Below are 55,936 nucleotides of genomic sequence, written 5' to 3'. Positions count from 1 at the left end.
TCTTCTTCTCGTTTTCCTTTGCAAAAGCTTTCAGCCTCCGTTCCTCCCTTTCAAACCGTTCAGCATCCTCTGCAGCTCGAGCGACCACTTTTTCGGCAAACCCTGGAAATATGGCCTCTCCTCTTTTAATTCGCGCGACTTCCACTTCCGCTTCGGTCAGTTGAGTTGGGGGTGGTGCCTCTTTATTTTTGCTAACTTCGGCGTCCAGCACATCCTGGACCCTCTTAGCCACTTGAGCATCAGCCTCTATAGCTGCTGCGTCCGCGTTCTCCTTAGCCTTTAGAATTTCGGCCATCTGTTCGGTAAGTGCCTTTACTTCGGCCACGAGACTCTCGTTTGTCTTTTCGAGTTCTGAGACCCGGTTAATTGTCGTGTCGACCCGTTCGAAATCCTTCTTTAAGTCGGAGGTCACACCCTCCAGAGTTGCGGTTCGCTGAGCCCATTTGTCGCGCTCACCGGCCTCTTCCCACAGTCCGGTGCCGAGTTCTGAGAGTCGTGCTTGATGTTGATCCAGAAGCTGCTTTGTCACGTCGGTGAACTTCAGGGCCGAATCAATTATGTTGTTGCATCTATCCTTGAATGGTTGAAGCTTGGACACGTCGTGTTCTTGTACGCGGTCATCGATCCGCTCCGATATGGATGCTTCAAACTTTTGAAGTCGGTCCTCAACCCATTCTTTAGCAGCCCATTCTTTAGGAGGGTCCGAAGCGGTGACTTCCGGTGGTGGGGGAGGCGAGTGCTCGGTGGGATCTGGATCGGCTCTCTCACTGGAATTTATCGGTGCAGCATTCTCATTTGGAAGTTCTAATTGTGCCGCATCTTTCAAGATCGGTACCTCAACCTCCAATATCGGTACCTCAACTTCCAATATCGGTACCTCAACTTCCAATATCGGTACCTCAACTTCCCTTGGAGGTGTTGGACAGTTAACTAGAGATTTTTCGATTACCGGAGCAGTATAGACCGGTACTTGCTTTTGGTTGCATATCGCTTCCAGCCGCTCGATTTCTTGAAGTATTTCCATTTTGCCTTTTGCAAGCCTTGTTAACACCCGCGGCGCTACGGTGTCCACCGATCCCGTCTCGATGTACTCTTCCTTAATTTTCCGGATGCGCTTTCTTAGTTTCCGAAGTTGGATCCTCGGTATCAGGAGACAGGTTCGGCTTTGTACCTCTTGAATTGTGTTGGATTTTGTGAGGCGCAACATCAGGTCCTCTACTTCCTCCAATCTGTCGATGCATTCCTTTTGCGTGAAGCCCGGTAGGATCTCTTTATATGTTGTACTGAACCGGTGCTCATGCCACTCCAAGTATAGCTCTACAACGTCTTCGCCTCGCTTGTCAATGCCCTGAAAGATTTTCTGGGCTAATCTATCGGCCTCTACTTCTTCGGCCTCCTCCCTCTCCGTGTGATAGCCTTCATTGGCTTCTTTATCAACCTCTTCTTCACCACTCTCTTCTCTATCCTCGGTGGTTTCAGGATTGGTGTTTGGTTCGGCATTATTCGGACTCCGAGCTGACTGATCGTCGTCATTGACCGTTCTATCATCGGTCCTTTCCGTGTCGGTTTCCCCAGAGGCCCACTCCTCATCTTCTGTTTGTTGTGGTGGGTCTACGAAGGTTATCTTTTCTTTCCCCTTTCCTCCGGTCTTTGCTTTTGCCGGGGCATCTTTCTTTGCGGCTTTCTTCTTTCGGCCACCTGTGGAAATAGAGGCCGACTGCGTTCTTTTAAGGAATTGCCTCAATCTAATGAGGCAACGTTTTGCTACCGCAACACCGGGACCGATGTTGAGATTCAAGTGGAGGAAGATCTTACCGAGGGGCACGGCGTATCCCCACGACCGGGTGGAGTCCGGTTTCACCATATTCATGAGGTTGCTGAACACCGATCTTGCCCAGTTGACCTCTTTTCCTTCCATCAGACCGATCAACATCTTGATTTTGTCTTTGGTAAGGTTGCTGAAGTTTCCTCCCCTCGCCCGAATCGCCCTGGCGAAAATGTCACATACCGGGATATACTCTGGCCTCAGCATTTGTTTACTCCCGGATGTTGTGATCGGCTCAGTGGTTGCCGATAAAATGTGGCAAGCCGCCTCAAAGGTGTCCTGTTCTATTTCTGCCGTTGCATCCTGGCCGGTTGTTGGGAGATGCAAGCTTTCGGCCACCAATGCTTCGGTGATCTCGATTTGGGAACCGCAAACCGTCGCGATGATCTTGTCGTAGGCGATGGTTGCGGTGTTGAAGAACTCTTCGACCGCATCTTTATAAAGGACGTGAGGACCGCCTGGGAAATATCCCAGACCGGTTTTAATCAGCCGGTCAATAACTTCCTTTGCCTCGGTCGTACCATTTAGCCGAATTTCCTCGAAATCCACCTGAGAGTAGAGTCTGAACAATGCCGAGTCACGACCCATGTTAAAGAGTTTGAGAATGAGAGAAAACCGCTTCAAAGAGTTTAGAAAGCTTAGAGAGAGAAAGTGAATTTGTGTGAGAATGAAAGAAAATGACCGAAGGTCCCTTTTATAGACGCGGTTTGGAAGCCCAACCGTCCCATCATTAATGGGCGGGAATTTTCCCTCCAAGATGAAAAGGCGCCAATCTGTGGGCGGTAAAGCGAAAACTGGGTGCGGCAATTTTGGGCGGGAGATTTCCCTCCAAAATCCTTTGCCTATGTCATGGATGACGCATTCTTTTCTTTGAAGCCGAATGATTGAGCGGTTTCGAAGTTTAACCAGACATTTTGATTGATCAGAGTGTTAATAGTTTTAAGCAGATTTTATAAGACCGGATAAGAACGCGGTCATAGTTTGAAGATCGGTTACTTAGATAAATATTCAAAGAATTGAGAAGACACTGTCATTTAAACTGAAATGATATTAAAAGCCAAGAGATATCAGATAAAGGAAACCGATTATAAGATTCGGTACAGAGATAGGCATACAGAAGAAATGTAAAGTGTAGCCTATTCAAAAGACATTCTCCAGAGTCGTTCTCTTGCCGAATCACTGTTGAGGATGTTTGAAGAGGAAGCCGGTGTGCCCGGTCCGAACTCTGGTCGGTACCCAAGGATCAGCTTGCTGATATGCGGTGCATACCCGAGACCTTTCTTGGTCAGCACCATATTCTTTAAGTTTTCCCATATGACCGATGACCAGTTGATGGCCGATTTGCAGAGAATGTTGGTCATGATGTTGTAGGTATTCTTGGAATACCGTTGATTAGGTGACTGACACAGAATTGACCGGGTCACGATTTCGAGCAGTAGCTGACCGTGACTATCAAGTTGGGTTTTTGGCCCAAAGTGTTCCACCGGAGAGGAGGTGGCCGACAGGTATTGTGCGGTTTCATATCCCACACGGTCCTGAATAGTCGGAAAGTCAGAGAAACCTTCAGTGGGTAGACCGAATAGTGAGGCAAATTCAACCTCGTCGATCCAGAACGTGTGGTCTCTGACAGTAGAGACGATATACTTTTCCCTGATGCAGGCGCTTCGAAAGAAGACCTTGACATCATCTATAAGAATGGGACCGGCCTCTTCAAGAAACGGTTGAAGACCGGTCTCAGCAAGGGAGTCATACATGAATTTCTGCTTAGTGGTGCAATCCCTTATGTCCGTGCAAGATTCGAAATCGATGCATAGAAAGTTTCCCAGAGTTCTGCTCGGCATGGTTTCGGTATAGAGAGAGAGAAACGGGATTCAAGAAGAAGAGAAGTGATTTTTTTTTTTTGTACTTTCGGATGTGATAAAATGAGGAGAGGATGGCTCCTTATATAGGATCGGTTTTGGAGGGAAAATCTAAGCATTGATGGTCAGTTTTGTTTTATTAAGGAAAAGAATCTTTCCCTTTTCAAGGTGCATGGGGAAGCGGCAGATTGCAAGGCTCGAGGTAAGTGTTAGTTGGGAAGTAACCAGATTAGTTGGAAATTAAATGTGCGGGTGGTTGGGGGTTGTCTCATTAATTGGGATTATCTCATTAAATGCACTCAACACATAACCGATAGTAATTAGATAGAAACCGAAAATGGCGTACAGGAACGATGAAGAAAACATGAAATCAAGAAAGACACAAATAAAGCCGAAAGAGACATGGATGAAGCCGATATGATCAAACTTGAGTTGGGCAAGAATACACCCGGTGCATGAAGCAAAACGACCGGATGCAGGAAGGAGTGACTTAGGGTGCAAAGGGGTTGACATCACCGTTGCGGTTTCTTTTCCTCCAGGCCCTCTCGAACCGCCTATAAAACGGGTCGGTTACTTCTTTGGTGAGCACCTGAGCTTGGTTTAAACCTTCGCCGGGACAGGTTGGTACTCCAAGCTCCACAAAGAGGCTGCTTATTTGAGGAATGAAACCAACTGATCGGATGCCGATCATCCAGATAAGGGTGTCGAAGAGCACCCTAGACCAATTTACTGGTGTGCCGGTGATTATGGCCGCCATCATGTTGAAGTTCGAGACACTGTAGGTGTTTGTGACGTCCCTACCAAAAATGCTCTTGCCGATTACATCGTTGAGAAGCTGATATTCAGCTCTCAGACATGATTTTGCTCCATGGTCCTCAACCGGGTCGTTAGACCGAGAGAGGGCGATGCAGACTTCGGCTTTTACATCCCCAGGGATGTCCAGATCTGTGATCACGTGCCTTGGCAGGCTATGACACCTTGCAAAGTCTCGTTCAATGAAATCGAAGACAATGCCTCCCACCTTGGATTGGATGTGGGTATCAAAGTGGGGGGTGCCCCGAAACACTCTTGCATTGTGGAAGAACTCCAGAACGGAGTCCGGATAAATGGAGTGCTTGTCACAAGGAAACTTTGGAGGCCGGTTTCCTCCAAAGATTTTATCATCTTGTATATTTCATACTGGTCTGTGGAGGAACAGGATTGAAAATCAACCTGAAGGATGTTTGGAAACTGAGACATTTTGTGCCTTAGTGAGAGGATGTTCTTGTGACTTGTGAGTGTTGTGGTGAACGTTTGCTTCACTTAAATACTAGTTTAGGGACTATCCTATTGTCCAGGCATTAAATGGGATGATGTCTATTAACTGCAGGATAAAAGATATTGCATAAAAATAGGCATGTTTGCAGTCTAGGTATCGGTCATAGGCCTGGACTGTGAAAGATATCAAAAGATCTTCACGTCTTTTTAGGCACGACCATATTACTTTGAAAGGGCAATGTTTCAGAACAGATATCTACAAGCATTGATAGTTATTCCACATCTGTGTGAAATTCAAATAATCTAGAATAACCTGCTTCCAAACCGGTCAGGTATCAGTTGTTCATCCCGATGCGGGTATTTGGTGCATGCACCAAGTAGCCGGTCGGTTTACTCTATCTGATAGACTGGGCGGTTCTTCCACAGACACCCTGAAGATTCGAAGTTCAACAGTTTAGGAGGAATTATCGGTTTTGTCTGTCTGAACCGGCTTCCCTTTAAGCATCCTTTGGAAGGATTTGGTTAATATCGGTTAAGCCGAGAGTAAGCCTGAATTGAGAAAACTTAGCTTCCTGTACCGGCTTTGTGAAGATATCGGCTACTTGTTGATCGGTCGGTACGTATTCCAGCCGGATATGCTTCAGCGTGACATGCTCCCGAATGAAGTGATGCCTTATGTCGATGTGCTTGGTTCTGGAGTGGAGAACCGGATTGTAGGTGATCGCTATGGCACTCGTGTTGTCGCAGAAGATTGGAGATTCTTCGGCGATGACACCGAAGTCCTTCAGCTGCTGTTGGATCCAGAGGAGTTGAGAACAGCAACTTCCGGTCGCCAGGTATTCAGCTTCTGCAGTGGATGTGACCACAGATGTCTGCTTCTTGCTATGCCATGAAACGAGCCGGTCACCAAGAAACTGACATGTTCCGCTGGTGCTTTTTCTATCAATCTTACACCCTACATAGTCTGCGTCTGAATAACTCGTTAGATTGAAGGACGAGTCCTTTGGGTACCACAAACCGACATCAGGTGTGCCCTTTAGATACTTCAGTATCCTCTTTGCGGCCGTGTAATGGGATTGCTTTGGATTTGCTTGAAATCTTCCACACACACCAACTGCAAACAGGATGTCCGGTCTACTTGCTGTCAGATACAATAGGGAACCGATCATGCCCCGGTATGCAATCTGGTCTACCGATTGGCCTTCATCATCTCTGTCTAGTTTAATGGATGAGCTCATTGGAGTGGCCGCCGAGGAGCATTTGTCCATACCGAATTTCTTTAGCAGCTCCTTGGTATATTTAGGTTGACTGATGAATGTTCCTTCCTTGAGTTGTTTAACCTGAAGACCTAGGAAGAAACTTAATTCTCCCATCATACTCATTTCAAACTTGTCAGTCATCATTTTTGAAAACTTATCACATAATTTAGGATCGGTTGAGCCAAAGATGATATCATCTACATAGATTTGAACAAGTAGGATATGTTCCTTCTTTTCAAATTTGAACAATGTCTTATCCACCGAACCGATGGTGAAATCATGCTCTAATAGAAATGCGGTTAGTGTATCATACCAGGCTCTAGGTGCTTGCTTTAGACCGTATAAAGCTTTGTTTAGCCGGTATACATGGTTTGGAAATGCTGCATTTTTAAAACCGGGTGGCTGTTCAACATACACTTCTTTACGTAGGTCACCGTTCAGAAATGCACTTTTAACATCCATTTGAAAAACTTTGAAGTTTTTGAAAGCAGCAAATGTAAGAAAAATCCTAATGGCTTCAATCCTGGCTACAGGAGCAAATGACTCTTCAAAATCAATACCTTCTTCCTGTTTGTAACCTTGAGCCACTAATCTGGCTTTGTTCCTCGTGACCAGACCGTCCTCATTGAGTTTGTTTCTGAATACCCATCTTGTTCCTATGACCGATTGATCTTTCGGTCTGGGAACTAAGTACCAGACTTTACTACTCTCGAACTGGTTTAGCTCTTCTTGCATTCCCAAGATCCAATCCGGATCTGACAATGCTTCATCTATTCTTTTCGGTTCAATCTGGGATATGAAAGCTGAGTTAAAGTATCCTTCCAGAAGTTGACTCCTAGTTCGAACAGGTTCTGAAGGGTCACCTATAATTTGCTCAGGAGGATGTTTACTATTTCTTCTGAGATTCAGTTCAGGGATGTCTACCAAATTACCGGTAACTTGACCAAGGCTAGACATATCGGTAGGCTGAACGAGATTGTCAGACCGACCGACTCCCTCGGATTGGACCGAAGTGTCAGCTTCCTGTTGTGGAACAGCTTGATCCGGCTGGGTATCAATGATACCCATTTGGTCATGGACAAACCGCCTGAAGACCGGAGTCTCATCTTCACTATCAGAATGAATATCGTTATTTTCCAGTCTGTTGTGTAGATCAAAGCATGAAGCAGTATTGCTTTCAACCGATTCATCGAAAACAACGTGAATTGTTTCCTCCATGGTTGCAGTTCTATTATTATATACTCTATATGCTTTACTTACTGCCGAGTATCCTAGCATAATGCCGGTATCGGTTTTTGCATCAAAAGCGGTGAGTTGGGTTTTACCATTTATATGAATATAACATTTACAACCGAAAATCCTGAGGTACTTGAGTTTAGGAACTCTGTTAAAATAAACCTCATACGGTGTTTTGTTGTGAAATCTGTTTATCAAAGACCGGTTTTGTGTATGGCATGCAGTGTTGATAGCCTCAGCCAAAAATTTCTGAGCAATGCCGGAGTCGGCTATCATGGACCGTGCGGCTTCCTTGAGAGTCCGGTTTCTTCTCTCGGCCAGGCCATTTTGTTGAGGAGTCCTAGCACTATACAACTCGTGTCTAATGCCGGATTCATCAAGATATGCAATTAATGTACTATTAGTAAATTCGGTACCTCGATCACTTCGAATGCTATTGATACGAGTTGATTTTTCATTTTGCAACCGCTTAAGAAGTGTGATCAGGTTTGATACAGTTTCACGTTTAGATGGTAGAAATATTACCCATGTATATCTAGAATAATCATCAATAACTACCATGGTGTAAAGCATACCTCCTAGGCTAATGACCTGAATCGGTCCAAATAAATCCATGTGAAGAAGATCTAGGCATCGGCTAGATTGAATATTTCCTTTACTCTTAAAAGATGACTTAGTTTGTTTACCCATTTGGCATGCTGAACAGACCTTATCCTGGTTAAATACTATATCAGGAATACCTTCAACTAGCTTTCTACCGCGAATGTAGTTTAAGGTTTTCATGTTTAGATGGTTTAGTCTCTTGTGCCATAGCCATGTTTGATCAGTCTTAGCTATCATGCATATAGGATATTCTATTCTGGTTTTCCAGTCTACCTTATAGATGTTACCTATCCTATTTCCGGTTAGTAGTACAATACCTTGAGAGTCCTTAACTAAGCATGCATGTTTAAGGAATTCTACCGTGTATCCAGCATCACACATCTGACTAATACTAAGTAGATTGAAACGTAGGTTTTCAACTAGAAGTACATTATCAATAGTTAGATTACCATGGACAATCTTACCCTTGCCCACAGTTTTACCTTTTGAGTTGTCACCGAAGGTAATTAGAGCACCGGTTACTGATCTGATGTCGATTAGCAAATTGCTATTTCCGGTCATGTGCCTGGAGCAACCGCTGTCCAAGAACCATTCGGAGTTTCCTAGCCGTTTCTTTGGATCCTGCAAAATGTACATATTTACAACTGTTTGGTACCCACATTTACTTGGGTCCGCATGCGGTTAGTCCCTTAGGTACCCAAACTTTGATAAACCGGACGGTCTTCTTTGCTAGGGTTTTAACCGTCCTTTTGACACTTGGTCTGGTGTATTTCGGTTTTCCTTCAAATGTCCTAAATGGTGATGGTCTTTGATTCGGTGATCTATAGTTTGACCTACGCGGTTCAGGGAAATCTTTCTTATATTTGAGGATTTCGGCTTTTCTTTTCTCAAGGTCAAGCCATGAATCGGTTGGGCCAACATAATCGTATTTTAGCTTCTCTTCCCTATAATATGCGGTTTCCTCTTCTTCAGCTGTACATGTGCTCTTAAGAAATTTTATAAAGGGAAGGTTTCCTTTTGTGAGCCGTGCTTTCTCTGTGGGTTTTCGGTCTTTATAGTTATTCCCTGTGTATCCAAGATCACGCTTACAACGAGGATGCCTATAGTGTTTATTCATATTCTTTACTATATCGCTAGATCTCTTATAGGCGGCCATCTGATATTGATATCGGGCATTCTCTTCCTCGGTTAGTTCTCTAGTCGGTTCACTAGGTTGTTCGATCTTAGGATCTAACTCGGTTTCTAGGGTGTGGGTATCATCAGGTTGTATGACTTCCGGTTCGGTTATGATGGGTACCTCTGGTTCTATTGGAATAGGTACTATGGGATCGGTTCTGATGTTGAGGTGCTTAGGTAACATGGTCAATAGGTTCTTATATTCTTCTACCATGTCATTCAATGCATTGTATAACTCATCTTTGGTAAATTCTTCACAAGGAGAGTCAAATACCTGTTCCTCATTGGCCATGAGGCACGTGAGTTCATCGTCGTTGTCACTGCGAGCCCATAGACTTCCTCCATCGTCGGCTATCAGTGCTTTCGGTACCTCACTTCCTTCACCGGCTTGTTGGTAATTGTTTCTGTCATTTTGATATTCCGGTTTCTGGGTGTCCCTTCTTGGTTTCCTGCACTCCCACTTAAAGTGTCCCAAACAGTTACAGTTATAGCATCTTACATTGGATTTGTCACCATAGTAGTTGTTTGTCGGTTGGCTCCTTTTCATGAACCTCCCAAACTTCTGTGCAAGCATTGCCATGGCATCCTCAGTGAACTGTTCAGCGGTTCTGATCGGTGCGGGTGCAGGAACCGGTATCGGTGCAAGAGTAGGAGCAGGTGCAGCCGGTTCTGTAGATGTGATTAGTGCCCTGGTTGACGTTGAGGCCGAGACTTCCTCTTCGGTTCTGGATCTCATCTCGAATTCGTATGCCTTTAGATCTTCGAATACGTCGTATAGTTTCATCTTACGTAGGCTCTTTGATTCCCTCATCACCATTGTCTTTATATCCCAGGCACTTGGAAGAGATCTCAAAGCCTTCATAACTACCTCTTTGTTCTCATACTTCTTGCCCAGAGTTGCTAGTTCATCTAACACACTAGTGAACCGGTCACTGTATTCCTTCATAGTTTCTCCTGGTTTCATTTTGATGCTTTCGAACTTCTGTGTGGCCATCATTATTTTGTTCTCCCTTGTTCTTTCATTTCCTTCAAAGATCTGGATGACCGTGTTCCATGTCTCCTTCGCGGTTTTGCAATCTCTGATCTTGCAGTATGTGTTTCTGTCTACGCTGTTGGAGATCCGGTTTCTTGCATGGTTGTCCAGATTGTTCCTTCTCCTATCTTCAGCCGTCCATTCTTTTCTATCTTTATCAATGAATATCGGTCCTTCGGTCAGAATGGATTCCATTTCATCATCCAAGGTGACTAGATGCAGATGCATGCGTGCCTTCCAGTTGGCAAAGTCATCACCTTCTAGCATTGGAGGCCTATCCTGATACATGTTCGCTTGAGTATTGAAACTAACTGCTCTGATACCAATTGTTAGGATCTAGGTCGCCGCTGGTGGACCGGGGGTTGGACCGGTTAGCGGTTCTTACTCGTAGGGTGGTAGTTAATCCGGTTAGAGATTAACACCGGGGTTTCAATACTACACAACCTGTTACAAACCCTTGAACTAGGTTCAAGCGCGGAAGAGGTTTGCTTTCAGGTTGAAGCTGCACGCTTGTATGATATGCACGGTCGGTTTCGGATGATGAAGATTTGGAGATGGTGGGTCGGTTTCGGTAATCTGGATATTCGGTATGGTTAGTATAAAGTCGGTTTGGAGCGATATGGTTAAGTTAGTCGGTTATATAATGAAGCCGGCAGAAAGTAAATAACACAACAGATTTTATGGATGTTCGGAGATAAAACTCCTACGTCACCCCTTCCTCTCGAAACCGCGAGAAGGATATTCATTAAGGAATACAAGTACAGGCCGATCGAGACTTATTTCCTGCTCGATAACACTCTTACAATTTACACCGAAATTGTAAAACACACTTTAATTTTCAACACTTAGGCTTTCTAGAATAGCACACTCTTATCACTTGTAGTAAATGCTCTTAGCGCTCGTTATCCCAATGTATATCCCGCATTTACTCTTCTACAACTGCCTCCTTTTATAGGTGAAATATGCCAACGGTCATATTTCACTGCCTTGAATCTGATTGGCTGATCAGAGGTGCAGTGATTCAGTGTCTCAGAGGTTCAGACCTGCGGTCGTCTCCTCAGACCTGATGGTCAATCTCAGACCTGGCATTATGTCTCAGACCTGGCGGTCTGTTCATTCGGTGTGTAGGACAAGCCTGTCGGATTTGTCTTTTACTTGATATAGGCACTGTCTGTTTGGACAATTGTCTGTACTTTGAAGATTTCCTTTCTGGCTTATCCCGAAGTAGAAGGATCCGGTAGTACTGTTTTCTGCAGCCTACGGTCTTTCCTCAGACTTGCATAGATATGGAAGTATTCAGTCTGTTCCTTTGGTATCATTCTCAACAGATACCCGAAATGTCTTCTTGTACTAGTCGGTCATTTGACTTGGCCGAATGTCTTTTGGTATTGATGTAACCGGACTTGTTCCGGTTATTCTTGTCTTGTGGATGATCGGCTGTTTGATGGTTTCGGTTTTGAGCTTTGGCCGATCCTTCCTTTGTGCGGTCACGTTCCGAATACTCTTGATCGGTTTGGTAGCTTGACCGGTTAGGTTTCTTTAGTTGGTTCTCTTGTTCATCCGGTCCGGTTCCTTGTTCCTGCATGGGATGTTTGATTAAGTTAGGTTTATTTGAACCGGTCTGAATTTATCTAACAATTTCTCCCTTTTTGATTATTTTATTTAAAATTGTCAAAATCATGTAAGTTTGCAACCGTAGGCCGGTTGTTTTGTTTGGCCGGTTTTTTGAAAAAGACTTAGAGAATTTTTCGAAAAATTTTGAGAGAAAAGTTTTGGAAGAGTCTTTATCTTTTATCTAACATCTACATACACTTCTTCTTTTAGTTCGTCATTGAGGAATACTAACTTGACATCGAGCTGATAAAGATTCAATCCTTTACTGACGACGAATGCAATTTTAGCTCGGATTGTGTCTAGTCGAGCTACTGGGAAAATGTCTCCCCTTTGGCAATTCGTGGCTCTTAAGAATAACCTTTTCCAATGAGTCTTGCTTTATTCCTTTGAATGAATCCATTTGTGTTATGTTTGACTTTAAAGATCCATTTGACACCTTTGACTTCTTTGTCGGTTGACTTGTGAACAAGCTTCCATTTTTTATTCTTCATGATCACAATAATTTCCTCCTCCATTGCTTTTCTCTACGATTCTTCTTTGATTTATTCTTTAATATTTTTGGGCTCAACTGAACAATAGTTGTATGTAGCACATATATTGTCTATTGATCTATACCTATTTAGGGTTGAACACGGGGATGAGGAATTCAATAAAGTTAGATCAATTGAGTTTCGGCTTTCTTCATTGAGTTGATCTAAGCTCGGATATGGTGTACTAGACACTTATGAAATATGTTCATCATTGTTAGTGTTGATTATAACGTCATTTTTCCCAACTTTGTTTTTTTCCAATTCCACGAAGAGTTTTCATCAACTTGAACATCTTGGCTAATAATAACTAAACCTTCTTTTAGGCTAAAAAATCTATATAATTTGATCATGGTGTTGTAGCTAACAAAATACATCTCTTGCTCGATTCATCAAATTTATTTCATTTCAATTTTGAAATTTGAGAATAGCACATACTTTCAAATACCTTGAGATGGTTTACCGTTGGTTTTCTATCACTTCATCTTCAAATGAAGTCTTGTTTGGTATGATTGTGGTTGGACATCGATTGGATATGTAAATGGTGGTGTAAACTGCTTTAGCCCAGAAGGTTTTGGGTAAATCTTTCTCGTGAATCATTGATTTTTCCATCTGAACGATCGTCTGATTTTTTCTCTCAGTAACACCATTTTGTTGAGGAGTGTACCTTATTATTAGTTGTTTTTCTAATCTTTTGTCTTCACAAAACGTGTGAAACTCCTTAGAAGTTTATTCCTTCTATCACTTCGTAGGATTTTGATGAAGCGTCCACTTTGTTTTTCAATGAGACTCTTGAACATTTTGAATATCATAAATACTTCGAACTTTTGTCTCATGAAAGACCCAAGTCATATGAGTGTGGTCAACGATTAATATAACAAAATACCTATTTTGAGCATGATAAATGGAGTCCATTAGTCGCAAACATCGATGTGAACAAATTCCAGTTTTTCTTTACCTCTCCATGATACTACTTTTGGAAAAGGAAATCGATGTTGCTTTTTGAACGCATATCCTTCGCATACATGTTGTTTTTATTCTATGAGAGGAAGTTCTTGCACCATACTCTTTTTAGACAACTCCTTAAGGCTTTGGAAGTTGAGTTGGCCAATTCGTTGATGCCATAATGTTGAGATTTAGTAATTCGGGGTAGAAACTCGGTGAACTTTTAAATCTGCATAGTTGATGTTGAGAGAGAAACTTTGATTGACCATTTTGATCTTGGTGAACACTTTTGACATATCTTGTTTATAATTGATATACACTCATTTTTATTAAAGTAGAGCTTATACCCATTTTCCATCAATTATCCAAGGCTGAGGAAGTTTTGGTTCAAGCTCGGCACACATAGTACATTATTAATATAGCTCAGTCCTTCCCTCATCTTGATGACAATCCTTCCAAGTCTTTTTGATTTTGCTTGCTCTCCATTCTCGAATTGAATCGGGGCATTGGAAATTTTATCGAGCTCAAAGAAGATTTCTAAGGTTGGCGTCATGTGTTTGCTACATTTGTTGTCTAGTAATCATTCTCCTCTCTCTTTATCACTAGCTATGTGACACACATAGAATGTTTCGTGTGTCTCTAGGTTGTTTGGTTTGCCTCGGCTTGACTTGCTTGGTGATTTTTTCCACTTCTACAATCTTTGGTGAGGTAACCAAATCAATGACATTTGTTGCATCTAGATTGTCCTTTGTGTCAACAGTCCTTCTTTGTGTGGTTTGGCTTGTTGTAGTTATTGTAACTTGATGTGTTGTCTTTTTCATTGCCATTTGAGCTATGTCCACCTCATCCTCTTGAATATCTTCCCCCTTTTTATAGGTTAGAACTTGAGTTATACTCTTGTGCGTTATTCCTAGTATTGAGCTTTGACTAAAATGCACTCTCTATTGACTTTTTGTAGTGTCTAGAAAATCGTTGCTCACATAATTTTAAGGATGACGTCACTTATTGGACTGTGAGTATTGATAAATCCATTGTTTATTCAATTACGACTACGATGGGATCGTATTTCTTAGGAAGACATGTGAGAATCTTTCACACCATTCTCTAGTCCATCTTCACAATGAGATTTCATCTCGTTGACGAAATAAAAGATTTTGGTTGAGAACTATATTAGGGTCTTTGTCTCTTTCATTTTGCTATTTTTGAATTCCATGAGTAGTGAAGGGAGATTAATTGCTCTAACTTTCACATCTCTGTGATATTCTCTATAAGATCTCCCATGTCTCTTTGGTTGTATCGGTACGTATAATTCTGGGAAATATTGTTTTAGCGGACTACTCTTTGGAGGATTGAAAGAGCGTTTTCATCGTCTTGTGAGGACTCCTTTAGTTCATTTAGGTCGACTTTATTGATTTCGGTATCTTCCTTTGGCTCATTCACTACATTTTCCAAATGCTTCAAATGGTTAAGAGATCGAAAGATAGTCTTCATCTTCACGTACCAAAAATCATAGTCTTCATCATTAAACTCTGGAATGAGATGATTGATATTTGTTGAGACCATAAATTTGGATAAATTAGTAGAAGACTTTGTCGATTGGTAGAACCTTGAGGCTCTGATACCAAATGTTAAAATACTTTGAAGAGAGACTTTGAGAGAAAATGAGATTTTATAATTGTTTTGATGATTAAACTTGAATTACAAAACCTTAATGTATAGGATAAAAAATATCTTAAAAATCTTGATAATAAATATGAAGATTCTAACGTTTAGCTTATAATTGATTTAAAATAAAAATTAAGAAAATAATGTAATTAATTGTTAAGATTTTCTAATAATATCTGTACGCGATAAAAACCGCTTAGTTTCAAATCTAGAGCTTACACCAATTTTTCATTTTGCTTAACATAAATAAATTAATTCATGAACCCTCAAATTTTAATAGTTGTGAGGGGAATAAGTGTTTACAATGATCAGAAAAATTAAAGTGAAAGTGAGGTTTTATAGACGACTCCATATCTTATCATTCTATAGAATTTGGGAGAGATATGAAGTTTTTTAATGAGAAATCGTCATAGGCCTATTTAGATTTTTCCAATTACAATAACCCCACGATTACAGAGACGTCACCTAATTAAAAAAGAATAGGAATTTCGGAGAGTGCGTCCAACGTTTGGTTACATGTGAGAAAGGGTTTTAAAACAGACATGTCCCACAACGCTCCGAAGATCTCTACTATTTAATTTTGGTTATTTTTCATAACACCTACGCTTTATGTTTTAGATTTTATTTTAATGTTAACCTAGGATCCAACAAGCTAAAAACTACATTAAAAAAAATCGCAACAAAATCGATATAAAAGCAAGAAAAATAGAAGAAGGAAGAAAAAAATGAAAATCAAGCCATCTCTTAGTGGCGGGCCTAACATGATGCATTTCCTCAGTCACGGTCAAAGCCTGCAGACCCTCAATTGAAATATATGTCATTGATCGGTCAACAGCAAGCAACATCTTCAATTCCTCGACCGTGGCTTCAGTTCCTTGGTTGCAATGGATGCCATCGGTCGGATGCGAGCATCAGGTGCCAATCCTTGGTCAGATGGGTTGTATTTCCTCGGTCGTAAGCATTGACAAAGTTAGCCGTTTCCTTGGGCGTGGCACAGTCGGACGCTAAGTAGACTGTTGGAGCGGAACAAGTGCTTCTACAGGCGCCAGGCTGAAGAATAAGCATCGACATGTGAAGAACAAGTGTCACTTGTTGAAGATCAGGCCCAACTTCGTTTCTCCAATTCTAGTTGACTGTAACCCTAAATCTAACACTATGGTAGCCCTAAATGGCTTCTTTTTAAATATTGTTGGACTAAAATTTTATTAACTCATAATATTAACATATTATAAAAAAAACAATATGATATAGCAATTAAAATCAAACAATTTAGAAATCAAAATATATTTTTTTTTTCAAATTTTTAGCCGGTCTTTGTTTTTTTAATGCAATTTTCTGTCGAGGTTCATTTATTTTGTGATTTTAAATGTTTTTGTTCGAGCTTAAATGGTTTATTTACAAGATAATGGATATAAGTGCAAGAAAAATTTTAGTTTTAATTCGTTTACAAAGACCAAGTTTTTCCTTTTTCAATCTTCACCCATCATTAACCTGAGATATTTTTGGGTTCAATGGTTCAAAGTCCTTTTTAAACACATTGCACCCTAAAATTACCCGGATCAAAACAAGGTTAGGAACTTTAATAGAAAATGACCGAAATCGGATTATTCTTGACCAATCTTGGCATCCAATTGCATTGATAGGTTTTTTTGTGTGTGTTTTGTTTTATAATTATATACAAGGAATTCCTATACTAGATATTTACATGATGAAATGCAAACAACTTAAATCAAAATGAAAGAGAAAACTATGCAAGCATATGATAGAAAAGAAAAACACAAATGTATTTGTATATAAGTAGCAAGACAAAGACAAACAATGTAAAGGAAGATCAAGAAAGCTGACAAAGGGCTGCTTTCTTGATCTTAATGTGGAGGCTACAACCGGAAGATCCTAAGAGAAGCTTGTGACACAACTTGATAAGAGTTAGGGTTTGCTAGTTTTTTTTTTTTTTTTTTTTTTTGAAAAATGGATTGCTAGGTTTATGCCTATTTGATTTAGGCCTTTTTAACTTTTTTTTTTTTTCAAGAAAAAATAAATTTGTAAAATTAAATAAATATATTAATCATAAATCAATTATTTCATAATTAATTAATTATAACTAATCATACATATAGGTTGATTCCAAAAATAACTTAGTCTTCTTTCCAACAAAATTATATAATATTTTTCAAAAGATCCTAAAATTATTTAATGTATAAGTAAAAGAAAAAGTCAATATTAGTTATAAAATTAGTTTGTTAAAATTAATTTATAAATTAAGATTTATTTTAAAATTTTAAATCAATTTTGAAGTTTAATTTTAAAATCATTTTTCTCAAAATATAATTAAGTATTTGGTTTAAAAGAACTTAAATATAATAATAGTCCGAATTATTTTAATATGAACTATTATCACCTAATTTTTTTTTATTATTTTAAAATTACAATTGGGAATTTTTATTATTTTAAAATTACAATTGGGAGTGAAATTGTATGTCTAAAATATCTAATCAATACGGTGGAGATTGCACCATATTAATTTTAACACCAATAAAAATATCTTAATAAATTTCTGGAGATAATATTACAATATTTTTTTATTAAATTTTCTTATTTTTTTATTGATGTTATTTTTTAATTTTTTATTTATATGTAACTTTTAATTTAATAATAATTTTATTTTTAATAATAATACAATTTATACAGTAGAATTGGAAATATGAAATGCCATGTATCTGTCACTTATAATAAATAGCATAGTACTAAGAAAACGTGTTATATATAATGCTACAATTTATTAGTCACGTCAATTCTTTGATTTTATTGCTAGGAGGGATTAACTCAAGTAAATTCAACATTCTTAATTGTACGTGAAGACTTTCGATTAGGTGGACAAGTCTTCTCCCAATACTTACAAATATGAAAATTTGACGAAATAACATTTAAGATTCTCTTATTTGATTTTTTTACCAGCGCATAAATTTAAATGTGCTGGTGACATCTTTATATTTTTTTTGACGAAATAGTTCTGTCGCGAGACGCAACCGCCGGTTGCGAGACGTATCCGGATTTAGAATTTCCGCCTAGTGAAAAGTCGACAATGTCTTTTGAAAAGTCTACAATCGCGATTGGATTTCGCGAGACGCATTTTTTTAAAACATTTACAAAAAACAAATAAATAAATAATTGCGTCTCGCGAATGCCGGTCGCGAGACGCAACCGGAGTTGCGTATTGTGATTGTAGACTTTTCGAAATGGAGGCATTTTCGAAAAAAAAAATATTTGTCGCTAACTCATTTAATTTGAGTGGGAAATAAGGACATCATTAGAGTGGTAAAGTCAAAATTTCCTTGCAAATACTATTGAGTGGGAAATAACGATGAATAAATGTTCACGTTCCATTATTAATATTTACTGATCATCACTTCAAAGAAGAAGAAGAAGTGATCTGAGCATTGCTAGCTTGAATTCAATCCCAGATAGCAGCAGCCATGGCTATTCCTGGTTATCTAATTACAATCCTTCTCCTTTCTTCTTTTAGTTCCTCTTTAGCTCAGCTGAATCCCCAAAACATAACTCTGGGATCCTCCCTAACTCCCATCGGTACTCGTAACTCCACTTGGCTATCCCCTTCCGGCCTCTACGCATTTGGATTTTACAAGCAACAGAACGCCGGCATCGGCTACTACGTCGGAATATTCCTTGCCGGAATCCCCGAGAAAACAGTCGTATGGACTGCAAATCGAGACGACCCTCCCTTATCCAGCGATGTCACTTTGCTCTTTGATACCAACGGACAGCTGATATTACACCAACCTGACAACCAAAATACCTCACTCATGGATACTTCTTCTTCGGCCTACGCCTCCATGCTCGATTCCGGCAACTTTATTCTGTACAATTCAAATGGAGAACCCATCTGGCAGAGCTTTGACAATCCAACAGATACTATTTTGCCAACCCAAAGCCTTTCCAACGGCAAAAGTCTATTCTCAGCAGAGACGAAAATAAATCCAGCAACTGGGTATTTTAAATTGTCGATGCAGACGGATGGAAATCTTGTGCAGCATCCTGTCCAATGGCCGGAAACTGTCTCAAGCTCTTACTTTGCAGCTTTCATTAATGGTCTTGGAGCAATTGGTCCTGGAGCAATTGGTCCTGGAGCAATCATAACCCTCAACCTTGATAAGAACGGAAATCTCTATTTGTTCAACTCCACCATTGTGTTAAATCTCACACAACATTTTGCTGCTGATGATGATGGGAAACTTTACTTGATGAGAATTGACCCAGATGGTATATTTAGGGTATATTCTCATGGTTCAAATTGGTCTGTTGTTTGGGCATCAACCACGGATCTTTGCGCACCAAAGGGGCTTTGTGGAAATAACGGGTTCTGCGTTTTGCAAGATAACGTGGCTGATTGTCGTTGCCTTCCCGGGTTTGATTTCGTTAGTCCTGGAAATTGGAGCTCTGGCTGCAAACTGGATTTTAGTGTCAACAGCTGCAAAAGTAATGATAGCCAAGTTGTATCTCCTACAATCAATATTCTTCCTAACACAGTTTGGGAAGATGATTCGTATTCGGTTGTTTCCCCAATAACCCAGCAAGCATGCCAACAAGCTTGTTTAGATGATTGCAATTGTCAAGTGGCACTATACAAGGAAGGAAATTGTAGGAAGCAAAGGCTTCCTTTGCGCTATGGAAGGAGGCAAATGGAAGATTCAAACATGGCTTTAGTCAAGACTCAAACAAGAACCGGTGATGAAAATAATGATATTGTTCCTCCTAAGAAGCAAGAAAAGAGGCATCCCGGGGTTGTTATGTTGAGCGTCGCCTCATCTCTTGTTGGTCTAGCTTGCATTCTTTTGATTGCATCTGGTTTTCTATTCTATAGAAGTCGGTTGAATGGTTATAGAACACCCCCGCGTATGGGTATAGCCGATTTAGGAGAAGATATCGCTCCACGAGAGTTCTCATACTTAGAGCTCGAGCAGATCACGGATGGGTTCAAAGAAGAATTAGGGAAAGGTGCATCAGGCGTAGTGTACAAGGGAACACTACCTCACAATGGGACATCCATAGCTGTGAAGAAGTTGGAGAAGGTTTCAAAAGAAGGGGAGATGGAATTCCTTAATGAAATGAAGGTGATTGGAAAAACCCATCATCGAAATCTCTTACGCTTAATAGGCTATTGTCACGACGGTACAAACAAACTCTTGGCAGTCGAGTTCATGAGCAATGGGTCTTTAGCCGACAACCTCTTCACGCCTGAGAAAAGGCCGTCTTGGGATGAAAGAATTAGGATTGCGCTTGACGTTGTCAAAGGAATCCTTTATTTGCACGAAGAGTGTGAGACTCAGATAATCCATTGCGATATAAAGCCTCAGAATATACTGATGGATGAGTATAGGGTGATTAAAATATCTGATTTTGGAATGGCAAAGCTTCTTCAGCATGATCAAACCAAAACCTACACTGCAATTAGGGGGACCAGAGGATACCTGGCTCCAGAATGGCACAGGAATTTGCCCATTACTGTGAAAGCAGATGTCTACAGCTTTGGGATAGTTCTTTTGGAGATCATAACTTGTCGTCGGTGTCTGAATTGGAGCCTACCCGAAGAAGAAGCTGTTCTAGAGGAATGGGTCTACTCGTGCTTTGAGGCTGGTGAACTTCAAAAGCTAGTTGGAGAGGAGGAAGTGGACATGAAGATGCTAAAAAGGATGGTGAAAGTGGGAATTTGGTGCATACAAGAGGAGCCATCACTTAGGCCTACTATGAAGAAGGTTCTTCTCATGTTGGAAGGGACCGTGGATATTCCGGTGCCTCCTAGCCCAACTTCCTTCTTTGCAACATTTAGGGATTCCAGCCGCACTTATTGAAGCTGCGTTTTCAGGCTTGGAATCTAAATTACCACCTTGTCCTGTTTTGGATTAGTTTGAAGGATTGGATAGTCTCTTTTAGAAATTTAGTTGTTATAAATATTTAATATTTAAATTTTCATTTTGTTGTTTTAATTTTATAAATATTATTATTATTATTATTATATATATATATATATATATATAAGAATGAGTTTTATAGTAGTCTGAAATTGAGATGAATTTAGACTAGTTCGCTCGATTAAATTTCGATTCGAGTTCGGTAAAAATTGAATTCGAGTCGAGCTCGAGCCAGTTTGTTTAAGATTTGAGTCGAATTCGAGCTTAGGTAAAACTCGTTTAATGGCTCATCGTATAAATATTTTTATTATATTTTATTTTTTAATCAAAATTTGAAACATACTCATAAGACTATCTATAAGTTTATTGGTTGTGAGCCTCCCCAAAATCCAATTATCTATATAACCCTATTTTCTATCTTATTTTTCAAATTTCAAATCCTTCTATTACTCTTTGAATGGTTTGATTGTCCATAATCATCTCCTGTTCAGATCTGTCTACAACAATTATAGATCGAAGATTCGCTCTTTGTAAATTTTGATAGATAGAAAACTAGCTAGGAAAAAATATACTATAAAATTTTAAATTTTCGAATAGACTTTATACTAATAATATATCTAACCCTACCTCGCAATGTTATTTTTGTTAATCATTATACAAAAATATTATATTTATTTAATATAACATAAAATATACATATGGGTGAGAAAATTATTGATGTTATAGATATATCAAAAATAACGTACTGCGATATATCAAGAATGTCGATTTTTTCGGTATACCGAAAAAAGTAAGATATGATATCGATATCATAATTATTGATACGATAAAGGTATGAGATTTTTAATATTTTGGTATATCAAAATATACCAAAATAATATATAAATTATAAAATATATATTATATAATGCTTATAAGAAAATAAATTTGATATTAATTTAATTACAAAATATAATTATACCGTAATATTATTTAATATATGTAATCTCAATGTATTATATTTTATAAGATATAAAAATATTTTTATTTCACTATAAAGTATTAAAGACTACAACTAAAGAAAAAAACACCTAAATCTCTTGGTTTTCATTTTCCATCTATTAAATGTATTTAAAATCTTTACATATTCTAACGTTTTAGTTTCTCTTATGTTTGTATAAATTCATACTCAGTTCCTTCTTACTTATCTTATTCAACTTGGTATTAGGGCATTATTCGGTTTTAACAAACCTCTGTATCCATGGCCTCTTCTTCATCGTCTTCCGCTTCAACCACTCATCTCTTCCACAATCTCACATCCATTAAACTCGATCACAAAAACTTTCTTATTTGGAAATCTCAAACTAATTCTTCCCTTGAAGCCTTTCTCCAAGATGATGCTGTTGATGGATCTAGTGTCCTCACTCCAAATTCTGCTTTTACCATCTGGGAGGAACAAGATCACAGGATCCTTTCATGGGTTCTCTCCACCCTTTCAGAATCCATCCTAGCCCAAGTGGTTGGTGAATCATGCACTACATCTAAAGCCCTTTGGTCTACTTTAGAAATCACATTCGCCTCTCAATCTCAAGCTTGTCTAATGTAACTTCGTCTTCAGCTTCAGATAGTAAAGAAGGGCTCACTCCCGATGGCCAAATATTTACAGAAAATAAAATCAATCATCGATAGTCTTGACAAGTTTTTATGCTTTAGGAGGACTCGGTCTTGAATACGAATCTCTCACTACAACGGTAACCACTCGCACCGACCCCATCGCCATCGAAGACCTCCAAGGAATGCTTCTTACACATGAGATTCACCTTGAATCACTCTACTCTAACTCTCCAACCGCTAATCTTATCTTTGGATCGAGAGGGATTTCGAAACCATCCCACTTCAACGATCGCGACGCTCGGTCTCCTCTCTAAGTGATTATAGTGCATAAAATGAATTTGTCAATAGATTGAGCTCTCATAATTCTAATGGATATCAAATAAATGGGCCTTCAAGTTCATCTAAATTTTCACACTCCGACCGGGCTTCTACTATCGGGTTTGGGTGTCCTTCTACTAATGGGCCTTCTATTTTGGGTCGTGGTCCTTGTGGGCCTAATAGAAATAAAATACAATGTCAATTGTGTGATTGTTTTGGTCATGCGGCTAATGTTTGTCGATCGAGTCTGTTTTGTAAGATTTGCAACTTTACAGGTCATTCGATTGAAACTTGCCGATGTTATCAGAATCAAAATTCAACGACACACTCTACTATGATGACTACACCTTCTTTTGTTTATGACTCGGCCTGGTATCCCGACTCTGGTGCTACTGACCATCTCACGACGAATCTTGACAATCTTAGCATCTTAACTCCATATAATTGTACAATAACTATTAAAATGGGAGACGGTAACCCTCTTCCTATTTCTAATATTGGGTAATCATTCATTCCATGTTCCAATAAAAACCTTCATCTACATAATATATTACACGTCCCATTAATAACAAAAATCTTCTAAGTGTTTCCAAATTTTCTACCGATAATAATATCTTTTTTTAATTTCATCCAAATTATTGTATTGTCAAGGATCAGGTCAGGAAGGGGGAACTCCTTCGCAGCACACTTAAAATTGGGCCATATCGCCTAAACTCAATTGTCAATCATCCGCCCACTCATCAAGATCTTATAACTCGTTCATCAGCCAACTCTTAGCATCATCATCAACATCAACCTTTATTATGTCTTCTTTTCATTTACCTATTATTGACAACAAGAAATTAAGTTTTTGTGAATCTTGTCAATTTGGAAAAGCACACAAAATTCATTTTCCTGTTTCTCAGTCTCGTTGTAAGTCTCCATTAAAATTAATACATTCTAACGTTTGGGGTCCTACTCCTCTTTTCTCTACTAACAGTTTTCGATATTTTGTCCATTTTATCGATGACTACAGTCTCTTTACTTGGCTATTGTTGAGTTATGGAGCCTACACTTATAATAAACTCTACATTGTTAATTAGAGTTTATTGGGTTTATCTTTTTTTTGGTTTTGGGCTTGGGCCTGACCAAAGTTATTTAGGTTTATTACCTGAATGTTTACCCTATAAATATGTAATTATTAAGAGTTTACATTGTGTAGATAGAATTCTAGAGAGATAAAATGTGAGGCAAAAACTCTGTATTCCTTCTTCTTCTTCATAGTAAATCTGGTGGTGGCTGAAGTGGATGTAACTCAATTTGAGTGAACCACTATAAATCTGTGTGTTCTTGTGTTCTTCTTTCTTGTGTTTTTACAGATTGTTTTCAATCAGGTCGGATTTGGGAGATACAAATCCTAACAACTGGTATCAGAGCAGCTGGTCTAGATCTGAGCATTGGAAATGATGGCAAGTGAGAACAGTATAGGACATGGGATTGGAAGATTTGATGGGACAGATTATGCCTTCTGAAGAATGAAGATTGAAGATTATCTCTATGGAAAGAAGCTTCATGTTCCTTTGAGTGAGAAACTAGAGAAGATGGATGAAGCTGAATGGAAACACCTTGATAGACAGGTTTTAGGAGTTGTCCGATTGACGCTAGCCAAGACAGTTGCTCACAATGTAGCAAAGGAGAAGACCACCATGGGTCTGATGAAAGCTCTTTCTGATATGTATGAGAAACCATCTGCTAACAACAAGGTACACTTAATGAAAAAACTCTTTTACTTAGGAATGGTTGATGATACTTCTGTCACTACTCATTTGAATGAATTCAATACAATTGTGAATCAATTGCTATCTGTTGAGATTGATTTTAGGGATGAAGTTAGTGCCCTAATTTTGTTAGCATCTCTACCAAATAGCTGGGAACCTATGAAGGCAGCAATTAGTAATTCAGTTGGAAATGCTAAACTGAAATTTGTTGAAGTTAGAGATCGTATTCTTGCTGAAGAGGTTCGTAAAATTGATTCTGGTGAAACGTTCAAAGGTTCTGCTCTGAATGTGGTGCCTCCTAGCCCAACTTCCTTCTTTGCAACATTTAGGGATTCCAGCCGCACTTATTGAAGCTGCGTTTTCAGGCTTGGAATCTAAATTACCACCTTGTCCTGTTTTGAATTAGTTTGAAGGATTGGATAGTCTCTTTTAGAAATTTAGTTGTTATAAATATTTAATATTTAAATTTTCATTTTGTTGTTTTAATTTTATAAATATTATTATTATTATATATATATATATATATAAGAATGAGTTTTATAGTAGTCTGAAATTGAGATGAATTTAGACTAGCTCGCTCGATTAAATTTCGATTCGAGTTCGGTAAAAATTGAATTCGAGTCGAGCTCGAGCCAGTTTGTTTAAGATTTGAGTCGAATTCGAGCTTAGGTAAAACTCGTTTAATGGCTCATCGTATAAATATTTTTATTATATTTTATTTTTTAATCAAAATTTGAAACATACTCATAAGACTATCTATAAGTTTATTGGTTGTGAGCCTCCCCAAAATCCAATTATCTATATAACCCTATTTTCTATCTTATTTTTCAAATTTCAAATCCTCCTATTACTCTTTGAATGGTTTGATTGTCCATAATCATCTCCTGTTCAGATCTGTCTACAACAATTATAGATCGAAGATTCGCTCTTTGTAAATTTTGATAGATAGAAAACTAGCTAGGAAAAAATATACTATAAAATTTTAAATTTTCGAATAGACTTTATACTAATAATATATCTAACCCTACCTCGCAATGTTATTTTTGTTAATCATTATACAAAAATATTATATTTATTTAATATAACATAAAATATACATATGGGTGAGAAAATTATTGATGTTATAGATATATCAAAAATAACGTACTGCGATATATCAAGAATGTCGATTTTTTCGGTATACCGAAAAAAGTAAGATATGATATCGATATCATAATTATTGATACGATAAAGGTATGAGATTTTTAATATTTTGGTATATCAAAATATACCAAAATAATATATAAATTATAAAATATATATTATATAATGCTTATAAGAAAATAAATTTGATATTAATTTAATTACAAAATATAATTATACCGTAATATTATTTAATATATGTAATCTCAATGTATTATATTTTATAAGATATAAAAATATTTTTATTTCACTATAAAGTATTAAAGACTACAACTAAAGAAAAAAACACCTAAATCTCTTGGTTTTCATTTTCCATCTATTAAATGTATTTAAAATCTTTACATATTCTAACGTTTTAGTTTCTCTTATGTTTGTATAAATTCATACTCAGTTCCTTCTTACTTATCTTATTCAACTTGGTATCAGGGCATTATTCGGTTTTAACAAACCTCTGTATCCATGGCCTCTTCTTCATCGTCTTCCGCTTCAACCACTCATCTCTTCCACAATCTCACATCCATTAAACTCGATCACAAAAACTTTCTTATTTGGAAATCTCAAACTAATTCTTCCCTTGAAGCCTTTCTCCAAGATGATGCTGTTGATGGATCTAGTGTCCTCACTCCAAATTCTGCTTTTACCATCTGGGAGGAACAAGATCACAGGATCCTTTCATGGGTTCTCTCCACCCTTTCAGAATCCATCCTAGCCCAAGTGGTTGGTGAATCATGCACTACATCTAAAGCCCTTTGGTCTGCTTTAGAAATCACATTCGCCTCTCAATCTCAAGCTTGTCTAATGTAACTTCGTCTTCAGCTTCAGATAGTAAAGAAGGGCTCACTCCCGATGGCCAAATATTTACAGAAAATAAAATCAATCATCGATAGTCTTGACAAGTTTTTATGCTTTAGGAGGACTCGGTCTTGAATACGAATCTCTCACTACAACGGTAACCACTCGCACCGACCCCATCGCCATCGAAGACCTCCAAGGAATGCTTCTTACACATGAGATTCACCTTGAATCACTCTACTCTAACTCTCCAACCGCTAATCTTACCTTTGGATCGAGAGGGATTTCGAAACCATCCCACTTCAACGATCGCGACGCTCGGTCTCCTCTCTAAGTGATTATAGTGCAGAAAATGAATTTGTCAATAGATTGAGCTCTCATAATTCTAATGGATATCAAATAAATGGGCCTTCAAGTTCATCTAAATTTTCACACTCCGACCGGGCTTCTACTATCGGGTTTGGGTGTCCTTCTACTAATGGGCCTTCTATTTTGGGTCGTGGTCCTCGTGGGCCTAATAGAAATAAAATACAATGTCAATTGTGTGATTGTTTTGGTCATGCGGCTAATGTTTGTCGATCGAGTCTGTTTTGTAAGATTTGCAACTTTACAGGTCATTCGATTGAAACTTGCCGATGTTATCAGAATCAAAATTCAACGACACACTCTACTATGATGACTACACCTTCTTTTGTTTATGACTCGGCCTGGTATCCCGACTCTGGTGCTACTGACCATCTCATGACGAATCTTGACAATCTTAGCATCTTAACTCCATATAATTGTACAATAACTATTAAAATGGGAGACGGTAACCCTCTTCCTATTTCTAATATTGGGTAATCATTCATTCCATGTTCCAATAAAAACCTTCATCTACATAATATATTACACGTCCCATTAATAACAAAAATCTTCTAAGTGTTTCCAAATTTTCTACCGATAATAATATCTTTTTTTAATTTCATCCAAATTATTGTATTGTCAAGGATCAGGTCAGGAAGGGGGAACTCCTTCGCAGCACACTTAAAATTGGGCCATATCGCCTAAACTCAATTGTCAATCATCCGCCCACTCATCAAGATCTTATAACTCGTTCATCAGCCAACTCTTAGCATCATCATCAACATCAACCTTTATTATGTCTTCTTTTCATTTACCTATTATTGACAACAAGAAATTAAGTTTTTGTGAATCTTGTCAATTTGGAAAAGCACACAAAATTCATTTTCCTGTTTCTCAGTCTCGTTGTAAGTCTCCATTAAAATTAATACATTCTAACGTTTGGGTCCTACTCCTCTTTTCTCTACTAACAGTTTTCGATATTTTGTCCATTTTATCGATGACTACAGTCTCTTTACTTGGCTATTGTTGAGTTATGGAGCCTACACTTATAATAAACTCTACATTGTTAATTAGAGTTTATTGGGTTTATCTTTTTTTTTGGTTTTGGGCTTGGGCCTGACCAAAGTTATTTAGGTTTATTACCTAAATGTTTACCCTATAAATATGTAATTATTAAGAGTTTACATTGTGTAGATAGAATTCTAGAGAGATAAAATGTGAGGCAAAAACTCTGTATTCCTTCTTCTTCTTCATAGTAAATCTGGTGGTGGCTGAAGTGGATGTAACTCAATTTGAGTGAACCACTATAAATCTGTGTGTTCTTGTGTTCTTCTTTCTTGTGTTTTTACAGATTGTTTTCAATCAGGTCGGATTTGGGAGATACAAATCCTAACAACTGGTATCAGAGCAGCTGGTCTAGATCTGAGCATTGGAAATGATGGCAAGTGAGAACAGTATAGGACATGGGATTGGAAGATTTAATGGGACAGATTATGCCTTCTGAAGAATGAAGATTGAAGATTATCTCTATGGAAAGAAGCTTCATGTTCCTTTGAGTGAGAAACTAGAGAAGATGGATGAAGCTGAATGGAAACACCTTGATAGACAGGTTTTAGGAGTTGTCCGATTGACGCTAGCCAAGACAGTTGCTCACAATGTAGCAAAGGAGAAGACCACCATGGGTCTGATGAAAGCTCTTTCTGATATGTATGAGAAACCATCTGCTAACAACAAGGTACACTTAATGAAAAAACTCTTTTACTTAGGAATGGTTGATGATACTTCTGTCACTACTCATTTGAATGAATTCAATACAATTGTGAATCAATTGCTATCTGTTGAGATTGATTTTAGGGATGAAGTTAGTGCCCTAATTTTGTTAGCATCTCTACCAAATAGCTGGGAACCTATGAAGGCAGCAATTAGTAATTCAGTTGGAAATGCTAAACTGAAATTTGTTGAAGTTAGAGATCGTATTCTTGCTGAAGAGGTTCGTAAAATTGATTCTGGTGAAACGTTCAAAGGTTCTGCTCTGAATGTGGAAAACAGGGGCAGAGGTAATGATAGAAATTTCAACCAAGGTAAGAGAAGATCTATGTCAAGGAGCAAGAGGAGTCAGTCCAAGTCTGCGAGGACATTTGAGTGTTGGAATTGTGGTAAACAGAGTCATTTAAAGAGGAACTGCAAAGCACCGAAGAAAAATGGTGATGATAAAAATGATGCAGCCAACGTTATTACAGAATCTGTCACTGATGCGTTACTTCTGTCTGTTGATAGCCCGATAGATTAATGGGTTTTGGACTCGGGAGCGTCTTTCCACACCACTGCCCACAAAGAATTAATGGAGAATTATGTGGCTGGAAACTGTGGGAAAGTATATCTTGCAGATGGTGAGCCACTGAATATTGTTGGCATGGGGGACATCAAATTGAAGATGGCAAATGGTTCTGTTTGGAAGATTAATAAGGTGAGACACATTCCAGGTTTAATGCGCAATTTGATCTCTATTACACAACTTGATGAAGAAGGTCACAATTTCAGTTGTGGAAATGGTGCATGGAAGGTGACTAAAGGAGCAATTGTTGTTGCTCGAGGTCACAAAACTGGAACGTTATACACGACTTCAACTTGCAGAGAAACAGTTGCTGCTGTAGTTGATGACTCGAAGAACAGTGAATTGTGGCATTGTAGATTAGGCCATATGAGCGAAAAAGGGATGAAAATTCTTTTGAAGAATGGACAGATTCCAGAACTGAAGTCTGTTGAACATTAGTTATGTGAAAATTGCATTCTTGGAAAATAGAAACGAGTGAGTTTCTTAAAAACTGGGAAGGAGCCCAAGAAAGAAAGACTAGAGTTGGTACACACTGATGTGTGGGGACCTGCACCTGTTTCTTCTATTGGAGGATCATACTACTATGTGACTTTTATAGATGATTCAACAAGAAAAGTATGAGTTTACTTTATGAAGCACAAGTCTGATGTATTTGCTATTTTCAAGAAGTGGAAGACATTGGTTGAAAATGAAACAAATCAGAAAGTTAAGTGCTTGAGATCCGACAACGGAGGTGAATATATCAATTCAGATTTCAAAGAGTATTGTGCTGAGAATGGGATCAGTATGGTGAAGACTGTTCCCCGAACGCCTCAAGAGAATGGAGTAGCTGAAAGAATGAATCGAACATTGAACGAGCGTGCTAGAAGCATGAGATTGCATGCAGGGCTGCCTAAAACCTTCTGGGCAGAAGCTATTAATATTGCTGCCTATTTGATAAACAGGGGACCCTCTGTTCCTCTTGAATTCAGAATTCCTGAAGAAGCTTGGAGCAATAAAAAGGTAAACCTTTCTTATTTGAAAGTGTTTGGATGTTTATCATATGTTCATATTAATGAATGTGATAGGATCAAGCTTGATCCAAAGTCTAATAAATGTTTTTTCATTGATTATGGTGATATCGAGTTTGGTTATCGTTTATGGGATAATCAAAATCGGAAGATCATTCGTAGCAGAAATGTTATCTTCAATGAACAGGTTCTCTACAAAGATTGTGTTGGGAAGACATCAGGTGGTGATTCCAAGTTGGAAGAGACTGGTACAGTCGATTTGAGAGAATTTTCAGCTGAATATATACCGGTTGTCGAAGAAGAACAATGTGTTGTTGAAGATGAAATCGTTGAGAACGTGGCCCCAGAGGTAAATCAGCAAACACCGGTTATACAGTTGAGAATATCATCAAGGAATCGAAAACCAGTTGAGAGGTGGTCTCCATCTCTAAACTATATCTTGTTGACAGATAGAGGTGAACCTGAATGCTATGAGGAAGCAATACAATCTGATGAATCGGTTAAGTGGGAGTCTGCGATGAAAGATGAGATGGACTCTTTGATGTTGAATCAGACTTGGGAGCTCACTGAGCTACCAAAGGGAAAAAAAGCACTTCACAAAAAATGGATCTTCAGGATTAAAGAAGAACATGATAAAACCATGAGGTACAAGGCAAGGTTGGTTGTGAAAGGATTTCAACAGAAAGAAGGTATTGACTACAATGAAATCTTCTCTCTAGTAGTTAAATTGATGACAATTAGAACTGTTTTGAGTTTGGTTGTGAAAGAAGACCTTCATCTTCAACAAATGGATGTCAAAACTGTTTTTCTTCATGGTGATCTAGATGAAGAAATTTATATGCGACAACCAGAAGGATTTGAAATCAAAGGAAAAGATGAACTTGTGTGTAAGCTTCAGAAGAGTTTGTATGGTTTGAAACAGGCTCCAAGGCAATGGTACAAGAAGTTTGATAGCTTCATGAAAAGTAACAATTTTTTGAGGTGTGAAGCTGATCATTGTTGCTATATCAAGAGGTTTGATAAATCGTACATTATTCTTCTTCTCTACGTTGATGACATGTTGATTGCTGGAGCAAGCTTGTATGAGATTAACAAGCTTAAGAAAGAGTTGTCTGAAAAGTTTGCAATGAAAGATTTGGGTGCTGCAAAACAAATCCTTGGGATGAGAATTTTCAGGGATGAAGAAGTTCTCAAGCTTTCACAAGAAGAATATGTGAAGAAAGTTCTTAGCAGGTTCAACTTGTATGATGCAAAACCAGTTACTACCCCCTTAGCTAGTCACTTCAGACTATCTAAAGATCAGTCGCCTTCAACAGAGGAGGAGAAAAATTACATGGCAACTGTTCCGTATGACTCTGCAATTGGTTGTATTATGTATGCGATGGTTTGCACAAGACCAGACATAGCACATGCAGTGGGAGTTGTTAGCAGATTCATGAGCAATCTGGGTAGACAACATTGGGAAGCAGTAAAGTGGATACTACGATACTTAAGAGGAAGTACGGGTCTTGCTTTGTGTTTTCGAAAGTCTAATATGGGTTTGGAAGGATATGTTGATGCTGACAATGGTGGTGATGTTGATAATAGGAAGAGCACAACAGGGTACATTTATACTCTGGGAGGTACTGCAATCAGTTGGGTTTCAAAATTGCAGAAGATTGTTGCTCTTTCTAGTTGTGAGGTAGAGTATGTTGCTGTGACAGAAGCTGCTAAGGAGATGATGTGGTTACAACATTTTTTTGCGAGAATTGGGTCAAGACTACGAGGGAAGTGTGTTGCGATGCGACAGTTAGAGTGCCATTCATTTGGAAAAGAATCCTGTTTATCATGGCAGGACGAAGCATATACAAGTTCGTTATCATTTCATCCGGTCAGCTTTAGAAGATGGAGTATTAGTTCTTGAGAAGATTCCCGGGAGTGAGAATCCAGCTGATATGTTGACGAAAACTGTGACAAATGAGAAACTGAAGTTGTGTGCAACTTCAGTTGGTCTTCTTCGTTAAGAAACCGAATGGAAAACCACTACCGATCGAGAGATGATGAAGTTAGTCTCCAAGTGGGAGATTGTTGAGTTATGGAGCCTACACTTATAATAAACTCTACATTGTTAATTAGAGTTTATTGGGTTTATCTTTTTTTTTTTTGGGCTTGGGCCTGACCAAAGTTATTTAGGTTTATTACCTGAATGTTTACCCTATAAATATGTAATTATTAAGGGTTTACATTGTGTAGATAGAATTCTAGAGAGATAAAGTGTGAGGCAAAAACTCTGTATTCCTTCTTCTTCTTCATAGTAAATCTGGTGGTGGCTGAAGTGGATGTAGCTCAATTTGAGTGAACCACTATAAATCTGTGTATTTTTGTGTTCTTCTTTCTTGTGTTTTTACAGATTGTTTTCAATCAGGTCGGATTTGGGAGATACAAATCCTAACAGCTATATCCTATCTATAGAAAATCTGATATCTTGTCAAGTTTTATTAAATTTAAGACACTTGTTGAAAATCAATTTAACACATCTATCAAAGCTCTACAATCTGATTGGGAGGTGAATATAGGAGTCTGAAATCTTATATTGAAACTCATGACATCCAACACCGTCTAGCATGCCCTTATACAAGTGAACAAAATGGTGTTGCTGAACGCAAGATTTGCCACCTTATAGAAATGAGTCTCACTCTTCTTGCTCATTCTTCTATGCCCCTAACTTATTGGGATGATGTGTTTTTGGCAAATACGTATATCATTAATCGTTTTCCTTCAAATGGTAAGCCTCGTAAATCTCCCTTTGAAATTCTTTTTAATCGTCCTCCTAACTATCTATTCCTTAAAACTTTTAGATGTTCTTGTTTTCCGCTCACTCGATCATATAACTCTCACAAAATTGATCTTCGAACTCTAAAATATATTTTTCTTGGCTGTAGTCCAAATCACAAAGGCTAACGTTGTCTACACATTCTTTCGGGCATAATATATATCTCTCGTCACGTCACTTTTTATAAACAAACATTTCCATTTAAAAGTACATTATCAAAATCTACCAATCTTTCTACACCATCGGTCTCTCCAACACCGCACTTTCCTTTTCTATCATGTTCATCACCTCCAATCTCCCCAATTTTAACATCACAAATCCCTGAACTACCATCTTCTCCAACATCCAAAAATTCATCATCATCATCAAACTCCAACCATCCATCTTCACCAACCAACTCGCCAACATCAAACTCCTATCAACTATCATCAGAAATCAACTCATCTTCAATCAATCCTCCTAATCCCATCCGTGGATTTTCCACCGTTATACATGCTACTGAATGTTCTTCTCATCATATGATCACACGTGCTAAAACTCATGCCCTTTACAACACCAACATTGCCACAATCTTCACCTTTTCACCCACATGTTTCTCCACTACCAATACAGATACTCAATGGCGTTCTGCCATGACAAATGAGTTTAATGCTCTAATTCAAAACAACACGTGGTCTCTTGTTCCTCGATCCTCGTAGAATATCGTGGGTTGTAAATGAGTTTTCAAAATCAAACAAAGAGCCGATAGTTCTATTGAACGTCACAAGGCTCGTTTAGTTGCAAAGGGATTTTATCAACAAGAAGGCATTGACTATCTTGAAACATTCAGCCTTGTTGTCAAATATACTACCATCTGAACCATCTTCTCACTTGTCCTCACTCGTCAATGGCCTATTCATCAACTCGATGTTAGCAATGCCTTTATACATGGAACTCTACATGAAGAAGTTTTTATGTCTCAACGCCTGGGTTCACTCATCCTGATTATCCTAATCATGTGTGCAAACTTCATAAAGCACTCTGTGGACTCAAACAAGCTCCCCGTGAATAGTATACTACCTTGAAATATGCTCTTCTTTCCATTGGTTTTCAAGAATCCAAAAATGATTCTTCTTTATTCATGTACCACTCTCCACAAATTACATCATTATTTCTTGTATATATGGATGATATTATATTTACTAGAAATTCTTCCTCTCACATCTCCTCAATCATCTCTAAACTTAACAACATTTCCCCATTAAAGGTTTAGGTCCACTACATTATTTTCTCGGTATTGAAGCTCATCGATCTACCTCTGGAATTTTTCTCTCTCAATCAAAATATATTAATGGAATTCTTATCCGAGCCAATATGAGTGACTCAAAACTTCTTAATACTCCTAATCTCTTCTAGGTCATCTTTATCTCGCCATGATGGCGACACTCCTCCTGAACCATTTTTGTACCGCATCATTGTTGGTGCTTTGCAATATTTGACGCATACTCGACCTGAACTAGCATTTGTTGTCAATCGTACCTGCCAATTCATGTAGTCTCCTACCACTACTCATTGGTCTGCAGTAAAAAGAATACTCCTCTACCTTCGTCATACTCCTCATCATGAACTTCTCATTCGTCCATTATCTTCTCTTGATATATCTGCCTTTTCAAATTCTGACTGGGCTGGTTGTTCGGACGATCGTCGCTCCACAATTGGTTACTGCATATTTCTTGGTGACAATCTTAACTCTTGGAATTCAAAGAAATAACAAGTTGTTGCTCGGTTTAGTACCAAGTCTGAGTATCGAGCTCTAGCTCATGCCACGACCGAACTCATCTAGCTCCTATCCTTTCTACATGAACCTTGTATCTCCCCACTTCAACCTCCCACTCTATGGTGTGACAACATTGGTGTTGCATTTATATCGGCCAATCTAGTTTTTCATGCTCGTACGAAACATATAGAGATTGATTTTCACTTCGTTCGCGAACGTGTTACTGAAAAATCTCTTTTCATCCGATACATACCTATTGATGATCAAATTGCCGACATCCTCACCAAAGGACTTGCGTCAAATCGTTTTGCTTTATTACGTAACAAACTCACGGTGTGTGCCTCCCCTTTTTGTTTAAAGGAAGATATTAAAGACTCTACAATTAAAGAAGAAAACACCTGAGTCTCTTAGTTTTCATATTCCATCTATTCAATGTATTTAAAATCTTAACATATTCTAACCTTTTAGTTTACCTTATGTTTGTATAAATTCATACTCTTGTAATTGTAATAATACACTGAAAAATATATTCTTAATCTACAGCAAGTTCTTGCTTACTTATTTTATTCAACTTAAAGTATTTTATTTTTCAAAATAAATAAAATGGAGTCTAATATGTTTTCAAGTTTATCTCAAATACAATACACGACTTGAAAATATTCTTCTTGAGAACACTCTTAATTTATGATTGCCTGTTTTTATTGATATGTAACTAAGGATTTGAAATATTTATGTGGTGAATTGGTGATTGATTAATGGTGATTTAAGTTTTTTTTAATATAAGAAATTAATATTTGTGTGGTGAATGTTAATTCAAAAAAAAATATTTGTGTGGTGAACTAGTGATTTAGGTTTTTTTAATATAAGAAATTAATATATAAATTTATTTAAATTTCAGTCTTTCGAGCCGAACTCAAGCCTATGGTTATATGATCGAGCTGAGTTCGAACTTAATATTGAAAGATCGATCGAGCTTGAGCTCGAGTCGAAATCGAGCCACGACTAATTCGAGCTCGGCTCAGCTCGTTTACACCCCTAGTTTAGACATTCTAATATTGTTGTTTAGTTTTTAACTTAAAATTATTTATGATTATTAATATTGACAAGTTAAAACACTTAATTCATTTTTGTGAGTCTTTTTTCTCTTCTTTAATTTAATGATGTATCTTAATATGTAAATGTAGTAACAACCATCGATATGATGTAAACATGTTCATCATTAATGTTATATTTTAAATATTTGAAATTATTTGTGTATTCTACTAGCAACAAAATACTTGTCACATCAAAACAAAGATAAATTAGCATATGGGATAATATATAAAAAGCCCAATATGATTGTCATACAAAAATCATTACAAATTTTGATTTTTTAAGACTCGGCCAAAATAATCATTTAGACAAAAAAAAATAAAATCGAACTTTTTTATGAGATTGAAAATTTGAAAAAATGCATTGTTACGTTGAATAGTTGGACATGAATAGATTGCGCTTTGATAATTGAGGAATGAACAATCAAGAATGAACAAGTTGAATCTCAATAACAAAATAGAATCGTTGTAGTTCGAGCAAGAGATTGTGGAATAATGTTGAGTAGCTTCTCTGTCGCCGATGGTTGGATATGAACCTCATGTTGTGCATGATTCCTTTTTTTAATTCTTGAATAGTTGAATAGAAAAAAAATAGACAAGGAGTTGGCGATAGTTGAAGGTAGAAAATGAATAATTTAGTTAATTAATATATTTTGGTCCTAAAGTTAGGAAGCATCTCTAACGCAAACAGTTTTGGTGAGTTTGGTTAGAATTAGTCTTGTATGTAGTAATATTTAATTTAGATAAATAAATCTAATGACTTCGTCAAGTCATTTAGACATTTTCATTTTTAATTCAGTTTATTTTAATTAGTGAGTTTTTTCTTTCAATTATTCCAATTATTTACAATTTGGTGTCAGAATCTTATTATCAGCTTAAACACAAAGAGATAATAATTCATAAAGAAAGAGAAATTCGTGAGAAAGAAAAGTTAAAATCGAAAGTAATGGGACAATAAAGCCAAGAGTAAGGTTCTAATGTTCGACATACGTCATTATGACCATTGGAGTGAGACGATGGAGAATTTGCTACACCCAAATATTTTTTGGAACTTGATCGAGTTGGGAATGGAAGCACAAGTTGAAGGAAATTATTGCAAGGTAAGGAATCTTGTTTTCTTAGCTCTTAATAGAGAATTTTTTGAACAAATATTAGATAGAAAATGGCTAAGATCATATGGAATTCCCTTAAAATTAAGTGAAGAAACGGGAGAATTAAAATATCACTTTTAAACACACTTCACAGAGAATTCAAAATATTAAAAATGAAGGATGGAGAATTTGTCAAAGAATACTTTTTCAAAGTGACGATGATTGCTAATAATATGTGTAGAAATTGAGAGGTTATTCTGAATTCGTTCAAGGAAAAGATTTTGAGAATTTTAACGGTTAAATTCACTTAAATTGTGGTTATTATTGAAGAAGCTAGAGATACGAGAGAGATGATGGTGGATAAACTTCTAAACTTCCTACAAATTATGGAGGAGGAGGATGAGGATGAGGATGAAGATGAAGATGAAGATGAAGATGAAGATGAAGATGAAGATGAAGATGAAGATGAAGATGAAGATGAAGATGAAGAGGAAGAGGAAGAGGAAGAGGAAGAGGAAGAGGAAGAGGAAGAGGAAGAGGAAGAGGAAGAGGAAGAGGAAGAGGAAGAGGAAGAGGAAGGGGAAGAGGAAGGGTCAAGGGAGACATTATGATAAAAGTTTAATTAAGTGTTCACTATCACAAGTTAGGACATTTTCGTTCAAAATGGATGGATTTTATTGATTCTCTAAAGTTTCAAGACAATAATGTATGGTATATTGATTCAGGGTTCTCTAATCATATGTGTGGAGATGCATCATGGTTCTCCATCTTAGATCAAAATTTGAAAAAAAACAGTGAGAATGTTGTTTTGGCTATTAAAGGTAAATGAGATGTAAGAATGATAATAGAAGATGTGAGGCATTGTATCTCAAATGTGTATTACGTCCCACAAATGAGAAATCATTTGATTAGCATGAGAAAAATTTAAGGCGGGGTATGAGTGTTATGTTTAGAAGAGAAATATGCAAAGTTTATGACTCAAAAGATGACTCGTAATTGTTAGAATTAAACTAATTCTACTAATTAAATGGAGATTATAATTTAGACAAATAAATGAAGTAAAATTTACACTAAATTAAAATTATTATTAATGTTAAATTTAGTCCATATGAAATTTACACTAACTTCAGTAAAATTTAATCCAAATAAAATTTAATATAAATGAAATTCACACCAAATTCAAATATCAATTAAGGTGAAATTTAATGAAAATGAATATTGTAATTAATGTCTTGAATTGGGAAATTAATAAATGTTGAATACATTCACTATTGTTAATTGTCATAGTAAAAATTATGAATTTATTGTTGTTATCAATAACTATTTTTAGCAATAGTTGAAACTATGTGAAGATGAAAAATGAAGAGGCAGGAAATGTCAATAGTTGATGATGGATTAATAATCGTTGGATTAATAAATTAATTTATCTTGATGCTTTTATTTTCAGCTATGTATTTACCTTCACCATAATTCCTTTAGAATATCATCTTATTATTTTCACTCTATAATTCCAAAAGTTATTTACTTATTTTTGTGAGTGATCTTTGAGTTCTTGACTCGACTAATTTTGTTAAAACCCGATGATTAAATTGAAGTAACTTTTTCAAGTTCATTGCTGAACTAATTTTTCTATGTTAAATCATTGTAGATTTCATTGTACCTTGGAAAGAAGCCACCAACAGAAAATCTCTAACACGCATGAGAGATTGTGAAACTGTTTTATGGGAACTGTGATTATCACAAACCTTACATCAATACAAGGAAATTTATTTATTTTTGTTGCCTTTACTTTATATTTTTAGTATATTTCGTAATTACCTTTTTGGAAATAAAGGAGAAGCATGACATCCCACAGACTTGGTCCCCCGCTTAAACACAAAGCGCTTTTAGATAGAATCGAACCCGTGATCTTTTGGTCTCTTAAGTCGACTCTTACCACTGGATTACCTTACCTTTTAAATGTACTGTCATAATTAATCTACATGTATTTTGTCACATCCCAATCTTTCTGGCCCAGGAAGAGGAGGAGGCTTGAGCCCTTTTAAGCCCAACCCAAGGAAGATTCTAGACTGGAAGGAAGCTGGAAGGAAGGTCCTTGATTAGCGCACCTAATTGAGAGTTAAAAAGGAATTCCTTGATTAGTGCATCACTAATTGACATATAAAAGGAATGTCCTTAATTAGGAATGTCCTTGATTGATAATTATAAGGAATCCCTAAATTAATGCACAATCAATGTAACAGCTAGAATTAGTCCTATAAATACCTGTGAAGTATTACATTGGAAATCACCAAGTATTCGAGTAATATAATAATATTCTTTGTAAGAGTTACTCTCTCTCTAGAATTCTTGTGTCAATTCCATTAAACGCCGAGTGTTGCGTCGAGTAAGGCTGACTAGTTACTCGTTCTTGCGAAGATCGTAACTAGTGCCGCACGGATCGTCAGTGAAAAGACTAAGACCGTGACAATTGATATCAAAGCTGAAATGACGAGGAGATCAGAAGAAACTTCAAAGGTCGTGGACGAAGTAGAGAATCTTCCCCACGGGACCGGAGAAGATGGTAGGAACTCTCGCAAAGTTCAGGCGGGAGGAACCAAAGCTACCAAAGAAAGAGAAAGATCAAGAGATGCTATCGTTGACATTATTGCCAGGTTGGAGAAGGTAGAACTCACCGTGGCGTACGGACAAGATAATGACGGGGACTTAGAGGAACGCATTGCCGAGCTTGAGAAGGAGAGAGACGAGCTCCGAGGAGGAATGCAAGGTGCCCTAAATGAAGGCTTGTCCAAATGTCAAGAGCAAGCTCAGATCGTGGAGCAAACCCTCCTTGGTGAAATAAATACCTTGACAGAGAAACTCGAGGTAATGACTTCTAAGTTACAAGCTACCGAAGAGGATGTGGCGTTACTCAAGAAGGCGGTGGCGCAACAGTGCGGGCGCGCGCCTGTAGGAGTTACCAATCCGATAAGGATAGACGTTCCAAGGCCTAAAGCGTATTTAGGCGAGAGGAATGCGAAAGAGATCGACAACTTCCTTTGGAGTCTGGATAAGTATTTCGAAGCACTCGGCCTATTAGAAGAGGCGAGAAAGATAGATACTGCCACGACATACCTGGAAGACACTACGATGCTATGGTGGAGGCGAAGGAGTAGCGACATTGAAAAAGGTACGTGTTCTATCAATACCTGGGGTGAATTCAAGGAGGAACTCAAGAGACAGTTCTATCCTGAAAACGCTATTCGAGAAGCAAGGGCCAAGTTGCGACGGCTCTCACAAAGAGGGAGTATCAAGGAGTATGTCAAGGAGTTCATCGCTACTCTCCTTGAGATCCATAACTACTCAGACGACGAATCCTTGTTTGCCTTCACTGATGGTCTACAAATGTGGGCGAAGTTGGAATTGGAATGACGTAGTGTCCAAGATCTAAGCTCCGCAATTGTCGTGGCTGAATCTCTTGTCGAGATGAGAAGGCAAGAGAAACCAAAGTCGACCTATGAGAGGAATGACAATGGGGAAAATGGTGGAGACCATCTCCATAACAATGAAGACCCAGTTAAGTTTATCAAATCCATTGGTAAAGGAGATCTGGACGAGAAATGTGGAGAGAAACCCCGAATAAAGTGTTTCTTTTGTGAAGGGTCGCACAAAGCAAGAGAGTGCCCAATGAAGAACAAACTATCAACATTGATGGAGGAGCAAGAACGCCTTCACGATGAATCTCAATTGGGGTCGTTAAACCTACTTAGTGCCGTGACAACAAAGTTTGATAAGTCAAAGTCCGCGAAGAAAGGACGACTATTTGTGGAAACTAGAGTAAGAAACCACGTGGTTAAAACTTTGTTGGATACGGGAGCCAACAACAATTTTCTACAGGTAAAGGAGGCGAGAAGACTGGGGATTAAGTACACTAAAGAGAAAAGGTGGCTTAAAGCAGTCAACTCGGCACCAAGTGCGACTTATGGAGTTGCTCGTAATGTAAAGATCAACTTGGGGGAGTGGACCGGCCTTCTGGATTTCGCCATTATCGACATGGATGACTACAAAATGGTTCTCGGCATAGAGTTTCTAGACAAGGTAAATTCCATCCTACTCCCTTCTGCCAATATGATGTACATTCTAGAGCAAGGTAATACTCGCACAATACCTTTAACAAGAGAGGGAAAGAGAGAAACTAGGCACCTATCTGCCATGCAACTCTCAAAAGGTGCGGAGGACACCTACCCATCATCTTTTGTCACTGTGAAAGAAGATGAGAAAACTGTGTCTAAAGAGAAGATACATCCAGAAGTTATAATTGTCCTAGAGAAAGGTCATGATGTAATACCCACTGGATTATCAGAGAAATCCTATCACAAGAGAGAGGTGGATCACAGAGAAGAGTTAGTCAAATGTACTAAACCATCGGCGACGGTTCTTTATCGCATTAAACCTCCCAAATTGGAGGAATTGAAGAGGCAACCAGAGGAGTTTCCATTCAAGAAAGAGAAGTGCGAAATAGCCAAGACCGCCAAAAGAATGAAGAAATGGGAGGAAAAGAAGAGAAGACACTTAGAGTTCGGAGGAAACCGAGTGATAATAAAACTTCTCCTCCATCAAGAGAGACAACTTTCCAAAATTCATAAGGGGCTTGTGGGGCATTACGAAGGCCCTTTCTTAGAGAAGAAACAGGTTAGAAAGCCAGCACGTCGCTCAAAACTTTTATCTCATGTGGAGACATCATCCAAGCCTACAAGGAGGAAGCGACGAGGAAGTCGCCAGATTGAGTGGGGGAGAATGTCACAGCCCAATCTTCCTGGCCCAGGAAGAGGAGGAGGCTTGAGCCTTTTTAAGCCCAACCCAAAGAAGATTCTAGACTGGAAGGAAGCTGGAAGGAAGGTCCTTGATTAGCGCACCTAATTGAGAGTTAAAAAGGAATTCCTTGATTAGTGCATCACTAATTGACATATAAAAGGAATGTCCTTAATTAGGAATGTCCTTGATTGATAATTATAAGGAATCCCTAAATTAGTGCACAATCAATGTAACAGCTAGAATTAGTCCTATAAATACCTGTGAAGTATTACATTGTAAATCACCAAGTATTCGAGTAATATAATAATATTCTTTGTAAGAGTTACTCTCTCTAGAATTCTTGTGTCAATTCCATTAAACGCCGAGTGTTGCGTCGAGTAAGGCTGACTAGTTACTCGTTCTTGCGAAGATCGTAACTAGTGCCGCACGGATCGTCAGTGAAAAGACTGAGCCCGTGACAATTTGTAAGGAAATAAAATTATCAACAATCTTAAAATAGTTATATTATTACTTATCTCAAATATTTACATGTTTCTGCTTTGTTTTAGAAATGACTACCGAAACATCAGTTTCCAACCTGATGATGCATATTCTCACTAACCATCTCGATAAGCATACAAAGTTTGACAGTTTGAACTTTAAGAGATGACAGGAGAAAATGTTTTTCTACCTCACGATTTTGAGTATTGCATGATTCCTCACAGATGATCCTCTCACTCCTAAGATTGATAACCGTATTTGAAAGTTGATGTGTAAACGACTTCAGCCATCGATGTTTGGAACCATTCAGATTTATTTTTTTTGTAAAAAGTATGTATTTAATGTTTTGTTAGATTCATTATAAACTGTGAACATTGAAAAGAATATGATCAAAGAACTATGGAAATCTCTAGAACAAAACTCAAAAATCAAAAATGCAAGCACAAAAAAATTATGGTCGGTCATTTTTGGACTATAAATGGTATATTCCAGACCAGTCCTCATTAAACAAGTTCAAGAGATCCAAGTTATTTTGCATGAAATTAATTCCAAGGGCATGGAATGAATTTGGGAGAAACTTCTAAGTCGCAACTATTATTGAGAAGTTGTCACCATCTTGAAACAGTCAAGAACTACCTTAAGCACAAACAAAATGAGATGAACGTAGAAGAATTGATTATTCATCTACGCATTGAAGAAGAAAATAAAAGTGTCTGAAATAAATAATTTAATCAACATGTGGCTAAATAAAATGTGGCGGAACATGATAAAGATAAGAAGAAACACAATTCTTTTGTAAAAAAACAGAACCTTCATCCTAAATGTGGAATTTTAAGAAATTCACAAGAAAGTGTTTCATTTGCAATGGTTGTGCGTAGAGTTGTAAACGAGTTGAGTCGAGCCGATTACCATACTACTCAAACTCGACTCGAATTATATTATAAATAATCAAACTCGATCGAGTACAAAAATTTATATTCGAACTCGGCTTGATTACAATTTGAGCTACTCGAGCTCAAACTCAAAAATTCGATAATTAAATTAAAATTATATTTTATAACTAAATAATATCTCAAACATAATATAATATATATTTCATAACCTACACATATATAATCACAACATTATTTAAGAATAAGAAATATAAATGCAATCACATAATTTAAAGATAATCATTCAATCACAAACATCTCATGTAGAAATTACAAACAAAATTAAATATTTAAAACATGTTCATCACAAACATTAAGAGTTTGGCAATATGATACACTAATTGATCTTCAAATTTTACAAGATTCGAAATATGAAATAGTAAAGCAATGAAACATGGTTCCGTTAATAGTAGAATCCAAAAAATAGGTACTTCAAGGTCTTTTGATGGAGAAAAATTCTGAAAAATGGAAGAAAAAAAAGAGAAAAGAAATACGGGTTTTGCCATTTGAAAATGGAAGGAGAATAGAGAGGGGTTGACCGTTTGGGAATAGAGCTTGGGAATGAAAGGAGAAGAAAATGAGAATGAAAGGAGAAGAAATAGAAAGAGATGAGTTTAAATGTTTGGGAATGGAAGAAGGAAAGAGATATAGAGTTTTAGAATGGAAGTGGTGGGCGTCAGTATGTGGCACAAGGAAATTAAGGTTTGATTTGTTATATATATTATATATTATATTATATTATATATATAAGCACTACAAATCTACACATCAATTTATATAATTCAAATAATTATATTTTAATTTATTTTTTAATAATTAAAATCAAACTAATTAATCTTATGGCCAAAAACCCAAATAAAACAATTAATTAAGATTAATTATTATAATAATTAATCAAATTAATTAAGGGAAATTATCAAAATAAAAATTAATAATAACAAAATTATGTAGGATAAATGTTGTACTCATTTTATCTTAAAATAATTTTAGAGAAAAAAATCAGAGATTAAAATAATTAATTTAGCATGAAATGAGGTACCCATTTCATCCCCATAATTATTTATTTAACCCTAAAAATATACACACACAAAAATTGGTAAAATATTTATCATATTTATTTTAATATTTTGTGTATTTAAAAAGATCAAAATTAAAGCCAAAAGGGTGAAAGAAAAATAAATTTCAAATAAACCTTTAAGGTTTTAAAAATAAAATAAATCAGTAATCTAGTGCAGTCAAAATCTAAATGATTCACTGCAGCAGGAATTACGACCATTGGATGAGCATCAGATCTCTATCCGACACTCTAGGCACGCCCGCATACCCGATTTTAACCAAAGGAGTGCGCGCACGCGTCTCACCCGATCGGCTAACGTCCGTTAGCCAGGTCGCTAACAGAACACCCAAACGCCAACAATGTTGGATGGAGCATTGACAAAAATGCTCGAACACGCTCAAAACGACTTTGTTTTGAGCACCACCTTCGTCTTCATCGCAATCGCCGGAGAAGATGAGATCAAAGACACGTCTTTGATTTTGTGAATTTGGTACTCGGTTGATAGTCCTTTCGACTGATTCAAAAGTAGAAATGATCACACTACTTCGGTGATCATTGTTGTTACTTCCATAGGGATGATTCATCCCTATTTCTTTAAGTGGTTGAATGAATATCCAAAACTCCATTAATGGTTTTTGGATGGTTCGATCCACTTGAAGCGTACACCAACTCAGAGAGGATATAAATGCATCCCCTAAATCATCCGAAGGCAATAGATAACATCTCAAGCCATGAATTAAAAGTATTTGAAAATTTGTCATTGAAGCTTAAAGCATCTTATTTTTCGGAAATTTTGTATAAGGCCTTAAAGATTGGATTTGAGCATCCCAAAAGCTTCCTTGAGGATCAAGGAGTATTCTCCAATCTTTGATAAGGTTCCAATCATTCTCTAATTCATATTTATAGTTTGAATTTAAAATTTTTATATTTCAAATTGCATAAACTTGTATGCTTGTTGTTTATGTTGTTTTATAGTTAGAAAGTAATCATAGGATCATTTATAAACTTAATGGATAGGTTAAAAACAATCAATCAACCTAAAAGACAATTATTCAAATTGAAAATTTCAAAATAAAATAAAAAACGTATTTGTTGTTCTTGGGATAATTTTATTGAATCAAAGCCTAGGAAGCATCACAGCATGATTGTAATCATGTTGAGCAACTGTTTGAATCATGTTTAAACCATCCCAATGATGTTTGATCAGAATAAAAAAAATAAAAATAATTTAAAATTTTGAGTTATTGATTTCGTCGAAACGAACTGTCAATGTTCTTGTTTTGGTACCAATCAAGTATATGAGATATAAGGAAGATATTGGATATTTCATTTCTCTTCGTAAAGATTTTAAAATAAAAAATTCAATTTTTGATCACAAACTGTTTTGAATGATTTGATCATCATCCAGGTTGATTGATACCTTGAGATGATGATCAACAAGTTCCTATGAGCTTTGTGAAGCTACCTAAATCCTTGGATCGAAAAATCCAAGCTTAAATTAAAAATACAAAACATGCACTTTTGTGTTCTTGAGGACTAAGAGTTTTAAACCTAGGACCGAGAGGTTAAATCGACGATCATTGGTCTAGACCAAGACCTAGGACCGAAAAAATCGAACCTAGGACCGAAACCTAGGATCGAGAATTTTAACATGACCGAGAGGTCCGATCAATGTTATTGAGCTAGGACAAAGAGGTCCAACCGAGGATTTTTATCCAAGACCGAGAGGTACAACCTAAGACCGAAATGTCCAACCTAAGACCGAAGGGTTCGATCTAGGACCGAGAATTCGAGAACCTAAGACCGAGAGGTCTAAACCCAAGACTGAAGAATCTCGACCTAGGACTGAGAATTCCTAAACCCGAGACCGAGGGACATAATTAGGCTTAACCCAAGACCGATGGGTTTATATACTCATACCGGTGATCTTAGTCAAGGACCGAGAGTCCTTAGCACCCAGACCGAGGGTTTTTAGACCCCAACCCATAAAAACAAACTCAGGGCCTAGGCCTTTGGTCTTAAGGCCTATTTGGTTCCACTTTTAAAAACCCATAATTATTTTTGTAACTTTGGAACCCCATACCATTTTCTAAAAATCCCGAAAAATTAGAAAATTATTTCAAAATATTTTTGGGATATTTTAAAAAAAAGAAATATGTTGACTAAGGAATGTTTGGTGTTTATTTCTAAATCCTAATACCCTTAAAATGACTAATATTCTTCAGGTATAAATCCTCTCTATTTACCATCCGCAACATGTACAAGCATTTAAATACTGATGTTTCAATATTTTAATTAATGCGAAAACCTAGAAGAATGACTATGACCAGAAGAATAATCAGTAAAAATAAAACGCTATATAACCGATTTTTAAAAGCCAACTTTATAAGTAGAGATCTCTTTTTAAACACGTACGGAGGACGAAGCGCAAAAACCATTTCTCGAATATCACTAAACTACGAATTAAAAAGAAACTCTGGTCAATACATTTGTACATGTATGCCATTTTTTTATTGTTTTTCAAAAATCAATTGAAGACTTTGTATTGAACTAAATAATATTTAAAATTAATTATGTTTAATTAATTTAAATTAAAGAATTTCTAAAAAAATTAAATTGTGATTTGATTACCGCAAATCCCGGATTATTTAAAATTGAACCCCCAAAATTAATTACTTTTAAGTAATTTCAAAAACAGTCAGAAATCATTAAAAATCTTTTTAAAATAATATTTTGTTTTAAAAGAAATTTCTGACACGCATACCGATGTTGAAATTCTCCAATCTCGAGCTTTTTCGCAAAACCTAAAAATAAGGGTTTTTCGGGGTTACAATATATATAATATATACTATATAATATATAATCACGAGCTGCTTGAACAACAAATATATAGTTCGAACTCGATTTTATAACCAAGCTACTCGAAGTCGACTCGAGCTCGGTCAAACTGAGTTTGAGCCGAGCTTTGACCGAGCTACTTACGAGTAGTTTAACTATTTTACACCCCTAGTTGTGCCACATATTTTCCGATGCAAGAAATCAAGGAGAGCTCGAGAGGTTAATTTAACTCAAGAAATGTCGGACATGAATCTATGTGCGGTGATATCTAAGGTTAACTTGGTGGGGTCTAATCCACAAAAATGGTGAGAAGACACATGAGCTAAAAGACATGTTTTCTCCAAAAAAAATGTAAATGCAAGCTTCGATGAAGTGAAGAATGATAAAAAGTTATTCATTGGTAATTCTACCACTTCCAACATACAAGGTGAATGAAAAGTGGTATTAAGGTTGTCTTTATAGAAAGACTTAACTTTGACTAATGTGTTGTATGTTTCGGAGATCCGGAAAATTTTGGTATCTGGTTCTCTTTTAAATAAGAATTATTTTAGAATTTTGATTGAGTCGGATAAAATTATTTTATCCAAAAGTAAAATATTTGTAGGTAATGCTTATGCTATTGATGGGCTTTTTAAACTCAATGTAATGGTAATTAAGTCAAGTGTGAATGAAAATAACTCTTTTATTTACATAGTGGAGTCTTCAATTTTATGGCATGGTAGGCTATGTCATATTAATTATGATTTGATCCATCAATTAATAAAACTGAAAAGTATACCTAGATTTGAAATAAATAAGAAACATAAGTGTTAAATTTGTGTTAAAGTAAAATTGACGAGATCATCCTTTCAAAACGTTAAAAAAAATAATAGACAACTTGATTTAATTCGTACATAAGTGTGTGATTTGAAAGAACACTAACACGTGTTGGAGGCAAATATTACATTACTTTTATTGATAATAACACAAAATATTGTTATATGTATATTCTAAAAAATAAAGACGAAGTTATAGAGAAATTCACTCTCTATAAAAATGAAGTTAAAAATCAACTAAATAAAAAGATTAAGGTGCTAAGAAGTGATAAAGGAGGTGAATATAAATCACCTTTTATCGAGCTATGTTTTTAACATGGTATAATCCATGAGACGAAAACACCTTATTCCTCTCAACAAAATGATACGGCTGAGATGAAAAATAGAACATTAAAAAAATGATGAATTCACTTCTATTAAGTTATGTTCTACCACAAAACATGTGGGGAGAAGCTATTTTGATGGATAAATATTTTTTAAATAAGGTACCACATAAGAAGTTAGATAAAAGTCCATATGAGTTATGACATTAAAGAAAAACTTTCGTATGAATACTTACGAATGTGGGGATGTCTATCTAAGGTAGTCGTACCATTACCTAAGAAGGTAAAAGTTGGACAAAAATTATTGATTGTATATTTATTGGATATTCACATAACAATAATGTTTATCATTTTCTTGTGTTTAAATTTAACATTTATGATATTCATAAAAAGACAATAATAGAATTGAGAAATGAATTGTTATTTGAATATGTACTTCCATATAAGTCTAATGAAGAACCACATTCTCTCCAAAAAGATTTTTTTAACTAAATAAACAAAAAAGCATGATGAAGTTGAGGTTGAACTTAGACAAAGTAAACGAGGTAGAGCATACAAATCATTTAATCTAGATTTTTATACTTTCATGATGGAAAGTGAACCTCAAACTTATAATGAGATAATTAAATCATCTAAAGGGTATCAATATAAAGAGGCAATTAATGTAGTTATAATCTATCTTACAAAACCATATGTGGAAACTAATGGATTTACCTTTAGAAAATAAACCACTAGTTTGTCGATGGATTTTTAAAAAGAAAATAAAAGAGAATGGATCAATTGATAAATATAATGAAAGACTAGTGATAAAATGATATTTCCAATGAGAAGGTCTTGATTATTTTAATACATATTCTCTAATTACGAGAATAACTTCTATTCGATTGATTTGTGTGATGACTTCTTTGGAAAATCTAGAAGTTCATCAAATAGACGTAATAATTGTTTTTTAAATGGATACTTGGAAGAAGAAATTTAGATAGATCAACCTCTCAAGGGTTTTAGGCTCAAAGAGAAGAAAATAAAGTCTGTAAATTAGTAAGTCTTTGTATGACTTAAAACAAGCTCCAAAACAATGGTAAGCGAAATTTGATTATGTTATGATCTTAAGTAGATTTAAAATCAATGAATGTGACAAATGCATTTATATTAAACACACAAAAAATAGTTACATTATTTTATGCATTTATGTAGATGACATAATTATTATTTGAAGTATGATAAAATGGTTAAATCCACAAAAGATGTGTTAAATTCAAAATTTGACATTAAAGATATGTTATTGGCTGACGTGATTCTTGTAAACAAAGTGATTAGAATATCAGAAGGGATAGTTCTAAATTAATCGCATTATATGGATAAGATACTTGAAAATTTTAACAAGGATGATTCTACATTGGCTAAGACTCCGATAGATACGAATCAAAATATATCTAAAAATCGAAGAGAAAGTGTTTCTCAATTATAATATTTTTGAATAATTGGGAGTCTAATGCACTTAGTAAGTTGTACAAGACCAAACATAGCCTATGTAATAAGCAAACTAAGTAGATACACAAGTAATTTGGGTAATAAACATTGGAAAGACATTATACAATTACTTAGATATTTTTTCCCAAAAATAAAATTACTTAGGTATTTAAGAGATACTCGTGATTATGGTCTGCACTACACAAGACATCATGTTATTATCGAGGGATACACTAATGCTAATTGGATTTTAGATATGATAGACTCTATGTCAACAAGTGAATATGTATTTATACTTGGGGGTGCAACTGTGTCATAGATACTCTAAACAAACTATTATTACCAGATCCATGATGGAATCTAAATTTATATATTTTGACAAGTGTGGTGAAGAAGTTGAATGGCTACGTCTATTCATATAACTTTTTCAAACCCCGTCTTTTTGTCTTTGCTAAGAGATATTTCAATGTGTTATAAGCCTATGCCAACAATTTATATTCATTATGATAGTCAATCTACGATCGGACGAGCTAAGATTCATATGTATAATGGTAAGTCTAGACATATACATTGTAGACACAATATCATTATACAACTACTCTTTACTATAGTTTTCTCAATTGATTAGTTAAAATAAAATAAAATTGTGGATCCTCTAACCAAAGGGTTAAATAGAGATTTGGTGTTAGAGTTTTCATAGAAAATGAGACCTAAGCCTACAGTAAGTTAGTATGAAGATAAACTCAACCTATGATGATTGGAGATCCCAAGAACTAGGTTATAAAGTCCTCTCAAGATCTTCTATCAGTTGCTATTAATAATTATTGCTGGAAACAATTGAAACTATGTGAAGATGAAAAATGAAGAATATGCAAGAAAGGTCAACCGTTGGATTAATAACCATTGGATTAATGAATTAATTTATTTTGATGATTTAAATTTCAACTATATATATCCCTTCACCCTTATTCTTTTAGAACATCATCTTATTATTTCTCACTCTAAAATTCTAAAAGTTATTTATTTATCTCTTTAAGTGTTATTTGTGAGTGTTCTTCGAGTTATTGACTCGACTATTTATGTTGAAACTCGGTGATTAGATTTATGTAAATTTTTCAAGTTCGTTATTGTAGTGGTTTTTTCTATATTAAACCATTATAGGTTGTGTTGTACTATGAGAAGCAGCAACCGGCGGAAAATATTCAACACAAATAGGAGACGATGGAACTGTTTTAAGGGAAGTATGATTTTCACATTCCTTAAAGCAATACAATGAGATTTTTGTGTCTTTACTTATTAGTTTTAGTGTATTTTGTAAATTACATTTTGATTATATTTTCATAGTTAATCTACGTGTATTTATAACGAGATAAGATTACCAACAATAATAACCACATAAATGAAGAAAATTAGACTATTTTGTTTGACATCAACCCAAATTCAACATACTAGGACAAAAATATAACACCAACCCAAAATTCTACTAAAGATGATTCATATTTGTAGCATTGTCGGTTTAGCCATCTGAATTATAAGAATCTTCAAAGGATGCACTCAAAAAAGATGGCAAATGGTCTTTCTGAAATTCGAGAACCTGAACAAAGATGCAACCATTACCTTGTGGGAAAACAATATTGAGAGGAGATGGTTAAGAAAGCAAGTTGGAGAAGTAATAGAAAACTTCAACTACTCTACACAGACATTTGTGGACCTATATCGTCTACATCGTCAAGTCGAAAGAATTATGTTTTATCTTTAATTAATGATTTTTTCAAAACAAATGGGTTTTTTATTTAACTTAAAAATCAGAGGCTTTTGAGAAATTCAAAAGATTTTTAACTATGGTTAAACAAGAAGGTTAAGAGTTGTTGGTATGCCTAAGGATAGGTAGAGGAGGAGAATTTACCTCCAAAGAGTTTGAATTTGTTATTATAGAAATAAGTATTAAAAGAAAATTAACTAAGAGAAGAAATAAAATAATAGGGTAGCCGAGAGAAGAAATAAAATTATGATGAACTCTGTAAGAAATATGTATGTGGCCAAACAAATTCCAAGGAAGTTCTAGCTCGAAGCCGTTGAATGATGTGTCCATAAAATGAACCAAAGTTATACTACATCTGAAGACAAAATACTAGAAGAAAATACTACATCCTTAAACCAAATTTCACAATTAACAATATTCACTTCCATTAAATTTCATCTTATAATATTGTAATGTTTATATAATAGACATAACATATGTAACTCTAAAAATATAATTCAATACAATCATTCTCTCTTTATTCTAACATGGTATCAGAGTCAAAGTTTTGTTCTTGAGCTACAAAATTTAGTCTTTCGCTGCCTCCATCAATGATTACTTTATTCATTGATGGATGGCTCTAATAAAACTATATTATTATTATATTTTTTGATGTTCTTATTTTCTTTAGCAATCATATTATCTGAGTTTTGTTTTCAGTTGTTGCTTTATTCAAATAGTCAATGCCCATATATTTATTGGTCTTTAATCCAATAATATGTGTGATTATTTACTGGTTATATAGTCAACACAATGCTATCCTTTCATTAGGATGAGTTTTTTCAAGTGTTGTTTCACCCAACATTCTATGCCCATGGGATTCTACCTTCTTTGTTGGTTTCATTTTATGCATACAATATCATCTCGTCGTTAGATGGATCTCGAGACTCACGAGTAACTTCGGAGTTCATTCAGTTGTTGTTTCACCCCAGCATTCAATGCCCATGGGATTTTACATCTTCGCTGGTTTATCAGTCAACACACTATCATCTTTTAACTAGATGGAGCTCACGAATTTTTGAAGCTTGAAGAATACATCATTAACATTTCAACATCTCGTCTTCAACCTCAAGTTGTTCAAACATTTTCCATCTTAAGTTTGAGGTGAGATGTTAGAATATAAGATAATATATATGTAAGATATTATCACAATATTATAAATTGTGAAATATCATTATTATATTAAAATAATAATTGGTAAATATTATCACAATATTATAAATTGTGATAATATTAATATTATATTATATTATATTATTATATTAGTTTTCTTATAAGCTTAATCTAATGTCTATGTAACTCTAAGAAATATTATTCAATACAATTGTTTTTCTTTATTCTAATAGTCTTGCACATGTTCATATTCCAGATCAAAGAAGAACTAAATAGATAACAAAATTCTATATTTATATATCTATTTGGAGTGAGTAAGAACCCAAAAGCTCCGAGTTGTATGATCATATATCCAATAAGGTCGTCGTAATTAGAGATGTTATTTTTTAAGAGAGGACGTCATGGGAACTGGGATCAGGGAACATCAAAATAAAATATTGAATTATAATAGCATGATAACTATCATGACTATGATAGTGAAGATGATGGGATGTGTTGGTACAATAGAAAATGAAGAAGAAACTAACTTTAAACATGTACAAAAAGTCTCAACACCCACTACTGTAATAAAAGCATTAACTCTACTGTTCAATTCAATTTGGTGAAGATATTATACCTACTTACTCCTGCAACAGAAAAGTTTAGGAAGATAAAATAGACAACCTCCTATTGTGTCAAAGAGATTTCATTTCTAATGAATGTTTGATTGGCGATGATGAAGAAGGAATCGTCGTGTATGTAGACATAAATCCAACCACATTTGGAGAAGCAACTGAACATTAAAAATGGATGGAAAGTATGAGGCAATAGATGACATCCATTGACAAAAATGAAACATGGAATCTAGTGGAATTGTCCAAAGGAGAAAAAATGATTAGAGTAAAAATGAGTTTTCAAATCCCCTTTTTAGTTAACGGTAATAAAATGTAGATACTAACCCTAAGTTCCTGGGTTTGAGCCCATCAGACGGCAAGTTCTGCGTCTGGTTAAATGGTTAAGTGTGTTGCGAGCTACATACTTAATTGTTGTCTCATTTCTTGCGAGCTATGTTCTTAACCCGCGGGGATTAATTGCACTCTGAAGGAGCAGCGGAACCCAGCGTTCTAAAAAATGAGTTTCAAAAAAAATTGAATAAATATGGTGTGAAGTTGATAAATTATAAAAGCCCTATTAGTAATCAAGGGATATGCACAAAACAAGCTATAAACTATAATGAAGTGTTTGCACGATTGCTAGATGGAATACGATAAGGATATAATTTTAATGACTGTACAAAGTATTGGACTCTAAACTAGATAGACATGAAAAGGCTATTTTTTACATGGGATATAATTGAAGAAGACAATGTTGATCAACCAATGGGATTTGAAATTAAGAGAGAAGAACGAAAAAAACGTTATATGGTTTGAAAGAAACACTTCGAGTATAATATATATGTAGAATAGATTCTTACTTACCGAACAATGTTTTATTAAAAGTGTATATGCAACCTGCCTCTTTTGTCGAAGCTTGGCAACAAATGAAACAAATTGTGGTTGGTGATGCTTCACTATGGTTAATGATATAGTTATCACCCTGGTCATGATGTGAGTATTTATTAATTCTTTTAAATAATTCATTTATAATGGAATTTGAAATGGACTGTTTCTGGTCAGAATATTGCAAATTTTGGGGGCTGAGGATTGATTTTTTTTTTAAAGATGGTTAATGCATATATGATTATAAATGATAATCGGTTTGACAAACGTCATACAAAACACTAGTGTTCCATCTTGTCATCTAACACACGAATATTAACCTTGAGATCAGAATACTAATACAAAAATATTTGCGTTTTTGCTTTTCAACTATTTCAATTATTACGAGTTTGGTTATTTTGAAATACTTAGGACCTGTTAAATTGGGGTTATTTAAATAAACTCAACCCACTCGACATTATTTTACTATTTTATAGTAATAAATCACTTAATTATTAATTAAAATGTTAAAATATTATTTATTTTAATTATTATTTTTTATTTTATTATTATATAATACTATTTTAAATTATTTTTTATGAAAAAATATTCTCATTTTCTCAAATATCATGATCATTATTATTTTCTTCCTCTAAGTTATTGAAATAATCCCACAATCAAACAAGCCCTTAGAAAAGTTAAAAATCTTATTTTCAAACACATTAATATACTTTTATTTCTATCATTCACACTTTTTGGTTGTCAAATTCTCAAACACTATTTTTCTTCTATACTTCTACCTCAAGAAACAATTCACAATAGTGTTTTGATATGTAATGAAAGATAATTACACCAATAAAATTTAGAATTTTTGTGTTAGTGGACTATAGTCTTACAAAGAAGAGTCCTCATTAATTTTTGGGGAGGCTGACAGAGTTTGGTTTATATTACTATGACTTCAAAGAAGAGAAATGAATTTGATCCCTACAACAGCCATGGTTATTCCTGGTTTTCTAACTACCAATCCTTCTCCTTTCTTCTTTTAGTTCCTCTTCAGCTCAGCTGATCGCCAAAAATAACGTTGGGATCCTTCCCTCACCCCCACCAGTACTGTAATTCCACTTGGCTATCCCCCTTCAGGCTCTACGCATTTTGGGTTTTATCAAGCAAGGCAACGTGCCTTCTACGTCGGAATATTCCTTGCCGGAATCCCCGAGAAAACAGTTGTAGGACTGCAAATCGAGAACACATCCTCCCTTATCCAACAAAGTCCACTCTGCCTCTACGCTACTAACGGACGGCTGATATTGCAGCAAACCTAGTGGCGAAACTACCCCACTGATCATGGATACTTCTTCTTCTTCAGCCCTCGCCTTGATGCTCGATTCAGGTAACTTTGTTCTCTACAATCAAATGGAGAACCATCTGGCAGAGCTTTGAGAATCCAACAGATACCATCTTGGCAACTCAAAACCTTTCCAACAACAAAGAACTCGTCTCTGCAGAGTCGACCACAAATCCAGCCAGTGGGAGTTTTCGATTGAAGATGCAGACCGATGGGAATCTTGTTCAGTACCCCGTCCAAACGCCGGACACCCCCCCATATTCTTACTTTTCATCTTTCACTCATGGAAAAGGAGCGAGCGTGACTCTCAACCTTGAAAAGAACGGTCATCTCTATTTGTTCAATTCTACCATCATTCTAAGAAATTACTCTCAAGGCTGAAGATGATCATGATCAAATTTACTTGATGAGAATTGACCCAGATGGTATTTTTAGGGTTTATTCTCATGTTTCAAATTGGTCTGTGTTTGGTCATCAAACACGGATCTTTGCACGCCAAAGGG

At 36.2% G+C, this 55,936-nt stretch overlaps 1 protein-coding gene across 2 annotated transcripts; it reads left to right on the top strand.

Annotated features, from left to right (window-relative positions):
• The first annotated feature begins 18,413 nt into the window (after nt 1–18,413).
• On the top strand, nt 18,414–25,020 carry LOC124937391 (G-type lectin S-receptor-like serine/threonine-protein kinase LECRK3). 2 transcript variants are annotated; one of them, XM_047477653.1, is made up of 2 exons: nt 18,414–20,806; nt 24,886–25,020. In XM_047477653.1, exons 1-2 carry the CDS (start codon nt 18,473–18,475, stop codon nt 24,943–24,945), a joined length of 2,394 nt encoding a protein of 797 aa, XP_047333609.1. In that variant the 5' UTR covers nt 18,414–18,472; the 3' UTR covers nt 24,946–25,020. The 2 variants fall into 2 exon arrangements, with proteins under 2 accessions (XP_047333609.1, XP_047333608.1); XM_047477652.1 differs by lacking the exon at nt 24,886–25,020 and having other exon boundaries at nt 18,414–20,929.
• Nucleotides 25,021–55,936: the final 30,916 nt, after the last annotated feature.

This window comes from Impatiens glandulifera, chromosome 5 (genome assembly GCF_907164915.1).
Source record: "Impatiens glandulifera chromosome 5, dImpGla2.1, whole genome shotgun sequence".
In the NCBI taxonomy this organism is placed as follows: domain Eukaryota; kingdom Viridiplantae; phylum Streptophyta; class Magnoliopsida; order Ericales; family Balsaminaceae; genus Impatiens; species Impatiens glandulifera.
This window is presented reverse-complemented; position numbering and strand designations above follow the sequence as displayed.

Excerpts from the sequence above, each read along its gene's own strand:
- LOC124937391 (XM_047477653.1), top strand. The coding sequence starts at position 18,473 with ATGGCTATTCCTGGTTATCTAATTACAATCCTTCTCCTTTCTTCTTTT. Across the intron at positions 20,807-24,885 it reads AAGGGACCGTGGATATTCCG|GTGCCTCCTAGCCCAACTTC; the intron begins GTGCCTCCTAGC and ends GCTCTGAATGTG.